The 72,089-nt window shown below is 38.7% G+C and overlaps 1 protein-coding gene across 3 annotated transcripts; it reads right to left on the bottom strand.

The window, feature by feature from the left end:
• Positions 1 to 26,542: 26,542 nt before the first annotated feature.
• rasal2 (RAS protein activator like 2) lies at positions 26,543 to 71,744 on the bottom strand. 3 transcript variants are annotated; one of them, XM_072688254.1, is made up of 18 exons: positions 70,940 to 71,744; positions 62,993 to 63,120; positions 61,272 to 61,398; positions 51,662 to 51,768; positions 47,627 to 47,739; positions 44,743 to 44,896; positions 43,480 to 43,578; positions 42,781 to 43,335; positions 41,511 to 41,655; positions 40,894 to 41,038; positions 40,526 to 40,762; positions 39,916 to 40,117; positions 38,760 to 38,959; positions 34,935 to 35,874; positions 32,458 to 32,592; positions 32,151 to 32,353; positions 31,822 to 31,909; positions 26,543 to 27,679 (listed from the first exon to the last, which is right to left on the bottom strand). In XM_072688254.1, exons 1-18 carry the CDS (start codon positions 71,472 to 71,474, stop codon positions 27,512 to 27,514), a joined length of 4,281 nt encoding a protein of 1,426 aa, XP_072544355.1. In that variant the 5' UTR covers positions 71,475 to 71,744; the 3' UTR covers positions 26,543 to 27,511. The 3 variants fall into 3 exon arrangements, with proteins under 3 accessions (XP_072544355.1, XP_072544356.1, XP_072544357.1); XM_072688255.1 differs by having other exon boundaries at positions 32,458 to 32,589; XM_072688256.1 differs by having other exon boundaries at positions 38,760 to 38,938.
• Positions 71,745 to 72,089: the final 345 nt, after the last annotated feature.

Here is a 72,089-nt window from a genome sequence, read left to right as displayed (position 1 = left end):
CTATCTAAAAATATCTCCCACTGTACGAAACAACTTTTCTGATGTTAAGATGTCAAGGTTTGTTTAAAAGAAGGTACCTGTAGAAATATGCCATTTTATTGATAACAACAATCCCTGCTTAATAGTGTAATTAATATAGGAATGAATGTGCTTTTGATTGTGGCACTGTGAAAAAGCGATTTGGTGCATCTGTTAGAAACGTATACAGAACTGTTTTACTGCTCAGTGCAGTACTGTTATCTGAAAAAATATCTCCCACTTTACGAAACTACTTTTCTGCTGTTTCAAACGTGTTTAAAACAAGGTACCTGTAGTAAAAACATAACTAGTTTTAGTTAATAGTGTAGTTACAATAAGATATGCTTTGTATTTGCTTCTTTCACTCTGAGAATGCGATTTAGCGCACAGTAAAGTGCTAGAAACGTTCACAGAACTGTTTTACTGCAGAATGCTGTAATTGTTAGTTTACATTTATCCCACATTATAAGACCATTTTCCTACCGTTTCAAACGTTTTTTAAAGAAGGGACACGAAGTAATGTGATATTTTATTGAAAACATAACTAGTTTTAGTTAGTTGTGTAGTTTAAGTAAGATATGCTTTGTATTTGCTTCTTTCACTCTGAGAATGCGATTTAGCGCCCAGTAAAGTGCTAGAAACGTTCACAGAACTGTTTTACTGCAATGTGCTGTACTTGTTAGTTTAATATTTCTCTCACATTATAAAACCATTTTCCTACTGTTTCCAACGTTTTGTAATAAAGGGACACGAAATAATGTGATATTTTATGTAAAACATAACTAGTTTTAGTTAATAGTGTAGTTAAAATAAGATATGCTTTGTATTTGCTTCTTTCACTGAGACAATGCGATTTGGCGTTCAGTAAAGTGCTAGAGATGTTCACAGAACTGTTTTACTGCAGAGTGCTGTACTTGTTAGGTTAACATTTCTCTCACATTATAAAACCATTTTGCTACTGTTTCCAACGTGTTTTGAAGAAGGGACACGAAGTAATGAGATATTTTATTGAAAATATAACTAGTTTTAGTTAATAGTGTAGTTAAAATAAGATATGCTTTGTTTTTGCTTCTTTCACTCTGAGAATGCGATTTAGCGCCCAGTAAAGTGCTAGAAACGTTCACAGAACTGTTTTACTGCAGAGTGCTGTACTTGTTAGGTTAACATTTCTCCCACATTATAAAACCATTTTTCTCCTGTTTCTAAAGTGTTTTAAAGAAGGGACACGAAATAATGTGATATTTTGTTGAAAACATAACTAGTTCTAGTTAGTAGTGTAGTTAAAATAAGATATGCTTTGTATTTGCTTCTTTCACTGTGAGAATGCGATTTAGCGGCCAGTAAAGTGCTAGAAACGTTCACAGAACTGTTTTACTGCAGAGTGCTGTACTTATTAGGATAACATTTCTCCCACATTATAAGACCATTTTCCTACTGTTTAAAAGGGATTTTAAAGAAGGAACACGAAGTAATGTGATATTTTATTGAAAACATAACTAGTTCTGGTTAGTAGTGTAGCTTAAATAAGATATGCTTTGTATTTGCTTCTTTCACTGAGACAATGCGATTTGGCGTTCAGTAAAGTGCTAGAGATGTTCACAGAACTGTTTTACTGCAGAGTGCTGTACTTGTTAGGTTAACATTTCTCTCACATTATAAAACCATTTTGCTACTGTTTCCAACGTGTTTTAAAGAAGGGACACGAAGTAATGTGATATTTTATTGAAAATATAACTAGTTTTAGTTAATAGTGTAGTTAAAATAAGATATGCTTTGTTTTTGCTTCTTTCACTCTGAGAATGCGATTTAGCGCCCAGTAAAGTGCTAGAAACGTTCACAGAACTGTTTTACTGCAGAGTGCTGTACTTGTTAGTTTAACATTTCTCCCACATTATAAAACCATTTTTCTCCTGTTTCTAAAGTGTTTTAAAGAAGGGACACGAAATAATGTGATATTTTGTTGAAAACATAACTAGTTCTAGTTAGTAGTGTAGTTAAAATAAGATATGCTTTGTATTTGCTTATTTCACTGTGAGAATGCGATTTGGTGTTCAGTAGAGTGCTAGAAACGTTCACACAACTGTTGTACTGCAGAGTGCTGTACTGTTAGTTTAACATTTCTCCCACTTTATGAAACCATTTTTCTGCTGTTTCTAACGTGTTTTAAAGAAGGGACATGCAGTAATGTGATATTTTATTGAAAACATAACTAGGACTGGTTAATAGTGTAGTTAAAATAAAATATCCTTTGTATTTCCTTATTTCACTGTGAAAATGCGATTTGGCGGTCAATAGAGTCCTAGAAACGTTCACAGAACTGTTGTACTGCTAGTTTAACATTTCTCCCACATTATAAAACCATTTTCCTACCTTTTCCAACGTGTTTTAAAGAAGGGACACGAAGTAATGTGATGTTTTATTGAAAACATGATTAGTTTAGTTAATAGTGTAGTTAAAATAAGATATCCTTTGTATTTGCTTCTTTCACTGTGAGAATGCGATTTAGCACCCAGTAAAGTGCTAAGAACGTTCACAAAACTGTTTTACTGCAGACTGCTGTACTGTTAGTTTAACATTTCTCCCACTTCATGAAACCACTTTGCTGCTGTTTCCAACGTGTTTTAAAGAAGGGACATGCAGTAATGTGATATTTTGTTGAAAACATAACTAGTTTTAGTTAGTAGTGTAGTTTAAATAAGATATGCTTTGTATTTGCTTATTTAAGACATATGGAAAATCACAGGAAGTTCACAGTCACAGGAAGCTTAAACTAACCTGAAGACAAAATTTAATTCAGTATTGTCATTCATATCTCCATGACTAGGGTTCCAGGACTCAAGATACAAAACTCTAGAATTATGTATGTTTTGGTCACTTGGTTATTAGACCTCTCATAGGCATTTCCAATTCTATCCCAAGATCTAAACTGTAAAGCATCCTACAAACCTAAGCTTTACTACAAATGTTAAGATGATACACATTTTACCCCCAGCTTTAACCTTTAAATCAATACTAACCCTAAACCTAGCTCCAAAGATTAAGGCTTTCTCAAACCCTATCCTTAGATCTAACCCTTGAATCTAAATTATATTTAAACCTTGCTTCAAGCTTAACTTTATCTAAACACTTGGGCTCCAAAGCCCATTTTTTTGAGCTCTCACAACCATAACCCCATTTTGTAACCCAAAGCTTCTTCCAATCCTATCCCTAGATGTAAATGCATCCATAAACTTAACTTTAGCCTTTTTTTTCTAATTCTAACCCTAGTTTAAACCAATAGACCTTTACCAACCTTAAATCTAGCTAAGGCTTTCCAACCCCAAACTTAAAATCATACTTAAACCTTACTCCACTCCCTAAAACCCTCCCAACTCCAAAACTCACTCTAAATCCTATGGCTCTCCCAATCTTATCTTTAGCTTACTAATTAAGCCTAACCTAGGCATTCCTAATGTTACCAGTGCCTAGAAGAACTGAAATCACTGGACTAGAATGGCTGGGTGGGGCAGTGGCTAGTTTTTTCTGCCCAATGCAATAGCAGAGCAGTGTAAGTCTGTATCTGAGATTACTGTCGCCCTAAGATTAGTGAATACAGAACAGCTTCAGGCTGAGGACTGTGTAAGGCAGAAATCCTAGGGAATGGGGCAATGAAGTTCTTTGGATTTTAAACGGAAGCCAATAAAATCTCAAGTTTTATATGGCAGAGAAAAGGCGTGAAGGAGACAGAGGCAGAGTAGAGGAAGATGAGCAGAAGAGAAGCAGACTAGGACAGATACACGGATAACAGGGCTGTGATTATGATCTTTTGGTGTAGCAAGGATTAAGAAGAAGAACAAAAAAGGCACTGGTCTGAGGTCTAACCCTCAGAAATAGAGAAACCCCCCTAAAAATGAAAACCCTATGAAAACCCCAAACCCTGGTTCAATATATCCCTAACCTTTTACAAACCCTATCCTAGCCCACACTGACCACATTTTCAGATCTCACAAAAATAACACTATCATGAAACCCTAAGGCTGTCACAATTATGACCCTACCTCCAACTTAAAGCTTGAACTAACCCTACCTCCAGCTTAAACTAACCCTCACCCTAATGTTTTAACCAAAGACTTTCACAACCCTAATCCTAGATCCAAACCTTTAAATCATAAGCCTCTCCCAACCCTAAACCTTGTTTGAAACTCTAAGGCTCTCACAATACCTACCATAATTTGCAACTCTTTAGCCCAAAATAACCCTAATCTTGGATTTCGTAATATTTATTTGAAGATAAACTGAAAACCTTGGCCTAGAATGTCTTTGATGGACAGGGGCTAGTTTTTCTGCCCACAACAATAAAAAGTCAGCCTGATACTGTTGCTGATACTGATGCAGGATTTAAAAATGGTGAAGACACTGTTACATATCCTTAAAACTGCATCAGTATCAGCAATAAAGGCCATGTCGAAAATTGCTGGGTGTGGCAGGGATACGTGCATATAAAGCTGTGAAGATATGTCTTGGTATGAGATCATTTCTTAATTTTTTTTTTTTTTGCAATTTCCAAGACTCCAAACCATCTAAACCCTAAACCTCACTCCAAACCATTTGAAAAAAATGCTTTAAAAAAAAATTTCAAAAAGCTTTCCATTTCTTAATTTTAGCTGAACACCCTAAAGAACTCCAAAACCTGCATCTCCCACCCCTGTGCTTATAAAAGCCCTAATCCTAGTTCCAACTAATACTATTTTTTATTAAACATATACTAGCCTACAACTAAGCCTAACCCTAAATCCATCTCCAAGGCTCTCAAACAATTACCCTAAGACTTTCACAATCCTTGCCCTAGCTAGCTCCATCACTTAAGCCTAAACAGACCCTTATCCTATCTGTTAAATCAAGGCATTCACCACCTTAACCCTAGACCCACACTTTAAAACTTTCCCAGTCCTATCAATACCTTAAGCCTCTATTGTGTTTATAAATCAAACACTAGCTCAAACCTTTAAGGCTCTCCCATCTTTAGCCACATACCAAACTCCTAAGCCCAAACTAACCCTAACCCTAGTGTCCTAAATGTTTAATTCTAAAAAAAATTCTGAATCTGAATCTGAAAATCTTAATTCTGAAAACAAATCCCTGGGCTGAGATGTCTGGGTAGGCAGGGGCTATTTTTTCTTATCAGTACAATACACAGCAATGTATGCTTCTTTCTGAGATAAGCCCTGACAATGCAAAATGCCAAACAGCTTTAGGTTAAAGACTAAAGTGTAAGTTTTCAGTTTAGGACTGAAGGCATAGGCAATGGACATTTGGAAGTTAAACACTGTGAATCAATAGTTACAGTGGGGAGAACAAGTATTTGATACACTGCTGATTTTTCAGGTTTTCCCACTTGCAAAGCATGTAGAAGACTGTAATTTTTATCATAGGTACTCTTCAACTGTGAGTGATGGAATCTAAAACAAAAATCCAGAAAAATACATTGTATGATTTTTAAATAATTAATTTCCATTTTATTGTGGGAAATAAGTATTTGATACACCAGAAAAAGAAACTTAATATTTGGTACAGAAACCTTTGTTTGCAATTACAGAGATGAGACGTTTCCTGTAGTTCTTGACAAGGTTTGCACACACTGCAGCAGGGATTTTGGCCCACTCCTCCATACAGATCTCCTCCAGAGCCTTCAGGTTTCATGGCTGTCGCTGGGCCACACGGACTTTAAGCTCCCTCCAAAGATTTTCTATTGGATTCAGGTCTGGAGACTGGCTAGGCCACTCCAGGACCTTAAGATGTTTCCTACGGAGTCACTCTTTAGTTGCCCTGGCTGTGTGTTTTGGGACGTTATCATGCTGGAAGACCCAGCCACGACCCATCTTCAGTGCTCTTACTGAGGGAAGGAGGTTGTTGGCCAAAATCTCACGATACATGGCCCCATCCATCCTTCCCACAATACGGTGCAGTCGTCCTGTCCCCTTTGCAGAAAAGCATCCCCAAAGAATGATGTTTCCACCGCCATGCTTCACGGTTGGGATGGTGTTCTTGGGGTTGTACTCATCATTCTTCTTCCTCCAAACATGACAAGTGGAGTTTAAACCAAAAAGTTCTATTTTTGTCTCATCAGACCACATGACCTTCTCCCATTCCTCCTCTGGATCATTCAGATGGTCATTTGCAAACTTCAGACGGGCTTTGACATGCGTTGGCTTGAGGAAGGGCACCTTGCGTGCACTGCAGGATTTTAATCCTTGACGGCGTAGAGTGTTACTGATTGTTTTCTTTGAGACTGTGGTCCCAGCTCTATTCAGGTCATTGACCAGGTCCTGCCGTGTAATTCTGGGCTCATTCCTCACCTTCCTCAAGATCATTGATGCTCCACGAGGTGAGATCTTGCATGGCGCCCCAGACCGAGGGAGATTATCCGTTATTTTGCATTTCTTCCATTTTCTAATAATTGCACCAACAGTTGTTGCCTTCTCACCAAGCTGCTTGCCTATTGTCCTGTAGCCCATCCCAGCCTTGTGCAGGTCTACAATTTTATCCCTGATGTCCTTACAAAGCTCTCTGGTCTTGGGCATTGTGGAGATGCTGGAGTCTGACTGATTGAGTGTGTGGACAGGTGTCTTTTATACAGGTAACGAGTTCAAACAGGTGCAGTTAATACAGGTAATGAGTGGAGAACAGGAGGGCTTCTTAAAGAAGAAGTAACATGTCTGTGAGAGCCAAAATTCTTACTGGTTGATAGATGATCAAATACTTATTTCCCACAATAAAATGGAAATTAATTATTTAAAAATCATACAATGTATTTTTCTGGATTTTTGTTTTAGATTCCATCACTCACAGTTGAAGAGTACCTATGATAAAAATTACAGTCTTCTGCATGCTTTGCAAGTGGGAAAACCTGAAAAAGCAGTGTATCAAATACTTGTTCTCCCCACTGTAAATAGTGCGGATAATATAAGAAGTGCTTTGTCTCACTGTGAAAAAGCGACTAGGCGGAAGGTGCAGTGTTAGAAACGTACACAGAACCGTTTTACAAATCAGTGCTATCTAAAAATATCTCCCACTGTACGAAACAACTTTTCTGATGTTAAGATGTCAAGGTTTGTTTAAAAGAAGGTACCTGTAGAAATATGCCATTTTATTGATAACAACAATCCCTGCTTAATAGTGTAATTAATATAGGAATGAATGTGCTTTTGATTGTGGCACTGTGAAAAAGCGATTTGGTGCATCTGTTAGAAACGTATACAGAACTGTTTTACTGCTCAGTGCAGTACTGTTATCTGAAAAAATATCTCCCACTTTACGAAACTACTTTTCTGCTGTTTCAAACGTGTTTAAAACAAGGTACCTGTAGTAAAAAGACATTTTATTGATAAAATTTAGTGTTTGTATTTAGTGTCTTTCCTATTGACAGAATGAAAAAGCGCTTTTGCGCAAGGTAAAGTCTTAGAAACATTCACCGAACTGTTTTAATGTTTTAGTGTAGTAATCTTTTTTTTAAATTTCACTCACTCACTCACGAATTTTCTGCTGTTTTAAAGAAGGGACATGAAGTAATGTGATATTTTATTGAAAGCAAAACTACTTTTGTAGTTAATAGTGTAGTTTTAAAAAGAACAGCTTTCTATTTGTTTCTGTCACTTTGAGAAAGCAATTTGGCGCTCAGTCAAGTGCTAGAAACGTTCACAGACCTATTTTACTGCACAATGCAGTACTGCTATTTTAAAATATCTTCTACTTCATCAAAACCACTTTTCTGCTGTTTCCAACGTGTTTTAAAGAAGGCACATGCAGCAATATGATATTGTAATGACAGCATAACTAGTTTGCCTTAATAGGGTAGTTAAAATAAAATATTGTTTATACTTGCTTTTTCACTGTGAGAATGCGATTTGGCGCTCAGGAAAGTGCTAGAAACGTTCACAGAAGTGTTTTACAGCACTGTGATGTTATATAAGTTTAACATTTCTCCCACATTATAAAACCACGTTTCTGCTGTTTCCAACATGTTTTAAAGAAGGGACACGAATTAATGTGATATTTTATTGAAAACATAACTAGTTTTGGTTAATACTGTAGTTTTAAAAAGAACAGCTATATATTGTTTCTGTCACTTTTAAAAAGCAATTTGGAACTCAGTAGAGTGCTAGAGACTGATGGATTATTTTCGTGTAAGAATACATTATGTACTGATAAACATGTTTATATGTGTATTCTGCTATAATGACTATGCCTGGGACAGTCAGCATTTCTGTACTCAAGATTAGTGTAATACCCTTGGGGGGCTAGGCAGAGCCTACTTGGGGTGAATCAGAGGCGAACTGATTGGAAAAAACCCAAAATTCTGCAGTAGTGTGATCGTCAGCACAAATGGCCTTACAGGTGTTAGCACTCTTTTAAAAAATAAAGTCGTGAGAACGAGGGACATAAGCGAATACAAAAGTGACAGGGTTAAGGGGTAAGGGGCTTCCCATAGTAATATAAGCGGACCCAATCGTGAGATATTATGATAAAAAAATATGCGTGGGGGTAGCCACAGCTAGACAAGGACAGTATATAAGGCCCAAGAGGAGCCACACTTTTTTAGACTGCTTTGGGAGAGTGCTGGCTGTCTCAGGCTAACGCATTACATGTAGTGCCTTAGTCTTCACCTTATTTTGTATACTTTATACAGAAATAAAGGTTGCACTCTGCCTTTCTATTGACTACGGAGCTGGATTCTTTTATGCACCATTTCTAAATGCTTATTAGCTGATTGGGGGAATTTATAGAGAAAAAGAGCCGACAAGACGTTCAGAGAACTGTTGTACTGCAGACTGCTGTACTGTTAGTTTAACATTGAAAAACATTTTTCTGCTGTTTCTAACGTGTTTTAAAGAAGGGACACGACGTAATGTGATATTTTATTGAAAACATAACTTCTTTTGGTTAATAGTGTAGTTAATATAAGATATCCATTGTATTTGCTTTTTTCACTGTGAGAATGCGATTTGGCGCCCAGTAAAGTGCTAGAAACATTCACAGAACTGTTGTACTGCTAGTTTAACATTTCTCCCACGTTATAAAACCATTTTCCTGATGTTTCCAATGTGTTTTAAAGAAGGGACATGCAGTAATGTGATATTTTATTGAAAACATAACTAGTTTTGGTTAATAGTGTAGTTAAAATAAGATATCCTTTGTATTTGCTTTTTTCACTGTGAGAATGCGATTTGGCTTTCAGTAGAGTGCTAGAAACGTTCATAGAACTGTTTTACTGCAGAGTGCTGTACTGTTAGTTTAACATTTCTCCCACTTTATGAAACCACTTTTCTGCTGTTTCTAACATGTTTTAAAGAAGGGACATGCAGTAATGTGATATTTTATTGAAAACATAACTAGTTTTGGTTAATAGTGTAGTTAAAATAAGATATGCTTTGCATTTGCTTCTTTTACTGTGAGAATGCGATTTGGCGTTCAGGAAAGTGCTAGAAACGTTCACAGAACTGTTTTTCTGCAGAATGCTGTACTGTTAGTTTAACATTTCTCCCACTTTATGAAACCATTTTTCTGCTGTTTCTAACGTGTTTTAAAAGAAGGGACATGCAGTAATGTGATATTTTATTGAAAACATAACTAGTTTTGGTTAATAGTGTAGTTAAAATAAGATATGCTTTGCATTTGCTTCTTTCACTGTGAGAATACGATTTGGCGTTCAGGAAAGTGCTAGAAACGTTCACAGAACTGTTTTTCTGCACAGTGCAGTACTGTTAGTTTAACATTTCTCCCACATTATAAAACCATTTTTCTGCTGTTTCCAACGTGTTGTAAAGAAGGGACATGCAGTAATATGATATTTTCTTTGGAAGCATAACTACTTTTGGTTAATAGTGTAGTTGCAAAAAGAAGTGATTTATATATATGTTGCTGTCACTGTGAGAATGCGACTTGGCGCTCAGGAAAGTGCTAGAAACATTCACAGAACTGTTTTACTGCACAGTACTCTACTGCAACATTGAGTTCCAGTTTTGAATTGAGAAAAGGTTCAGGATGTCATTCAACATTAGATAAACATTTCAGTTTAAGCCTTCAAAGCAAGGGCATTAGAGCAATGGGATGTACAATTTTAAGGACTAGGAGCTGCGTTTCATGAACCTAAGCGAGAGATGGTATGAAGACATTTCATCCCTTAAAGTTGACCTAGGTGTTAGAACTCAGGTCTTGGCCCATCAAAAGTCTTAAAGCTCTATTACTAAGACCCCAGGCCTCGGTCGGTCACAGCTTTTCTTAAAACACGAACATGTGCTTACTGAGCTTTTCATTGTTCTGCAAAGTTGGATGGTGCAAGTTTCAGTTTCAGGCCTCTCTACAGAATGTGACATTAAGATCTATTCACTCTGAAATCATAATCACAGCCCTGATGTCATTGTCTCTGCCCCCTTCTACTTCTCTTCTTGTAATCTTAGGAAACCCATTTTAAAAAAGGGACACTAAGTAGAAAATACTTCAGAAACAGAATTACAGAATACAGAATACACAAGAGATTCAACCTTTTCTGATGTTTTAAAAAAGGTACCTATAGTAATATGACATTTTATTGAAAACATAACAAAGCTGGCTCAATAGTATTATTAATATAAGAAGTGTTGTGTCTTTGAATGACTTTAAAATGACTTTTATTCTGTTTCAAATGTGTTTTAAACAAGAGACATGTAATGTAAGTAATATGAAATTTTATTGAAAGCATAACTGATTTGTATTAATGGTGTAGGTAAAATAAGAAGTGCTTTGTATTTGCTTCTGTCAATGTGACCAAGCAATTTGCTGCACAGGAACATGAAATAATGTGATATTTTATTGAAAGCACAACTGCTTTCTCTTCATAGTGTAGGTACAATAAGAAATGCTTTGTGTTTGTTTCTGTCAATGTGACAAAGCAATTTGGTGCATGGCAAAGTGTAAGAAATCTTCTGAAACCGTTTTTAAAGTACAATGCAGTATTGTTGATTGAAAATCTCACCCTCGTTATGAAACAACTTTTCTACTGTTTCAAACGTGGTTTAAAGAGGGGGCATAAAGTAATATGATATAACCAGGCCCATTGTGTAGGTAATATGAGATGTGTTGTGGGTTCACTTGTGATACTGTGAAAAAGCGATTTGGCGCAAGGTAAAGTGCTAGAAACATTAAAAGAACTTAAAAATGGGACCTGTAGTAATATAATATTCTATTGAAAGCATAAAAACTGGGTTCAATAGTGTAGTTAATATAAGAAGTGCTTTGTCTTTGCTTCTATCACTGTAAAAAAAAACATTTGTCACAGACAAAGGCAAAGAGTCAAAAACGAAATGACATTTCTTCCGTTTCAAACAAGTTTTAAAGAAGGGACATTAATTAATATGATATTTTATTGAAAACATAACCCACCCGGCTCCATAGTGTTATTAATATGAGAAGCATTTTGTCTTTGCTTGTAGAACTGTGATGAAGCAATTTGATGCACTGCAAAGAATAAGAAACCTTCTCATAAAGTTTTTACTAAACAGTGCAGTTCTACTATTTAAAAATCTCCCCCACTTTATGAAATGCCTTTTTTTGCTGTTTGGAGTGTGTTTTGAAGAAGTGACATGCAGCAATATGATATTTCATTGAAAGTTAAATATGAGAAGTGTTGTGTCCATTGTGGCACAGTGAAAAAGTGATCTGGTGCACGGCGAAGAGTAAAATCGTCCACATAATATTTTGCACTGTGCAGTACTGTTATTTTAAAAAATCTCACCCAGTTTACGAAGCGACTTTTCTGCTGTTTCAAGCATGTTTTAAAGAAGAGGCCTGTAGTAATATGATAATTTATTGAATACATAACCAACCCCGCTCAATATTGCAGTTAAAATAAGAAGTGCTTTGTATTTGGTTCTGTCACTGTGAAAAAAGATTCAGCACATGGTAAAGAGTTAGTAACGTCCACATAACTGTCTTATTACACAGTGCAGTATTGTTGATTAAACATCTCACCCACTTTTAGAAATGATTTTTCTGCTGTTTCAAGCATGTTTAAAGAAGATAAGATAAGATAAGATAAGATAGTCCTTTATTAGTCCCGCAGTGGGGAAATTCTCAGAAAAGAAGGGACTAATAGTAATATGATGTTTCTTGAAAGCGTAAATAACCCGAATCAATTTTGTAGTCAATATGAGAAGTGTTATGTCGTCGCTTGTGGCACTGTGAAAAAGCGATTTGGCACACAGCAAAGAGTTACAAACGTTCTCATAACTGTTTTACTAGACAGTGCAGTACTGTTATTCAAAAGTCTCTCCGACTTTATCAAAGGACTGTTCTGCTGTTTCAAACATGTTTTAAGGGAGGTATCTATGGTAATATATTTTATTGAAAACATAATAAACCCGGCTCAATAGTGTAGTTAATATAAGAAGTTCTTTGTCTGCGCTTGTGGCACTGTGAAAAAGAGGTTTGGCGCACAGCAGAGTTAGAAACACATAACTATTTTATTGCACAGTGCAGTATTGTTATTTAAAAATCTCACCCACTTAATGAAATTACTTTTCTGCTGATTCAAACATATTTTAAAAAAGGGACATAAAGTAGCATGAGTACTTTGGCTCAATAGTGTAGATAATATAAAACATGCTTTGTATTTGCTTCTGTGACTGTAAAAAAAGGGGACATAAATAAAATTAAATTGTATTCAAAGCATAACTGCTTTGGCTCAATAGTGTAGTTAATATAAGAAGTGCTAGGTTTTTGCTTCTGTCCCTGTGAGAAAATTATTCAGGCTCACAGTAAAGAGTTACAAACGTCCACATAACTGTTTTATTGTTGTTTTATAATATTTTATTTAAAGCATCATCAGGTCAGTTCTATTTAAAAGTAATTTCTGGGCACGACAAAATAGGTCCGATGCTCACATTAGGTTTAGGCTGTCTAGAATAGTGCTGCACCTAAAAACCTCACCAATTCTCATATCAATCAATTCATGGTGTTTTTAAGAAGGAATCTGCAATCATGTGAAATTGTATAAAAAGCTTGACCTGGTTGTTTCATTCAATTATTTAATAGAGGATATTTTGTTTTAGCATTTCTAACACTGAAAAAGCGATTCCCCAAACGGTATGGAGGACCAAACACTTTAGAGTAGTGAAACACTATATTAAACAATAATCTGACCAGAAAACCTCTTATGCGCACTGTCTTCTTGCTTACTTCTTGAAAGGAGACTCGTGACCACTGTCTTTCAGTTGTAATGATGAAACATTTTATTCCAATCAAAAGTACAGTGTGGAGAGAGCCTGCCAATTCTCTGTGCCCCTCTGCTCTCTCCCTAGACAGAGGAACACCTCACATTTTATACTCTTCTACAGGTCATGTGTTGTTGCACTATTTTCATCTATAGGGTGTGACTGTCTAACTCCACGATGGGTGTAAATCAACTGTCACATACTATATTTGTTCAGTTCATGTATGGCTTTACAAAGTTAGGCCTGGGCATGGATCACGTTCTCTTTTCTCAAGTCTGACCCATGGGTCTCACCATATTATCTCTCAACTCCATACCATTCCTTCAGATCTATAAACACCCACAGAGCCAGTATATATATATACTACATATGTTTTATAAAAGCTGGAAAAAGTGTAATTATTTGTTATTTAAAAGAAGGAATCTGCAAATCTGAAAGCTTGAACAGGTCGGTTTGTTTGAGTATTCAATTGGAGATGTGTTGTTTTCGTGCTTCTGACCCTGTGAAAATGCATTTCCCCAAACGGTAGTGGAGTAGTGAGAGAAAACATTACTTTCAGGTGGTTTCAACTTGTTATCAAATGGTTATCTTAATCCTTTGTCTCACCTTTTGTTACCCTTCGTCTGCCGGCCTAAAGTGGTCACTCTCTCTCTTTGTATACCATCAACCCCCCTCAACTTCACCCACCTCCTACCCCTCTTTAAAGTGATAACTTTCACCCCCTATTGTTGACACTCCAAGTGCCCTCAACTTCACCCACCTCCTACCCCTCTTTAAACCGATAACTATCACCCCCTACTGTTGATACTCCAAGTGACCTATCCTTCATCCCCCTCCTACCCCTCCTTAAACTCCTCTTCATCAACCTTTCTCCTCCCACAATTTCCAATGTATATAAGGCCCTCTCAAAATACCCCAGACTAATCAGACTGGGTTGACCGTGACCGATCGAGTTGTACATCTCTGTGTGTATCAATAAACTCATCAACACTGAAGATCCAGTCTCCTGACTCCTGAATCTGTCTCCTGGACGCCAGATTTCTAACAATTAGTGAAACATACTCCAAAATGTAACTTATTATATTTACATTGAATTAAAGAACTGCACTAATTCTGTGTTAATATGGTGTACCAAGTGTTTTCATTTGTATAGGTAATCATTTGTGTATGTAATCAAGTGTTGTTTTGGTACTTCTGTGACTGTAAATAGGCGTTTCTGCACAATCCAAAGTAGATCAGATTCACATTAGTGTTAAACTGCTTAGTGCAGTGTGCTATAATGAAAAAACTCACCAGCTCTTAGAAAGAAGAAAAACTTCTATATTTAAAACATGTTTTGAAAATTGAATCTTCATTAAAATGACATGTTGTTGAAAGCTGATGCAATTTCTTTAAAACTACTAAAAGAAGTACTCCCAGAGTACACCCACATTCTAATTAATAATGCTTTTCTGAAAGGTGAAGGAACCTTTTTTACTATTGTGAGTGGAAATTCAGTGGGGTCACAGATTCTGATTCTGATGAGTTGGTGACCTGTATGCAGTCATAATCTTTTGCAGGACACTAATTTACTGTCTTGCAGCAGTAATCAAGTTTCTTGCCGCATTACTCTTCGGCTGTGTGACACTCAAATCCCTCGCGGTGCACCTACACTCACCAACAGTCAAAGATATCTTACTTTTGTGCAGTGCGATTTTGTTCTAGTTGGAACTTAACACTAAAAGCATGCTCCAGTCTGACCTACTTACAGTGGGGAAAAAAAGTATTTAATCAGTCACCAATTGTGCAAGTTCTCCCACTTAAAAAGATGAGAGAGGCCTGTTATTGACATCATAGGTAGACCTCAACTATGAGAGACAAAATGAGAAAAAAATTCAGAAAATCACATTGTCTGATTTTTAAAGAATTTATTTGCAAATAATGGTGGGAAATAAGTATTTGGTTAATAACAAAAGTTCATCTCAATACTTTGTTATATATCCTTTGTTGGCAATGACAGAGGTCAAACGTTTTCTGTAAGTCTTCACAAGGTTGGCACACACCATTGCTGGTATGTTGGCCCATTCCTCCATGCAGATCCTCTAGAGCAGTGATGTTTTGGGGCTGTCGGCGGGCAACACAGACTTTCCCAAGACTATTTTAATAAAAAAATAGAAAATATTAGACAACAAATCCAACCCTGCTTATTAAATCAAATATGGCCATCTGCTTTAGAACATAACTTAGTTGTAGGCTGGAAGCCTTCTACCTCCTTCCACAGCCAGAACTAGAAAAAAAAAAAAAATTGTACTTACAATACATGGCCCCATTCATTCTTTCATGTACACAGACCAGTCGTCCTTTGCAGAGAAACAGCCCCAAAGCATGATGTTGACACCCCCATGCTTCACAGTTGGTATGGTGTTCTTTGGATGCAACTCAGCATTCACTCTCCTCCAAACACAACGAGTGTTTGTGTTTGTACCAAACAGTTCTACTTTGGTTTCATCTGACCATAAGACATTCTCCCAATACTCTTCCGGAACATCCAAATGCTCTCGAGCAAACTTCAGACGTGCCCGCATATGTACTGGTTTAAGCAGGGGAACACGTCTGGCACTGCAAGATCTGAGTCCCTGGCGGCGTAGTGTGTTACTGACGGTAGCCTTTGTAACGTTGGTCCCAGCTTTCTGCAGGTCATTCACTACATCCTGGTTCTGGGATTTTTGCTCACCGTTCTTGTGATCATTTTGACCCCACAGGCTGAGATCTTGCGTGGAGCCCTTGATCGAGGGAGATTAGCAGTGGTCTTGTAGGTCTTCCATTTTTTTGATTATTGCTCCCACAGTAGATTTCATCACACCAAGCTGCTTGCCTATTGCAGATTTAGTCTTCCCAGCCTGGTGCAGGTCTACAATTTTGTTTCTTGTGTCCTTCGATAGCTCTTTGGTCTTCACCATAGTGGAGTTTGGAGTGTGACTGTTTGAGGTTGTGGGCAGGTGTCTTTTATACTGTTAGCGAGTTCAAACAGGTGCCATTAATACAGGTAATGAGTGGAGGACAGAGAAGCCTCTTAAAGAAGAAGTTACAGGTCTGTGACAGCCAGAAATCTTGCTTGTTTGTAGGTGACCAAATACTTATTTTCCACCATTATTTGCAAATAAATTCTTTAAAAATCAGACAATGTGATTTTCAGAATTTTTTTCTCATAGTTAAGGTCTACCTATGATGTCAATTACAGGCCTCTCTCATTTCTTTAAGTGGGAGAACTTGCACAATTGGTGACTGACTAAATACTTTTTCCCCCACTGTATATTAAGTGACTGAACCCCAGTCATCTGAAAGCTGTGACACTGCAGATATCAGCAACTAAATTGATTTTTTACATATGACACATGACAAGTATATCGGTAGATGAATATATGTCTAGTAGTGTTCACACAGTGTTAAAAGTTCTTATGGGGTATTTAACACACCTGTAATTATGAATACACACACATAGTAAAGCACATGCACATAAAAATCTGATATGGTCATCATTCTCACTTGATTCTATTCTAGGATATTAGATGTCCTCTATAAATTTAAAGCAGGGGAACAGAGAGGGACCTTGCTCAAGGGCCCAACAAGGGTATGGACAATTTGAGGTTTAGGAAAGGAACCACCAAAATGTTTACTATAATTAACAATGCATGTATATATCTGGGCCTGAATTTTATTACAAGTTGATTATATAATGCAATGTCGAACAAATGTTGATTTCTCAGTGTTAAGGAGATGTATCGTGAAAGCACTTTGGAAAAACCATCATGATGCATGCTGTTGTACTAAATTTATCATGTTTATCTATATGGTTGATATATATAATGACTCTGAATAAGATATGTTTATATTGATTTCCATTGAAAGTTCAATAAAACATATAAGCTTAGGTCTACATGCATGCATTGGTAATTACATAATGCATTAAGTTTACCTTTCAACAACAATAATAACAGACAACAGCTCAACATCTAAGAATGTTTATTTTCTGGCTTTATTAATAGAAGATTGCAGAGGTGATTTGTTAATAGAAGGAGATGGGGAGTTCTGTTACTGTGCTCCACCTACCAAATGAAGAGATGGCCAACAAATGGAAAGCATAGACAATATTAAGTTTACTGTATTTGCGGTTTACTGTGTGCTGCTTAACCAAGCAAACATGAGTTGCCTATCTGACATTTACCACCTTCTTGGGACTGCCAATTCTCTTGTGCATTTCAACAATTTGTGTCTGGAGGTGCAGCTGAGCACTGCCAGCAATTTATCTTTGGAGAGCACCTATAACAATGACAAAAAAAAATGGAAATAAATTATTTGGTTCTGGAATATCTTTTTTAAAGGAGAAAGACAATACTGGATATAAGCTACAATACTGGAATGGTTCTTGGCCTGTTTAAATGTCTATGATAAACACTTCAACATTTTTACTTATATTGACTCACTAAACAATAACCCGTCAGAACTACTGATATGATTCTTTTGAAATCCTAAAGAAAAGTATGGCAACATACTGTCAGTAACGTATTTTTTATGTCTTCGGCTTGTTCACACAGATGAGAACACAGTACAAAACTCAATAGCTAAACATTGGCTGTACTTAACCACATATTCATACTGTAAATAGGCATCTCACCAGTTCACCATATAAAAATGTTTCTAATATGTCCATAACAACAACAACTACAAATGGTCCAAGGAATGAAAACAAAAACAGATTTGACATATATTTTTCACAGATCAATATTGAGCCACATCATTCGGTCCACCTTAAATGGCACACTCTGACACCTGCACATCAGTTAAGGCTGAACAGAACATGAGGAATAAAAACTTTAGCCATATAAAATGAGGAACAAGGTAACATGCAAATTGTCCAGAAAAATTCAATTTACTCAGGTGGCAGGAGACAAGTGTCGAGGTGACTCCAGAAAACCAAGATGCATCACTACAAGTAGTAGTTGAGCAGTGCTAAAAGAAGAGTCTTAAGGAACATACGCAAAAACATACAGTTGAAAGCAGAAGTTTACATACACTATTTAAAAAGACACATATGCATTTTTTCTCACTGTCTGACATGAATTTAGAATACAATTTTCCCGTTTTAGGTCTGTTAGAATTACCAAAATTATTTCTATTTGCTAAATGCCAGAATAACGAAAGGGAATTTTTTATAGACTATTTTTATTACTTTCTTCAAAGTCAAAAGTTAAAATACACTAAGATTACTATGCCTTTAAACAATTTGGAACAACACATATGATGTCATGTCTTTGGAAACGTCTGATAGGTTTATTGGCAACATCTGAGTTAATTAGAGACACACCTGTGGATGTATTTTAAAGCACACCTGAAACACACTGCTTCTTTGTGTAACATCATGGGAAAGTCGAAAGAAATCAGGCAAGATATCAGGAAGAGAATTGTGTACTTGCACAAGTCTGGCTTACCCTTGGGTGCAATTTTTTTCAGATGCCTGAAAGTGCCTTGTTCATCTGTACAAATAATTATATGAAAGTACAAACAAGATGGGAATGTCCAGCCATCATACAGTTCAGGAACGAGAAAGGTTCTGTGTCCCAGAGATGAACGTGCTTTGGTCCAAAATGTACGTATCAACCTAAGAACAAAGGCAAAAGACCTTGTGAAGATGCTGGCTGAAGCTTATAAGTGTGTGTCATTACCCACAGTGAAACATCTGACAAAACGTCTGACAAAACCAAAATGTAACTGTTTGCCCATAATGACCATCGTTACGTTTGGAGGAAAAAGGGGGAAGTTTGCAAGCCTGAAAACACCATCCCAATGATGAAACATGGGGGTGGCAGCATCATGTTGTGGTGTTGTTTTGCTGCAGGAGGGACTGGTGCACTTTCACAAAATAGATGGCATCATGAGGAGAGAACATTATGTGGAAATATTGAAGCAACACCCCTCAAGGCATCAGCCAGGAAGTTAAAGCTTGGGTGCAAATGGGTCTTCCAGAGGGACAATGATCTGAAGCATACTGCCAAACTGGTTACAAAGTCCCCATGACGAAGAAGTCCACGGTGTCCTGCCTCAATTACTACCGTCCCGTAGCCCTCACGCCCATCATCATGAAGTGCTTCAAGAGGCTAGTCATGAGGAACATCAAGAACCAACTGCCCTCTTCATTGGACCCCCTGCAATTTGCATATCGTCCCAACCGCTCCACGGACGATGCCATCACCACCACCCTTTTTACAAACTGGACTGGTCAGTCAACACTGCTGCACTCTACAAGAAAGGCCAGAGCAGACTCTACCTGCTGAGGAGATTGAGGTCCTTTGGAGTGCAGGGAGCGCTCCTGAGGACGTTCTTCGACACAGTGGTGGCATCTGCCATCTTCTATGGAGTGGTCTGCTGGGGCAGTAGCATCTCGACGGCAGATAAGAAGAGACTGGACAAACTCATAAAGAGGGCCGGCTCTGTCCTGGGGTGCTTCCTAGACCCAGTGCAGGTGGTGGGTGACAGGAGGATGACAACCAAGCTGGCATCCATGCTGGAGAACAGCTCCCACCCCATGCATGAGACTCTGGCAGCACTGGGCAGCTCCTTTAGCGACAGGCTGCTTCACCCCAAGTGTATGAAGGAGCGGTATCGCAGGTCCTTCCTTCCTGCTGCTGTCAGACTGCACAACCAGCACTGCTCCCAGCGGACCACATACGCACACACTTAACTACACACACATGTTCATGTTCAGGGAATACTATGTGCAATATCCCCCCCCCCATGTGCAATTAAGAGTCTTTTGCTGTAAATAATATTGTTTATTGCTTTTTTAATTCTTATTTATATTGTGTATATAGTGTAAATTATTTATCTAAATTTTTGTAACTGAGTGTCTTGCTATCCCTTTCTGCTGTCACACTGTGAATTTCCCCACTGCGGGACTAATAAAGGACTATCTTATCTTATCTTATCTTCATCTCTCCCTTACCCACCTGGAGAAGAAGGACACCTACGTCAGAATGCTGTTCATAGACTTCAGTTCTGCATTCAACACCATCATCCCACAGAATTTCACCAGGAAGTTAAGCCTGCTTGGCCTCAACACCCCCCTCTGCAACTGGATCCTGGACTTCCTGACAGGGAGGCCCCAGTTAGTCCGGTTTGGGGACAGCAGCTCCAACACCATCACAATGAACACTGGGGCACCCCAGGGCAGTGTACTGAGTCCTCTGCTGTTCACCCTGCTGACTCATTACTGTGTTGCGAAACACAGCTCTAACAGCATGATAAAGTTCGCCGATGATACAACTGTGCTGGGTCTCATCAGCAAAGGCAATGAGTCAGCATACAGAGAGGAGGTGCAGCAGCTGACAGACTGGTGTACAGTCAACAACCTTCACTGGAATGTAGAGAAGACCAAGGAAATGGTTGTTGACTTCAGGAAAACAAGACAAGACCACTCTCCGCTCAACATCAACGGCTCCTCTGTGGAGATCGTTAAGAGCACCAAGTTCCTTGGTGTCCAATTAGAGGAGAACCTCACCTGGTCCCTGAACACCAGCTCTACAGCCATGAAAGCCCAGCAGCGTCTCTACTTCCTCCGGAATCTGAGAAAGGCCCGTCTCCCTCCACCCATTCTCACCCTCTTCTATAGAGGGACCATAGAGAGCATACTAAGCAGCTGCATCACTGCCTGGTTTGGGACCTGCACAGCCTCTGACCGCAAGACCCTCCAAAGCATTGTGAGGACAGCTGAGAGGATCATCGGAGTCTTTCTCCCCTCTGTCATGGACATTTACACTGCCCGCTGCATCCGCAAAGCAACCAGCATTGTGGATGACTCCACCCACCCTTCACACAGACTGTTCTCCCTCCTGCCATCAGGAAGAAGGTACTGCAGCATCCGGTCCAACACGACCAGACTCTGCAATAGCTTCTTCCCCCAAGCCATCAGACTTCTCAACTCAACTCAACTTCTGAACTGATGTATTTTCTGTTACATGCACTCTCTCTCTCTCTCTCTCTCTCTCTCTCTCTCTCTCTCTCTCTCTCTCCAACCATTTACCCCAGATAAAATGGGAAGCATTTTTTGCACAAGCATTTGCACTAATAACTTTACTACCTCACTGGACTCAATATTTATTACACACTGCATAATTTGCACACTACAGGCAATTATTTATTATTCTCTGTCTGTACTGTGTTGTGTTGTCTGTCTGCACTTGTTTGTGTTGCACTTTGTTTTGTATGCACTGTCTATGTTGCACCATGGTCCTGGAGGAACGTTGTTTAGTTTCACTGTGTACTCTGTATGTAGTTGAAATGACAATAAAACCCACTTGACTTGACTTGACTTGACTTGAAGTGGCTTAAGGATAACAAAGTCAATGTTTTGGAGTGGCCATCTCAATTCTGATCTCCCCTGATCCCCTGATTCCCTGATCTCAATTCTATTGAAAATTTAAGGGCAAAGCTGAAAAGGCATGTGTGAGCAAGGTAGCCTACAAACATGTTACATCAGTTCTGTCAGGAGGAATGGGCCCAAATTCCTGCCAATTAAGGAGCTTGCGGAAAGAATATCCAAAATGTTTGACCCAAGTCACACAGTTTAGGGCAATGGTACCAAATACTAATGAAATTAACTTTTGACTTTGAAGAAAGTAATAAAAATGGCTTAAAAATCCCTTACTATTCTGGAATTTAGCAAATAGAAATAATTTTGGTAAGCCTAATTGACCTAAAACTGTAAAAGTTTATTCTGATTTCTGTCAGCCCCTCAGTATCACGCCCTCCCCCGGGGCGATTCCGAGCCGCCGCCCACAGGCCCAAATAAGGACTTCCGCCTCGTTTACGTTCATGTGTTTGGTTCAGTGAGAGTTAATTCATGTTCATTTGTGTTCACGTGTTCGGTTCACATTCTTTTGCGTTGATTCAAGGTTTATGAGTTACACCTGGGACTGGAATCCTCCAGTTTAAGGAGTCTCGACACCGCCATTCGGTGCCAAGAATTGTACGTACTAGAGCCTCCAGGACTACCTGAAGTTCCACGTTGGTTCAGGTGTGCTTAGGACGGCTCAGGATTCACCCACGTTCAGGAGTCGGTCTCCCGGCTACTTACATATCAAGCGAGGCTTGCTCGCTTCCTGTTTGGATACTCAAGGTACCAACACTCCAGCAGGTGACCCACACTGGTTCCCCAGCCCCCCTAGTTTTGTTATTGAGCACAGCTTAGCTTCTGTTTATCACTGTTAGTTACTGTTTGCTGCATTTTGCCACACCTGCCACTTCTTGTTATCTGTTCTTGTTAATAAATCTGCTTGCTTTGAATCCATCCCTGTGAGTGTTCGTCTTATCTTGGTCAGGCCTAGCACGCCATGATGCCAAAGCTTTGCGAGGGGTTCTTGTTTCAGTGCGTGGTTTATCTAAGTAGCCAAGCAGCTGGTCAAGATCGCCTTTCAAGTCTCCCATCTCGCGGGCGAAGCTTTGGATTGGGCCACTGCCACCTGGGAGGAGCTTAGCGTAAAGCCCTTCTCTGAGTACCTGAAGCACTTCAAGGTGGTGTTTCAGCATCCCCGAGAGGGGCTTACGAAGGGGCTCCAGCCGCAGCAGCAGGTCGGCAGCTCACTATGCGCTGGAGTTCCGCTCCTTAGCTGCGCGTAGTGGGTGGAGTCACACCACACTGGTCGCCCTGTTTGGCAACGGGTTGAGCCCCCGTTTGCAGCAAGAGTTGGCGTGCCGAGGCGAGTCACTTGGGCTGGGTGAGCTCATGGCACTTGCAAGAAATGTGACCACATCAGTCCAGTTCTATCAGCACTTAATTGGCTCCCTGTTAAATTCTGTATTGACTACAAAATTCTTCTATTAACATACAAAGCCCTACATGGCCTCACTCCTGAGTACCTGCGAGATCTTATTACATATTATGAACCATAAAGAACACTAAGATCTCAGGGTGTTGGCTTCTTAGTAGTTCCCAAAATTCAGAAAACCTCAGCAGGGAGAAGAGCCTTTTCTAATAAAGCCCACCAACTCTGGAATAACCTTACAGATAATGTTTGAGACTCAATCTTTAAATCTAGGCTGAAAACTCATCTGTTTAGTTTAGCTTTTGAAAATGAATGTTTCCCCTTAGATAAAGGTTGTAGGTCCATGGGTTCGCGGACACAGGGAATTGTAGTAGACTGAGATGCTGGAGCTGTCGTCTCGCTGCTAGCACGCGACCACTCAAGGTTTGTAGATGGTGGAGCAGATGGACGCTAGCGTTTCAGGGTGCTCCCGGGTCAGTGTTACCTTCTGGCTCTCTCCTTTTAATGAGGCTGTTATAGTCCGACCTGACACAGTCTGGTACTGCTCAACATTCTCTGCTCTCTATAAATCCATTCAGAACTAACTCTGTCTTTTTACCTTCTCCGAGTAAATGGCCACCCAGCCTGACCTGCTGGGAGATTGCCTGCTGAGGTCCCCTCCACCTGCATCAGACCAGCTGCCACTTACCAGTATAACCAGTCCCGCCCCCACCACCACCTATGCCAGACCAGCGGCATGGTCATTAGGCAGGTAGCAGTGGTAACTGCTACCTGCCTAATGACCATGCTAAAACCTAAATGGACTCTTAACTACCTGCCACTATTAATATTACCACTCTTAGGCATCATTACTCTTATTACTCTGACCATCACTGCCATGACTATATTAAGTTATACTACACCATGATTATTAAATTATGATTATGATCAGAACAGTTCAACAGTATAGATGGTTTGGTAACTTTTATCAATAATTTATAAATAATTCTGACCAGAGGAGGATGGGTCCCCCTTGTGAGTCTTGGTTCCTCCCAAGGTTTCTTCCTCCAGCTCTGAGGCATTTTTTCCTTGCCACTGTCGTCGTTGGCTTGCTCACTGGGGGTCTTAATTCTTTCATGTCTTTTATGTTATTTCTTTTTTTTCTGTCTTTTACTAATTACTAATTATGTAAAGCTGCTTTGTGACAACAACAGTTGTAAAAAGCGCTATACAAAAAAAAAATGACTTGACTTTTCCTTGTTCCCTACACACAAACCATTATGGGGAACAGATTAAACTACATATGCATTTTCTGAAAGAAATACCAGTGCTTGCAAAGCAAAAAATAAGATAATAAAAATAAAATAAAAATAAAAAGACTAAAAAGTTGAAGTAGAGTCACACAGCCTCTACGTCTAGTTGCTAAGATGCTGGAAAGTTGGATAGAGCAGCATCCAGAAACGTTTGGCTAAAATGTATGGTGCCAAAAAACTTAAAGTGCCAAAGCTATGATATGATATGATATCAGGTTAATAGAGCTGTGTTTACAAACAGATGTACACAGGTGTAAAAGAAGACCTGGAAAGCTTAACACACCTGAAAGTCTAAACACAAGTCAGTCAGCCTTAGAGCAAGCTTGGATCCATACTTTCTCATAGCCATGCAGCTTTAGGTAAAAGAGCCTTTAAAATAAGAGCACCTGGAAGTGAAAATTACAGTTTTCTGGTTTCTTTCCAACTACTGCCCTGGGCCAAGCATGCTTAGCTTCAGACAAAGCCTGCACCATACTTCCTAATTGCTGTGCAACATTGGCAAAGATGTTAACCATACAACATTAAATTAAATGTCATTCTTTGTTTCATTTTTTAAATATTTCTGCTTCTGCTCCACAATGGCATCTACTGTTGACTGTGGTTCTACACAGCACTTAAAACTTAAAAATGAGCCTGAAAAAATTCCTGACTCAGACCAGATTTCTTTTTTGGTCTACAATGCCTGAAAAGGTTCTCCTGGAAGTCAAAACACAGTCAGTTTTCTGGACTCCTCACATCTAGTGGCCAAGGCCAAGTGTCCTTATGTGTAGAGCAAATCTAGACCATACTCACTCATTGCCATACAGCCTTGAGTAAATATACACAAAGGCACTGGGAGCACTGCACATTCAATTCCACATGAAAACATAAACAAAATATTATATATTATATTTATTTTAAACTGAAAATAAAGAAAAAAGAATAATAGGTTGTTCAAAGAAATAGTGTCTGCATTTTCATTTACAAACTCAAATATGTACAGTATAAACTGACATTTGTTTACAGCTGACTAATATACAATAATAACTAATATTTAGTTGTATAACCTTTATTTCTGATAACTGCTTTACATTTTGTGTGGCATGGAGTCAAGTAACATCTGACACCTGCAAATAGATACAGGACTGCATTCCACAGTTCTTCTAGATTTTGCATCAGAAACAGCATGATGTCACTCCACTTCTCATGCTTCAAGGTCATACTAAGCAATTCAGTGCTTACGGGTCATCTCAGTGTCTCAAGTGTCTGTGGCCTCAATCTCGCCCTCATCTGTGCATAGAATGTTGTGCCACTTCTCTTTATGCCAGTCAATGTGTTCATGTGCAAACTGTAACATATTCAACACATCTTTTTTCAGCAATGGTATGACAGTCAACAGTTCTTTGTCTAAAGATAATTATTCGCTGGAACATGGTCACTGGAATGCCCTAACGTAAATGCATATGTTTTATATCCCCCCCCCATCTTAAACATTTTTCATAAGCTTATGAATTATTACAAGTAAATTAAAGTGGGATAATTAGGAACATAAGCAATTAGGAACATAAGCATAAGCAGTGTCCCATGGTACACAGGAACCAATTTGTGCTCATTGCAGATTTAGAATGCTATGATGATTTAATCATCTTTTTAAATAAACAACACATCTCACTCAGTTATGGTTTGATATAAGTTACATCATCAAAAATTGAATAAAGAAATCATTAAAAAAAAGGTTATGGGCTTTTCCTCCAATATATGTTAACATCTGCATGTTCATTTTAAGCTGTCTATAGATCATTTTAAAATCCTTTTCAGTATTGATGAGATGTTCAGCTGTCATTTTTCCGAAAAGAAAAAAATAACATAACATGTTCTTTTCTGAGACAAATTAGTTTAGTAAGACAATTTACTGTCATGTTTGCAGTTTCATCCAAAAGGGAAAAACACCAAACAAGAACAGCAGCTAATAACAGCCTAGATTTTAGCTTAGTATATTCAGTGACATTGCAGTATAGCATTGTTCTGCACCTGTTTCAGCTTAAGAAGCACTTGCACATTGGTTAATGACATATACCCACAGAACATTGTAAAGTACAGGTGGGGAACACTGAGCTGAAAACATAACCAATTAATACAACTTCTCTCATTTGCACCAATGTCCCTTTTTTATTAATACTTTAATATTTAATTCAAACTGAATTTAAAAACATTCCGGAGAACCACAGAGAACCACAAAACACCTTTATTCTTTCTTCAAACTCCAAACAGGTTACATAACCGTAAAAAGCTGCAAAATGCTTTCAAGGTCTTTGTGCTACAAAAATATAGTTAGACTAAGAGTGCAAATTGAATTCAAATCAGTGCAGTTTAGCCTTGGTCAGACATGAATATTTATCTGGATAAGAGGGCAGTAATCTTACAGTCAGTTTGTCACACAGGTTGAATAAAGGCTTCATGTGTATAAAACATTTCAGAATTGAGTGCTGGTGATTAGTTAGCTCTGACTGTGTTAACATTAATTTTTATGCCAGTGTAGAAAGGAACATCATTCTTAGTTTGAGAAACTTCATTCGTCTGATCCTGGGTGAAGGCAGTTCATATGGTGGAAATGATCTGCCTAATTAATTAATACACCAAATGGAAAATGTTCATGAAAGAAGTCAGTTCACTGGCAGCCTACTGAATTTGACTGGCTGCCTGTTAAATTTAGGTTATCTAAAAGCAAAATAACCCTTTGTGAGAATAAGAAAAACAAAATAAAAGAGTTAGAAAACTGAGTGCATAAAACTGCCTTCTATTTTTCGACTTTCAATTTCACTTATCCGTCCATTCACAAAGGCATGACCCTTTTAATCTTTACTCTATGATATATATACATCTCAATATATCATATCTTAAAACAAGTCTTACAGATAAACAATACTTAAAAAAACTTCAACACTGGAATTATCATCTTCATTTATGGGTGTATCAGTATTTAATAATCATAAGTCATATACAGTTAAACCTCCTATGCAATTTACTTTATCTCCAGTAGCATCTCTGTACAAGAGCAATACAGTGTACATGTACATACATCTATGTACATTTACATCCAAACATTCTAGGCAGACATGTTATATAGTAGTCAGAAATATGGCGGCATGTCTTTGTCCAAAGCTCTGGGATTGCTAGCACGCCTGTGTCTGAGCAGCAGTCAGCAGCTACTGTTTTTGAACTCGCCATTTTCTGTGATGGAGAGCTTGGTAGGGCTGGTGGACGAAAGGCCATTGCGGATATTGTGCATGCTGTAGCGTTCTTTGACCTGAGTGAGGGCGCTCATGAGCCGTGCGTTAGCTGTATCCAAGGAGCTGATCCGCTTCTCCTGAAACACACATGCACACACACACACACACACACACACACACACACACACACACACACACACACACACACACACACACACACACACACATATCAGTCTATGTAGACACAACAGTAAATATGCATTGCCTGGGAAAACATTTTAATCAACAAATTTTCAATTCCCCACCCTGGTTGTGAAGTACCTCTGCCCTGCATATTTCACCTGTTCTAATGCACCTGACTGAACTAACCCACTAATTGATCAATTTGTGCCCCACTTTGCTCTGTTGGACCAGCTTTACAGAACGCCACCAATATTCCTATTGAACCTAATGGGAAATGGGAAAAGGCAAAACTTTAATATATATTTATGTATCTATCTATCCATAAGAAAATTTAAAAAGCAGTTTGTATAGAGTCCTTAACAATGTTGGGTTTCAGGTTTGAAATTGTACCATACTGGACACCTATCCTAAAATCTATTCTAAAACTATGACTTTTATACACATTCAAAGCTTTGCAGAATACAGCAATAATTCTATTAAGTAATGAAAAAACTCTAATGCAGAATATGTTTTCCATGTGTATAAATATAAATTATATTTATACACATAGAAAACAATATTATTCGGCACTAGAGGTTTTCATTACTCAAGAGAATTATTGATTTATTCTGTAAAGCTTTTCCAACTCAGCAACAGTAATTTAAATAATACTATATTTGAAGGAGGAGAACCTGAATTAACATGAACACAAATAAAAACAATATGCCAAATAATGGCTGTTTAGAATGGTGATGATTTGTGATAAACAGAATCTCTTGTGTTCAGAAATGGAGACTGAATTAATCATAAATCAGATGCTACACAAAATTGTATACACAATCATATGTCATGCCAAGTGCCCGAATATAGGATGCTACCCAGTCTAATGTGGATCAGAAAAACACACTCTTAAGTACACATTTTAACCCTTAGGCTGGGCCAGGTGTACATCTGGTTATACACCTGCTGAGTTGGTAACAAGCATCACCAAAATAAATCACCTACTAAGAGAGATTTCTATGAGCCAGCCAGGTAAATGGCTACCTTATAAATGAACATAACTCCACTCCCAGTAATAATAAAATGCGGATTAAGACTTGTTAGTCCCCGGCAGAAATACATCAGAGATTAGTCAAAAATCTTTTTTACCTCTTTATTACCTCTACTTACTACATTTCAAAAGAAAAATCTGGCAGGTTTGTTGTAGTGACATATTCTTTCCATTTTGTAAAGATGGATTTAATGGTGCTCCGTCAAATGTTCACGGCATGGGATATTTTTCTATAACCCAACATTGATCTGTACTTCTCCAAAAGGGTGTCCCTGACCTGTTTGGAGTGCTCCTTGATCTTAATGGAGCTACTTGCTTGGTTGTGGCCCTTGCTTAGTTTTGTTGCAAACTCTAGGGCCTTTCAGAATAGATACAGTGAGTCCAAGAAGTATTTGATCCCTTGCTGATTTTCTTTGTTTGCCCACTAATAAAGACACTATCCTTCTGCACTTTTAATGGTAGATATATTCTAACATGGAGAGACAGAATATCAAGACAAAAATCCAGAATATAATTTTAAAGAATATATTTTAATTAATTTGTATTTCAATGAGGAAAATAAGTATTTGATCCCTCTTGCCAAACACACTCAATACTTAGTGGCAAAGCCTTTGTTTGCAAGCACAGCGGTGAGACGTTTGTTGTAGTTAACCACAAGTTTAGCACACACACCAGGGGGAATTTTGGCCCACTCTTCTTTGCAGATCCTCTCTAAATCATGAAGGTTGGTGGGCTGTCGCTTGGCAACTCTGACCTTCAGCTCCCTCCATAGATTTTCGATCGGATTGAGGTCTGGCGACTGGCTGGGCCACTCCATGACCTTAATGTGATTTTTCTTGAGCCAATCCTTTGTTGCCTTTGCTGTATGTTTAGGGTCGTTATCATGTTGGAAGACCCAACCACGGCCCATTTTCAGATCCCTGGCAGAGGGGAGGAGGTTGTCCCTCAGGATTGTGCGGTACATGGCTCCATCCATCTTCCCAGTGATGCGGTGAAGTAGCCCTGTACCCTTGGCAGAGAAACACCCCCAAAACATTATGCTTCCACCTCCATGCTTGACGGTGGGCACAGTGTTCTTGGGGTCATAGGCAGCATTTTTCTTCCTCCACACATGGCGGGTGGAGTTGAGGCCAAAAAGTTCAATTTTGGTCTCGTCTGACCACAAAACCTTCTCCCAATAACTTGGTTCATCTTTCAAATGATCATTGGCATACTTGAGGCGCGCCTCCACATGTGCTCTCTTCAGCAGGGGTACCTTTCGGGCACTGCAGGATGTGAATCCATTGTTGCGCAAAGTGTTGCCAATTGTTTCCTTGCAAACTGTGGTCCCAGCTGCCTTCAGGTCATTTGCTAACTCCTGCCGAGTGGTTGCAGGACGATTTCTGACTGTTCTCAGCATCATTGCCACCCCACGAGGCGAAATCTTCTTTGGAGCACCGGGCCGAGGTCTGTTGATTGTCATGTTATACTCTTTAAACTTTCTGATAATTGCACCAATAGTTGTTACTTTCACATCCAACACCTTACTAATCTTTTTGTAGCCCATTCCAGCTTTGTGAAGGTCAACAATTCTGACTCTGAGGTCCTGTGACAGCTCTTTGGTTTTACCCATGTTGGAGACTTGAAATCTGTGTGATCTGTCTGATTCTGTGGACAGGTGTTTTTCACACAAGTGATTAGTGAGAACAGGTGGCTTCAGGTCAGGTAACAAGTTGATTGGGAGTGTCTAACTGGTCTGTAAAAGCCAGAACTGCTAATGAATACTAAGGGATCAAATACTTATTTCACTCCATGAAATACAAATCAATTAATATATATTCCTTAGATTTATTTTCTGGATTTTCTTTTTAATATTCTGTCTCTCCATGTAAGAATACATCTACCATTAAAAGTATAGAATGATCATGTCTTTATTAGTGGGCCAACGAAGAAAATCAGCAAGGGATCAAATACTTCTTGGACTCACTGTATATATACACACACTTTAAACTGAGATCACGTGACACTTTTTGCAAACAGGTGGACTAATAATGTGACTTCTAAAAGGTAATTGTTAGAGGCTTCATAGAAAAGGGGGCGAATACATATGCACATTTTTTTTTTTTTTTTTAAACAATCTTCCAGGTTGTAATGCAACAAAATAGAAAAAAAACACTTGCAAGGCACATGAGCCCCCTCCATGTTTCACAGTAGGTCCAACGTTCTTTTCCTTTTTTCTGTATGCTTTATTTGTGCGTCTATGAACATGGAGTTGATGCGACCAGCTCCAGTTTTGTCTCATCTGTCCAAAGGACATTCTCCCAGAATCTTTGTGGCTAGTCAATATACATTTTAAAAAAAATCCTTTTTCATCAGTTCCTAGTCATAGTCTTCCATTAGATCCACTTTGGCTAAGACAGTGACAGATTGTGTGATCTAACAATTATTTACCTTGACCTTGTAGTTCACCTCTAATCTCTTTGGTTACCATTAGTATTTTTTGCCTCTTCAATTCCTCATCAATTTTCCTCTTGCGGCCGCATCCAGGGAGGCTACAGTCCCAAAGATCCTAAACGTCTGATTAACATGTAGTGGAGTCAGAGGTGTTCATGATTACTGAGGTATGTTTCGAAAGCTTCATTTGTGCAGGCATAAGATACCTAGGCTTGCTTCTAAGATTTCAAACACCTTTGAAGTCAGTAGCTGCCATTATTAATTTTAGAAATGTGGATAAATATATTTTTTCTTTTAGTTGACTTCTGGAAAATGACACCAATTGATTGATAGTACTGGGAAACTGCAATAAATTCTTCAATAAATCATCTTATGCTACATTCACACAGCAGGTAAAAGCGGCCCAAATCTTGAGCACATTCTCTATAATAAGCCTATCTTGTTAGTAAATGGAACTCCTTGATAGCGCCTGTGATGCTGACCAAGACAAAACATTATATGCCAAGTTTATGTGAAGCATTGTTCTTTTGGGCATTTGCATCATTTTGGAGGATGAACTGTATGAACTGTTATAAGAAAGACAGATGCAGTGCACATTAAAAATATAATTTAATAAGAAAAGCTTTGTCGTACCTGTGCATCAATGATCTTCTGCTTGGCATCAATGACTGACTGCATCTCTGCATGATCTCTTTTCAGCTCCTCTTCCACTGCCATTAATCTGAATATGAAAAAAGATTATTACTGACAATTATTGTTATTGTTATATTGAAATTATTGGCAATACATTGAGCCATATAAGCAGTACATTTGTAGAGAGCTGAATTTAAAACCAACATGGTACGTGAAAAAAAAAAGAGAAGAAATTGATCCAAACCATGACTGTATAAAAAAAAAAAAAAAAAAAAAAATATATATATATGTGTTTTGAAAATATTTGCAATCAGAACACATATACGCACCTGCAGATAATGCTTTTCATCTGGTTGTCCTTTTCCTCCTGCTGTCTGCGCAGGCGCTCCTCACTCTCCTCCAGGCGAGCCTTGTACTCCATCAGGAGTTTTTGCATCTGCTGCTCTTGTGCCAGAAGCCGCCGTTCATACTCTTCCAGTCGGCGGCCGGACACAAGCAGACGCTCCTTTAGTTTAAAGATCTCCTGCTCATACTGCAGAGGAAAAGAGAACACGGTCAGGAAGACAATTTAGACATGCAAACATGCTTGTCACAGTAGTTTTGGGTTACACCAAACCTGTCACTACAGCTGCTCACCTTCTCCACATGCTTGCTCTCCTCTCTGCTCTGGACGTCCTCCTCATCTTCCTCATACTGCCCGTTATTCAGCACCCATGCGGCCGTCCTCTCTACTGGAGACATGGTCACTGACTCAACAGGAGACTGCTCCTGCTTTAGGTGTACACAAACAAGGAAAGATTCCCAAAGAACTGAATTTTCTGGAAAAACATAAACTGGGCTTTTAGCTAATTAAATACATTTTTGGCCATGTTAAACATTCTCAGTTGGCAGTTCTCCGAGGTAGCAAATTAATATTAGTCCACCTTCCTGCATTATTTCTACTACTACTAGCAATAACAAAAAAAGAATGCTTAACTAATATTTGAAATAAACATGATTCAAGAAAATCAAGTTAATTTACATTTTAACATGAATATAGATACATTTGAAATATATAAATCTTTTTGAAATTACAGGGAGGGAAAACAAGATGATAGGACTGTATCGGACCGTGTATTCTTACTGAACCATCACGGTAGAGGGATTATGATTTGGTGCACACAGTTGCATGGAAAATATATGGTAAGGGCTATTAAAGTAAATACGGTAATTTCACAAGCGCAAGTGCCAAGTGACTTAAACTGGCTGGGGGATTTGCATGATAGTGAAAAAATTGTGTTTTTTAAGTATTGCTAAAACATAACTTTTTTGTTTTTCTCCCCATTGTACCATATTCATACAGCCGTGTGAGCAGAACGATGACTTCTGTGTACCGTTACATTTATACTAAATAAACAATTATACTAAATTTTCCCCCTCCCAAAAAAGTAGTGAAAAGTGAATTTCCATTACTAACCTGACACATTCTGTGTACTCATAAATAACACTTAATTTAATAATTTAAGCAGAATTTTTTACTTTTGTTTTGAACTTGATCACATTTACTGCTGAAAAATTTAAAAATGACAAATTTTCAGATCTCTCTACTATCTCAAAAAAAACATTTAGGCCAGAGGTAAAATTTCCTGGATTCCCAGGATAAGTAAACTTAGCATTTAACCAATCACAGCACCATGATGTCTACATGGATTTCGTATACAACTTGCGCGTTGCAATTCCCTGACCACTAAATCTGAATATTGCCTCCATATTGTGTCTCTAAGGCGCATATAAGACTTTATACTAGAAAGAAATCTTAAGAGAAATCTTGCACAACAGTGACTTGCAAAACTGAGCATTTGCCCGGCAATGCACCTCATTATGAATTTGCTAATATGATGTTTCATCCATTAAAATGTGCAAATGCTGCTACTAAGTGTATATAACAAAAATATTTCATAGTTGTATACATAAAAAAAGGAGATTTTAAGAGAGCCACAGGGTGGGGGTGCTGTGGAAGCTCACAAATTGGAGATGCCACACTCTGAAAACAGGTGGGTCAAAAAAAACAAAAAACAAAAAAACCCAACAACAACAACAAAAAAACACAGTACTGATGAGTGTATTCAAATGAAGGGGAAACCTGCACAAAACTACTAAATGTGGATAGGTAGCCAAGCTAGCTGAGAAAAGACTTGTTTAGTGAGTGGGTTACAGATCTAAAACCACTGAAATAAATGTTTTTTAAAATTTCAAATTTTAAAAATGTTTTTGGTAACAGACATTTAGGTTAAATATAAAATACCTGCATAGGTATCATGATTAAAACATTAATATAAAATATAAATTAGTATAAAACGTAGTTGAAAGAGGATACATTTTGCATGTTTTTTTGGACGATATTAGTAAAGTAAAAAGCAAATGACCTCCCTTTCGAGCAAAAGATGCTGTGCGTGCATTTCTAAAGGGGGTGCTTCTCCTGGCGGGGGGTGCTGAATCACCACAACGTGGGTAACAAGGCCAATTTCAGATTACCATGGTCTCACGTTAACCGCTTCCCGGCTTGCACTGTAGGTGAAGTTTATAGGGTCAAAGTGGCCACACCAATACATCTTCCTTTTCGTATCTGCACTGAGCTCTTTGGACCATCCCATTGTACTGTGTGTTGATCAAACCAATTAATAGTGCATATCTCAACCCTCCTGTTGTATGCTCATTCTGCCATCTGTTTTCTTGTCCATGGTCGGTTTATGTCATTTGTCATGAAAGGCTTACATGGGATGTTGTGAGTCTAACCATGTTTTTATATGCCACTGTAGGTTAAAGTCAATAAGCATCTTATTTACTGTTTGGCATCTGATTCAGCTCTAGACAAGTGTGAACGTTAATATTTAATTCTGCACCCTAGAAAGCAAGGACTTGCATCCATTTTACTGGTTTAGCTTTACTGGTTCAGCCATTTTACTGGTTAAGAATGTATGTCTAGGTCTGCATATTGTTACTAACAACTTACTACTACTCTTACAGTATACTACCTTTGTTACTGTTCTCGTAGTCCTTTAAGTGGAGAAAACCTTTTACAATGAATTAACCAACGAAAAGTAAGAGAAGCAAACTACTGAGAGAGCATGTACCTGTCTGTTTGAGCGCCCGCATGGGCCTGGGCTGTCCCGGGAGCATGTTGACTGTTGTCTGGAGTATGCACCGCTCTGCTGCTGGGACCCCATATTGACACTGCTGCTACTGTGCAGTGAAGTGCTGTGGGGAAGTGACTTAGGCATCCGCAAACTTCCATTTCCTGCTGTTGCCTGGCCTCGGCACTGCTGCTCCACTTTGATGATGTGTGCTGTGCCAGCACTGCGCTGCCTAGCCTCGGCCATGGCCTGGACCTCTGGGGACCAAAGGTTGGGTTCGCTAAGGACCAGTGGTGCCTCTTCATCACCCTGCAGGCTTCTGTGACCTGCACCTCCCTCATCCACACTACTGGCAGCAGATGGCATGTGGTTCCTGGGTGTGGCACCAGGGCTGGCACTGCGTGAGCTGCCTGTGGTGCTGAGGTTTTCAGAGCTGGAGTTGGGCTGCAGGTGTCCAATCAGGCGTGCTTGTGCTCCATGCAAATTGCTAAGGTGGTAGACGGGGTTCTGGAAGCACAGTGGCTGCAGGCTGTGCTGCTGGCTTACAGATGAGTGTAGTGGCCTTCGCACTTGTGGCGCACTCTGAGGCAAGTTGACCCCTGGTGCAGCCGATGCTTTGGGCTGAAGCTGTTGCTGCTTGGGACGGTGAAAGTGAGGAGGTGGGGGTGGTAGCTGATCAATGGATGTTTGGGAGTCCAACATGCTTAACCTTGGTGGTGTTTCGTGAAGAGGAAGTGATCTCACAGGGCCCTGGAGAAGATGAGAGTCCTTGAGGTCCATGAGGGAAATGCTGCGGCCATTGGGGAGGGGGCTCTCTTGGTCCTCCTTATCTGAAAAGCTCATGCTGTGCAGGGAGGGCTGCTGACCCAGTAAAAGTGGCTTCACTGGCACCAAAGCCTCAATGTGCTCTTGGACTGGAGATTTGACATTCAGGATTTCACTAAACAAACAAAACATCGTAAATGTTTGTCAAATGTAAAGTGTCAAATATTCACTAATGCATTTACAAAGTCTAATATTGTGAAAAAATTAGTAAAATAGTAAAAAAGGTAATCTATATGTCCAATACATGTAAAGTGACATATTTCAGGGCTGTTCAGTTTTACTTGAAAATCAGAAATCCAGTCTCTCAATTCTTTTAGAATATTTCATTTTGAGTAAAATACTATTTAAAACAGTATAACTACCATTTAAATTTAATCTCTCAATCTAGTTCAACACATACAACCACAATCATGGGGAAGACGACGCTGACATAATGAGAAAAACTCAACCCAGCACTACAGACGAGCTGAAGGCCACTATTAAAGGAACCTGGGCTTTAATAACATCTCTTCATAACAAGCTGATTGCCACAATGCCATGCTGCTTTGATACAGTAATTTGTAGTAAAGAGAGAACCAACCAAATAGGGTATAGATAGGGTATAAATGAATATACTTGTCAGAAGTTGAACATTTCAATAATGTACATCCTTTTTCATTTGATCTTCAGAAATATTCTAACAATTTGAAATACTGGATCATTTAACATGTTTAATAATATTTTTCCCAAACCGGTGATACAAGTGCTGCATTTTTTTTTTCAATAAATTGAGTGATTTTCATGTTTTATCTTGTTCTCTTTATCTTAAATGACATTTTGTTGACAAGATGTGAATCAATGTTTTTAAAGTGTAAACTAATGAAAAGAGCAACTGACAGGAGAAGACAAACACAACTGCTTGACTACAAAGGTAAAATCTATCCTATGGCAATATTTTAATTACTCTTAAGCACTGAAATAGGACTTTTTAAACTATTTAAATATGAGTGATGTCATGTTAAAAGTAAAGTGAGTCCCCAGAGCTGAGGATGTTGCTTGTTTGGTGCTTTCCCATTGAGCAGTGCACTATGGCTTGGTGTGACTTATAATCTGAATCCATACTCGGGTTGAGTGCCCGTTTCAATTTCCCATTGCAAAATAAATAAAAGTAGGAGAGGCACTCTCCCTGCCATTTTGGTCTCATTACATGGAACTAATTTACAAATGTATGTAATCTTAATTGTAATCTTGTGTCATTTAGCACACTTGAGTGAGTACACACATATATTTATTAACAAGTTGAAGTTGTCTAAGGTTATCTGCTTTTTACTAATACTAGCTACTTGGCTAACTGCTGTTAGAGTCTGAATTAAATAATAAAAAAATAAATGACCAGGGTAGTGAGAAATGCTAAAAGAGAACAAAAGTTTATAACTACCCCCAATTAAAAAAAAATTATATTTCCTTCTGTAGAACCCAGAACTACTTGTGTGATGTACAGAAGCAAACCTACTTTTAGTTTCATTATCTTTAGTATCACACATACAGTGGGGGAAAAAAAGTATTTAGTCAGTCACCAATTGTGCAAGTTCTCCCACTTAAAAAAAAATGAGAGAGGCCTGTACTTGACATTATAGGTAGACCTCAACTATGAGAGACAAAATGAGAAAAAACAATTCTGAAAATCACATTGTCTGATTTTTAAAGAATTTATTTGCAAATAATGGTGGAAAATAAGTATTTGGTCACCTACAAACAAGCAAGATTTCTGGCTGTCACAGACCTGTAACAACTTCTTTAAGAGGTTTCTCTGTCCTCCACTCATTACCTGTATTAATGGCACCTGTTTGAACTCGTTAACAGTATAAAAGACACCTGCCCACAACCTCAAACAGTCACACTCCAAACTCCACTATGGTGAAGAGCTGTCGAAGGACACCAGAAACAAAATTGTAGACCTGCACCAGGCTGGGAAGACTGAATCTGCAATAGGCAAGCATCTTGGTGTGAAGAAATCTACTGTGGGAGCAATAATCAGAAAATGGAAGACCTACAAGACCACTGCTAATCTCCATTGATCAGGGGCTCCACGCAAGATCTCAGCCCGTGGGGTCAAAATGATCACAAGAACGGTGAGCAAAAATCCCAGAACCAAAGTAAAACTGTTTGGTAGAACTGTTTGGTACAACTGGTAGAACTGTTTGGAGGAGAGTGAATGCTGAGTTGCATCCAAAGAACACCATACCAACTGTGAAGCATGGGGGTGACAACATCATGCTTTGGGGCCCTCTGCAAAGGGACAAGGACGACTGGTCCGTGTACATGAAAGAATGAATGGGGCCATGTATTGTGAGATTTTGAGTGCAAACCTCCTTCCATCAGCAATAGCATTGAAGATGAAACGTGGCTGGGTCTTTCAGCATGACAATGATCCCAAGCACACTGGCAGGGCAACAAAGGAGTGGCTTCGTAAAAAGCATTTCAAGGTTCTGGAGTGGCCTAGCCAGTCTCCAGATCTCAACCCCATAGAAAACCTTTGGAGGGAGTTGAAAGTCCGTGTTGCCCGCTGACAGCCCTAAAACATCACTGCTCTAGAGAAGATCTGCATGGAGGAATGGGCCAACATACCAGCAATGGTGTGTGCCAACCTTGTGAAGACTTACAGAAAACGTTTGACCTCTGTAATTGCCAACAAAGGATATATAACAAAGTATTGAGATGAACTTTTGTTATTGACCAAATACTTATTTCCCACCATTATTTGCAAATAAATTCTTTAAAAATCAGACAATGTGATTTTCTGATTTTTTTTTCTCATTTTGTCTCTCATAGTTGAGGTCTACCTATGATGTCAGTTACAGGCCTCTCTCATCTTTTTAAGTGGGAGAACTTTTGGAGTCACAATTGGTGACTGACTAAATACTTTCCCCACTATATAAGTACAATACAGGTTCAAGGATTCACAGCCATAATAGGTCATGCTATGGAACACAGCAATTCAGTGGATAGTGGCATATTTACCTGTCTGTTGGGTCCTCAAATATTCTTTGAAGTCCCGAGGAGATGCTGCCGCTGATGTCGTGGGTGGAGCTGTAGTCCTGGAAGTGTCTCAGCTGCTGCTGGATGGGCGTAGGGCTGGACAGCGAGTGTGTGATATCTCCAAGTATACGTGGCAGGGGCCCCAGTTTGGCCACCGTTGCCTGCAGGAAGGAATTGTCACCCTGGAGTTGCCGTGTTTGTTTGGGCCACGGTGGGCACAGCAACCAAAATGATTTTGAGGGGGCAGATGGTGGAGAAGAATTTTGATGGGTGGCATATAAGGTCACCATAATGCATTGGTGGCAGAACATAAAAAAGATGAAGAAAACAAAAAACAACAACAAAAAGGAGAGAGAACAATGGGGACAGAGAGGAAAACAAAAAAAGAAAACAAATTAGCAATAAATGGAAAAATAAACACATGCTTAGAAAAATGACCAGCCATTCCAAACAAATTTTAAAAAATGAATTTAAGCAGTCACATTCTAGTGCATGCAAAACATTAACCAAAAGTTATCACAAGACACAAGAAAGTGCTAAACTAATGACAAACATTTTACCAAAAGAAGTAATTAGTGCTTTTAAAATAACCAAGCGGTGAGGCTGAGTGCAAAGTCTGGCAGGAAGTAGAGTGGGGTTAGAGAAAGCCAAACCATGAAGGGGAGTGCATGTTTACATCAGCATTTTAACCAAACAACAGTTGTATGCCAGTGTGGGAATCTTTGGTTTTAGTTATATAGCCTGAACTGAAATGGCATAAATAATATACTATATACACAAGCTTACATACAAATACCAAACAATAGAGAAAGAATGGAAACAAATTACAAGATTAATTTAAACAACAAAAAACACACAGGCATAAGCCAATCAGTGGGGAGAAAATACATTTTGCACAAACTTAACCAGACACAACATGCTGGCAACACATTGGTGCACTCTTTCTTTTCATTCACATTTCGCTTGGGCCTTAGTAACACACATTGTTGTTACTTTTCACAGATCTGGGAAAATAATCATGTAACATAGCACCAGTTTTGTCAGACAGCAAATACTCATGCAAATACTCTGCCCCAACTCAGAGCTTCAGGGTGTTTTACCTTGTCTAGCCCCAACTCAGAGCTTCAGGGTGTTTTACCTTGTCTAGCTGTGACACCACCTCCCACAGTAAGGCGTGCAGCAGAGACAGCTCTCTGCCTAGGTCAATGTAGCCCTCGAAGCCTGGGGTGTTGGCGATAGTCTCAAGGTTAGAGATTTCCAGCAGGAAGCGGGTCATTCCTGCCCACTCATGCTCTAAGAAGTCATTCATAAAAGCCATGTATTCCTCTTTGTTGCCAAATCTGAGAACAAATTCCAAGCAAAGCAAGACATCAGTATTCCAACAGAATTTTTGGGGGGAAGTTTTTAAGAGTTTACATCAAGTAGACTGAAAATAACACTACATGCCAAAAGTAACTAACTTAAAAGTAAAAATAAACAGCAGATGAAGTAAAATATCACACTAGCATAGAATCATTTATTGGAGCTAATTATAGCCACCTGATCACACAAAAATGTTACTTTAAAATAAATCAAATGAAACAGGACAATGTAAAGGATCAACAAAACATTGTATGCATTTCTGCAAGTCAGTTTAAACTTAAGGTAGATAATAGTCAACTAACATGTTGGTTGTTTCCAAACATATTTGCAAAACTGTTGACTTAAGAGAAAGAATGACAAGCTGCATATGAGGTATATTTGCATACTTGGTGAAGTTGGCGAGGTTCTGGATAACTTTAGCAATTAGCGTGAGTGTGCGAGACGTGCGGTCATCAGGATATTCCTGCATGAGGCTAAAGAGGGAGGGCGACATAATTGCTGGACACAGGAAGCGCAGAAAGAGAGAGGCACTAATCAGCCGCTGGCTGATGTCCTGCTTCCCCCGAGACTGGCACTGCTGTTTCCATGTGGCAAACACTTCTTTCAACTCACGTGGGAACACGCTGTGCAAGACAGAATGAATTATTAGGAAAGACATACTTCCACACATTAAACAATCTCAATGTGGAAAGATGAAGACTGTGAATAAGTGTTCATGCATGTGAAAGTGTAGTTATTACAGAGTTGGCTGTACCAGTAGGAGTTGATTATCTTGCAGAATGCCAGCTCACAACACATTTTCAGGTTGCTCTGTTGTTCAGGCAGATCACTGCTGGAGCACTTTGATGGATCCACCTCACAGTTTTCATCTGACTCATACAGTGCCTTGATAAACTCCCCTTAAAAACAAATTGAAACAGATACCAATAAAGAAATAATAGAACAGTCACTTTTATTATCAATATAGCCTAGAATGGACACCTGATTGCTTTTTGAACTCTCCCTCTGACAGTGCTGATGAGGCCTGGTTCACATAGCAATGCGCTTCCCGATATCTAGCATGTTTCCGATATCTAGATATCCATCTAGAATAGATATCTAGAATCTGAAGCATTACCCCACTATATTACCCAAAGTGGCAGTAGCATTTTACGGCTTTGGCAGCTTTGACTAGTGCTATCAGGGCTATTACTAGTGGGCTGGGAGTGTGTACATTTTGTGGTGGTACATCTAGGGGTTGCTAGATTTCCTTTTCAATGAAGAGACAACACTATTTGAAGTTCATGGTATGTCACTCACATGCATCACACTCTCATTATGCAAAGGTACAGCTCTCCAATTTAGGGCATCTTTAGGTATCACCTTTCTTACCTAGTGCATCATGCAGGTACTTCTGGCCCACCAGTTTGAGGTATTCCTCTATGGCTTTAGTAGCCAGTGTGTTTTCCCTGAAGATCAGCACATCATGATCTGCACAGCGATCCAGCTCAGACATCACCAGGTCGGTCAGAAAGTCCTAAGGCAACAGAGACACTGTGTTTGAAATTCACTAGTTTACACAGGTCTTACTAGGTTTTATTGTGGGAAATGGTCACTGAAATATTACAAACTATTTTAATTACTGACAAATATTGTTGGGCTGCCATAGGCATTTGTGGAATATTGAGACAGACAGCATGCATATGCATTTATGTTTAAAATAAATGCTTATAACCTAGTTTATTTTTATTTCAGGATAAGCCTCTTCTTTATCTCTTTTTAAATATATAAAAAACTCAAAACTAAAGTAACAAAATAAATGGGTCAAAACTTTATTTTATTTATTATAAAATGGTAGGTCTTTTAAATTTCTCGCCTTCAACAAGCTTATTAGGCAACTGCATTTAAACTAACAAGTTGTCAAACTAAACACTGATTTAAATTATTAAATATTTCAGATGAAAAAGCAAATGTTTCAGCTTGTTTTAACAGTGAACCAATGTGGTCACATAGATTTTTTTTTTAGAAAGCGTGTCAGATAGCGCTGATAGAATCTAAAAATATATATTTATGATTTGCATTATTTAAATGCCCTTGTGCATTTTTGTAAGCTTCTGTCAGATTTACAAAATAAACCGTTCTCGACTGCTGGATTCTCAGTTGACTAACGTGTCTCTTTCAGGGGACAGTCCTATGAATAATTTTTACTGCCCACACAAATACCAGGTGCCTACATTATTTTTTTCTTGTTGATGTTTTCTCTGCGATGTAGCAGCTTGCCAGTGGGGGTTTAAGGTTCAGAGCCGTCGGCTGAGACTCTTGCTTACATGCATGATCTGAAAGGTGTTTATTACATTTACATTTATTGTGTTTAATTAGTGCAAGCTTTTTTATCTACATATTATTACTTGCACACTTTTTTCTATAATAAATATAAATGCTGTACACTTATTCTACTCCATAAGAAAGATGTTACTACAAATCAGGGCCAATATTGCCATATATGTCCATGATTAGTGTATGTAAACGTCTGACCACAACTGTAAGAATGTACAGAAAAGGCACATCCCTAGTTATGTTACTCATAATCAGTGAACAACTGCAGTACTAATTGTATTGTTCATCAACCAAGTTTGGGTCAGGGAGTGTGATGTGTATGTACCTTGGCCCTGCCTGTGCTCTGCAGAATGTGTATTAGTGCGCTTGCCATCTCCTCCTTATTCTTCACACTAATGACCGGCTCCAGGACTGAACACAGCATGGTGTAGTTGTTGGTCACAAACTCTGCGAACTCCTTATACTGCTCCATTGGCAAGATGGACACTGTTTGGAAGCGAGACTTTAAGCGGATAGAAGGGCCGCCACCCTTGGCCTTGCTGATGGTGGGTGTGCTGACTGGGTACCACTTTTCCACAAACTGTCGACCACTCACACTCTGCATGGGGATGTTAACTAGACCCACATAGTTGTTTTTGTCCTTCTTCTTTTTCTTGTCAGCATCACGATAGATGTGAATGGTGATGCTCTTAACAGTGGGGAGGCCCCCAAACTCAAACTGCTCACCCCAAAACAGGCAGTCAGAGCGCTGCTTGCTGGTGGTGCGGGCGTATAAGACATCGTCCAGGCACAGCTCACAGAAATACTTCTTCTTGGGTGGTAGGTCTTTGGCCTCGATGATCCACAGGCGAAGGATGTTCTCTGCCCGCCGGCAGTTGTCCTGAAGATGAGAGAATGTGACTGATTAAATAAAATTCATAAAATTATCATATAAAATTCTTATGGGCACTTAATCAATACTAGGAGAACAACGCATAAGTGGTTGCTCAGGGCTATGTGGACACAGGACATGTGCGACATGCACCTTATTTGGCTGCACAGTTCTCCTGAGGTTCTCTATCCATTTGTCTCTCTCAGAGGCTGAGGTGCAGCTGAAACACTTACTCCCACCAGAGTATGTTACCTGAAGACAGAAAAACAAGAAAAGTGGATGCAACTTTGAAAAGTAATCTATAGTGTCTAAATCAAAATAAATCAACATTAAGAGGGCAATATTTATCTGCATCATATATTTATCGCCAACAATTCTTTTGAATCACAAAAATGCCACAAAATATAAAAAATGCCTTTAAATCAATTTTCCATTGCTATGGAGATTATGCACAATTATGTATATATAGACTAAAGCAGTTGATACACTTCATCTTAATTAAACTTACAATTGTGTAATAAATATAAATGTCCGTATGTTAAATAATGTCCTCCTGCTCTAACAAAACAGAGTCTGTTTGTCCAAAAGTCGCTAGAAACCGACCTGATTTCATGCTTATTCCTGATGCATAGGTACAAATGTGAAAACCACTGGCATTAAGATACATTCTGATTTGTACTTTCATGCACATATTACACAATGTCAAATGACATTTTTATTTAAATAGCATCACACCCTTTTCTCATCCATGTCTTTGTGATCTACTTACAGCCTAAACCATATCCAGTTACTCCAGAAAGCAGAGTCCTTACAAGAACTACAAAATTATAAAAAAGTCTGGTTTTATAATCCCTAAACAGGCTGCCAGTCACAAAGCCTCATTTGTACCCAGAATTATTAAAGCTAATATAATGAAATTAAATGATTAATTACTTTTTTGTACAACCACCCCATTCTAGCCTTCTAGTCATTGTTATGGAAGTCTAAGCATACTTGTCATGCTTGTCAAGCTTGGTAATTAGTTTCATTCTATAAAAGGTGTAGATCTGGTTGACAGACATACAGAGTTTTTAGTTAAATGAGATCTTGGTGCTGTTGTTTCACCACACTCACACATTCACTCACATAGAGGGGAACTGAACAATTCCTTTTTTTTTTCCCATTACTGTGTTTCCATAGTCTTGAATTTGAATGTCTGTCCCCTTGTCACTTTTAACATATAACAGTACATCATTTAGTGTTGCTACCCCACATGTCTATTTAGGATTATCAATAATATCATAACTCCATTATTTGAAGTAAGGAGAAGGATTGTGTAAACCTGATTTTTGTCCAAATCTTTGCTCAAAATTACTCATCATGGCTATATACATGGAAGAAGAGAGTAGCCTGGACAAGAACACATTAACGCTCTACCTCAAAGCAGAACTCCTGGCCTAGCACACTGCTGTGTAGAGGTTTGATGTAGACATCTTCCTCGATGCTGAGGTCTAGAGTCTCCACAGCACTGCCTATACTCAGCAAGGATTCATGGGAAGAGGACTCTTTCAATTTGGGCAGGCCTCGTGACCTACAACAAACAAACATATGTACAAATAACCATTACAAACCCTTTTAACTGAATCTAAATAGCAGAGTACACTGTATTATGCATTGATAATGGTTTCCCTCCCAAAATATAGGATGTTAGGTTGTTACATAAAAAGCAGAATGTAAACTATGTTTATTTAAATTGCTGTCTAGGTATTTATCAACCTAAAGGAGTGCAGCAGTTGAATGGGGGGTCATAAATGCAGGGAGGCAACCAAGGGAGACATTATGACAGACAGTATGACAAAGAGAGCGCTTTGACATGTGTATATAAACGACGTACCACTACAGCAATAATTTCCAGATATCTGCATGTGTCTGCCAAAGATATTACTGCCGGTCCACAGATGGAAAGTCATTAAACAGTCTGTGTCTACCCTGTCTGCTTCATTTGTAAAGACCCTTTGTAGTCTTCAGGACTACTTGGAGTGAGCCCCCAGTATAGATCGAAGTTTAGCTTATCCAGGATTTTTGACTGATTCTGTTTTTTGTTTTGTTTTTTGCAAGATTTTATAGAAATAGCACTTTACACAGCATTAAATTGTTACATCACATTAACAAAGGTGAGTAAAAAACATAGTCTTTGGTGGGTGCAATGACTGAGAACAGTTCCAGTAAGTAAGTGCAAGATGCAGTGTGTTTTTGTATAGGGTGGAGGTGTAATGAAACATCTTGTCTGATAAGACCAGTGAGACAGCTTTGTCACGGACTGGACTCATACATTGTAGTACTGGCTGTTTAGCCTCCTAATCGCTTGGGGGAGAAGCTGTCTCAGAACCAGCTGGTTCTGGTCTTCATGATTCTGTACCTTCTGCCACTGAGGAGCTGTGAAAACAGGCAGTGGGTTGGGTGAGTGGAGTGCTTAATAAAGTCTGGGTCTGATGACTCGTGTGTTAAACTATTCTGTTCTGAAGAAGGTGCTTCAGCCTTTTTTGGTGCTACAGGCTCACATCCATCATTTCCCCCTGTTTGACCATAGCCTTTGCCTCTGCCACTTTCTTCACTCCCTTCTTCTTCTATGTCTAGTAGCTCTTGCACAAGCAGATGATTGACATCATCCAAAGCCTCTGCATCCCCCATGCTACTGCGATAACTTGGATCAAAGATGGTGGCTCTTCTCAGGAGGTCTTGGGTTTTAGGTGGGCTGTATGTCTTACTCTGTACTGTGCATGTGTTCCTTTTTGATGTCAGGGTCACTGGGAAGTTTACCTTTAGGAAGTTCCAATAAAGGCTTTACTGACGACACAGTGACATATCTTGCCCAGAGAGAACATCCATAAAAGAAGTAATTTGCTTCATTGCTGCATTAATAGATTCACACAGACACATCCTGCCAGGCTGGATTAAACGTTTTTACGTTCATCCAATGCCAAGGCTGCTACAGCAGACTGAAGGGCTTCTTCTGCAAATAGTATGGTATACTAAGAGTATACATTTGGTCTCTTAACACTTTGATTGCAGAGTCCAGCCAGCAGTTATGTAATGTATGGTCAAGCTCATGTATGGGGTCACATCTGGTCTTGACCACATATCTGAAGTGGGTAAAAGTAAGTAAAATGAGATATCTTTTCTTCTTCAGAATGTCATTCACTTTGTGGTATATGAGATTTGTAAATGTGGACTGCAAGTTTAAAACCAAGTCTATCTGGACTTACTTTTCTACACTTTCCCACACCTGAGATTTGTAAATGTGGAATGCACGTTTAAAACCAAGTCTATCTGGACTTACTTTTCTACACTTTCTGCAGAAAAGCTGTGTGAAGCCTTGAGTAACAAGGCTTCACCTGTCACAATCCACTCTCTGTGTGTATAGGTGTTGATGCAATGGTCATTGCGTGCACTGCACTCTTTCCCTAAACAATATGTCGCTGTCTGCTCGCAGACTCTGCCTTGCTTCCAACAGAGAGCAGATGAGAAAACAGAACAACTTGACTGGCTGAAATACTGGCAACGTTAATGCTAACGTTAACTTGCTGTGAACAGGCATGATAATGTAATTACATCATGACAAGCCTAGTAGACACTTTTAGACTTTTGATGTGTAATTTTGTAAACAGAAATTAAAAGAAACCTCTAAAAACTAAACAAAAATTACATCAAGTAAGGTAATATTCTATTTCATCTTTAGCTCAAATATGATAGTATTTGAGTAAAGTATGCTTAATGGATACATGAGCCTATTAGACACATTTACCCTACTCTGTATTCCAAAACATTAAAAAATTAAGGAATTGTTAACTTAATTGAAAGAAATACCAATAATGTAGTTAAATGCAATAATTTATTAATACATCTGAATGTATAACAAATGAATCGAGTGCTCACAAGGGACAGCAAATACTTAAATTTAAAAGAAATAAAAATTGTGTGATGCTATGAAATATACCATATACTGTTAATATTCTATGAACTCTGCAGAATCTTTCTATACTGTCAGAGAGTTCATGGATTATGAAAGTTACTTTTCATACCAACAAATCTTCCTTGATGAAATTCCACATGAACTCACCACTGAATATAATACATAAAGTAAATAAGATAAACACACCACTAATGTCATCATAAGATGAAGCCTTTTCCAGTCTAGAGATGGAACCAGGAGTACCATTTTAAATATACTTTCAGCTAGGCTTAAAGGAAGCAGTTATTGATAGAAAAGGATAGATACAGTCATGTGAACTAATCACTTCACTTAGAAAAGAAGTCATACCTGTCGTTTTCAGTGGGCCGCAGTGAGGTAAGCCTGAAGCTTGAGTTTCTGTCCAGTTTGGTCTGGCTCTTTGTTCTTTTGATGGAACCTTTAAGTCGCTTGCTGAAAAAACCCTAAAAGTGGAGAAACAGACACAAATACCAGACGTGACCCTATCAGAACAGTCTACTGCAGTAAAACAATGACAGAAACAGTGTTTGTGAGCAATAGCCTTACAAATAGTCTTAAATTATTCAAACCCTACTGCAAAATTGTTTATTAACAAAATGACAAACATAAGTGCTTTCAATAAACTTTCAATTACCACTGCAGTTTCAGAATTATTCATGACAAGAGTCTTTAGTACTTAGTAAAGCACCTCTTTCGCGAGCACTTGTTAAGATCCCCTGCAAAGGTGATGCATACCCATACACCTGTTGGTGCTCCTCAGGAATAAGATAATTTCTCATGTGCAGTGGCCTCAAATTCACTAATATCCTTGGGTTTGCATGTTGCAAATGCCTTCTTAAAATTGCACTCTAGATTTTATATATTGTGACCGCCACTCCAGAATTCCAGGACGACTTCTAAAACCAAAGCTGTTGGTCACTGTACAATATAAAAATGTAAATCTCATCAGCGCTGTTCTTTAGTTTCACCTCAATACTTTTTCCTCAAGAACAAGGTGATGAACATAATGGCATAAAATAAAGAATATTTGGGCATGCTTCCTGCTTACCAATGCAAATGTCTCAATCAAGAATTAGAATGTCATTTTTCTAGAACATGTTGTACATGAACGAAACAAAAAAAGGCAAACAGACAACCTCCCCATTGCCCAAAGAAAACAGCATGCTTAAAACATTTTGACCTTGGACAAAGCACGTTAATGGACACTTTTTCATGTCATGCAAAATATCCTTCCCACAGGAAAAGTTTGGTTTTAAGAATAAGTGCTTTTTAAATTTATATTACTGTGCCTTTTTACTGCCAGGTAATTATAATTCAGGCAATGTGAAGTTGAGAATGGCATTAATAGAATATACACAGAAAACAAGCATGAACATGTAAAGCTCAAAGTTATCTGTTTATGAAAGGGGTCAACAAAGAGAGTTCAAAATCAAAGTCAGTCAGCTTTGTCAAAACTGTTATACAGTGGGGGAAAAAAGTATTTAGTCAGTCACCAATTGTGCAAGTTCTCCCACTTAAAAAAGAGAAAGGCCTGTAATTGACATCATAGGTAGACCTCAACTATGAGAGACAAAATAAGAAAAAAATTCTGAAAATCACATTGTCTGATTTTTAAAGAATTTACTTGTAAATAATGGTGGAAAATAAGTATTTGGTCACCTACAAACAAGCAAGATTTCTGGCTGTCACAGACCTGTAACAACTTCTTTAAGAGGCTTCTCTGTCCTCCACTCATTACCTGTATTAATGGCACCTGTTTGAACTCGTTAACAGTATAAAAGACACCTGCCCACAACCTCAAACAGTCACACTCAAAACTCCACTATGGTATCTGCAATAGGCAAGCAGCTTGGTGTGAAGAAATCTACTGTGGGAGCAATAATCAGAAAATGGGAGACCTACAAGACCACTGCTAATCTCGCTCGATCAGGGGCTCCACGCAAGATCTCAGTCCGTGGGGTCAAAATGATCACAAGAACGGTGAGCAAAAATCCCAGAACCACACGGGGGGACCTAGTGACGTAACACACTACGCCGCCAGGGACTCAGATCTTGCAGTGCCAGACGTGTTCCCCTGCTTAAGCCAGTACATATCCGGGCGCGTCTGAAGTTTGCTAGAGAGAATTTGGATGTTCCAGAAGAGTATTGGGAGAATGTCTTATGGTCAGATGAAACCAAAGTAGAACTGTTTGGTACAAACACAACTCGTTGTGTTCGGAGGAGAGTGAATGCTGAGTTGCATCCAAAGAACACCATACCAACTGTGAAGCATGGGGGTGGCAACATCATGATTTGGGGCTTTTTCTCTGCAAAGGGAAAAGGACGACTGGTCCATGTACATGAAAGCATGAATGGGGCCATGTATTGTGAGATTTTGAGTGCAAACCTCCTTCCATCAGCAAGGACATTGAAGATGAAACGTGGCTGGGTCTTTCAGCATGACAATGATCCCAAGCACACTGCCAGGGCAACAAAGGAGTGGCTTTGTAAGAGAAGTTTCAAGGTCCTGGAGTGGCCTAGCCAGTCTCCAGATCTCAACCCCATAAAAAACCTTTGGAGGGAGTTGAAAGTCCGTGTTGCCCGCCGACAGCCCCAAAACATCACTGCTCTAGAGGAGATCTGCATGGAGGAATGGGGCAACATACCAGCAACGGTGTGTGCCAACCTTGTGAAGACTTATAGAAAACGTTTGACCTCTGTCATTGCCAACAAAGGATATATAACAAAGTATTGAGATGAACTTTTGTTATTGACCAAACACTTATTTTCCTCCGTTATTTGCAAATAAATTCTTAAATATTTTCTGATTTTTTTTCTCATTTTGTCTCTCACAGTTGAGGTCTACCTATGATGTCAATTACAGGCCTCTCTCATCTTTGTGGGAGAACCTTTGGTGACTGACTAAATACTTTTTTCCCCACTGTATGTACAGTTGGAGAGTATCTTTTTATGGCAGTGGTGGCTCAACGGTTAAAGAAAAAGGTTATTGAGTTTAATACCCAGGCTCTGCAAGCTGCCACTTTAGGTCCCTTGAGCAAGTATGTGATCAGGATGTTAAAAAGGATGTAGAATTTAATGAAGCCGTTTTTTAATAGTTTTTTTTTTTTACTTAAATCTGGTAGCTACAACATGAAAAAAATATTTTTTAAGAAAAGTAATCAAACAGGTCTTATATTTAAAAATCTGATCACAAGTAATAATTGAACACATTTCAATCACTAGTTTTGTTTGAATTAATCACTTCTGTGCACACTGATGGGGCTACTCTTTGGTTACAGAAGTTTGTAATGGCCCTCCAGCAGGCCAATAAATAAAACAGGTCACCTGTAATATAATATGTATAATATGATAATATGTAATATTGGATGCATTTTATTAGAATATTTGTTTCATTTGTTTAATTTGGTTTTCCAAATCTACATTTAGACTACATTAGAGATGAAGTTTTTGTTCAAGTTTATGCAGAAATAACTTTCAAGCAACATGATGTGAGGACTGTTGTGCACATCAAATCCCAGGAGATCAGCAGACCAGCTCTGGCACCAACAGCCATGTAATAATGTGCTTGTGAGTGTAATGTAGGATTACTCTCGCAGTGCTTCATTGTACTGCACCCACACTAAATATTTAACTGGGGCAAGCTAAAAAGAAGTAAAAATAAACTAGAATCAACTGCACTCTGTTTGGTTTGGAACATTCAGCAAGAGAAAAACTTTCATTACACAGCAATGACAAAACACCATGATGTATCACTTACTAAGCTACCTTCACAAAGCCTGCAATAAAACTTTGTGTGATGCCCTTCTTGTCTGGCCAAAAATATCAAACTCATTCTAACATCACTCTCTCTTGTGCCCTGCTCCAAAGCCCTCTGCAGTCCCAGTGTTTTTGAAAAGCTTTTTTCATGATTAAAGAATTTGCACCAGCTAAATGCACCATTTCCTATGAGGGGTTTTATTTTAGTGGCAGTAGTGTTTCCTATCTTATACTCTAAAGTATGACCTCTAAATGTCTAGAAAAGCGGCAACGCTTCAAGGCAAAATCAGAACTGGCTGATACGGTAAAGACTGTAATGATTGGGGTTCAGTGGGTTAACTGAAGTGGGGTGTTTAAAATCAAGACTGTTTTATTTCAACATTAAAACATACAATATAGCTTCAATTATTTGTTTATGCTATGAAAAAAGTATTGTGTAGCATATTGTGTTGACAGAACTGTAAGGGAAGCAAAGAGAAAACAAGAGATAATGACTTAATTACATAGGTCAAACGATAATTTGAGTGTAGAAATAATCAATTAGTTCAGCTCCAGGCTCAGAGTGTCTGTGTGTAGTGCTGATAAGAGTGAGCTTAGCTGTTAACTCACTGGCACTTTGAAAGGTGAGGAGTTGTGTCCATCAATGGAGACATTCTTCTCCGTGCCGCCCAGGCCGGAGACGCTCCTTCGTCGAGGTGAGTGTTCAGCAGACACATCTGAGGAAAGTGAGAAAGATTAGACTATTAGATAGAGACTGAGACAGACAGACAGAGACAGATTTTTCATAACCTTTCAAAGCTTTATAACCATTTGTGTGTAGTTGCAGAGACAGCATATATTCTGTGTGTGTTTGATTAATTAAGGCATTACTAATTTTGGTCAAAATACACTGAACTCTTCAGGGTGGTAGATCTCCAGGACTAAGATTAAGCAGCCCTGGTGTAAACCATTTAAATGTGGCCTGCAGGATTTTCCCGGTAAAAAGACAAACAGAAACTTATAATGATAGCATTTTGTCAGACACTTCCCCTTAGGGTAAACAAGGCATGTATCCAAGGGAAATAAAGTCAGAGTTCCACTGCTCCAACGCCCACACCTGGGATAAGTCATGGGTTCGTGTTTATCTGCTCAGGAGAGTCCAATTTTATTGGCAGTATTTTCCCATAGGGACTAGACAAGCTGTGTGTGCGTGCATTTGCACATCTTAAAAGGTAAAGGTGCATGTATTTGTCACTGAACTATATACAACAAAACTTGTTGCACGCGCGCACGTGCGCACACACGCAGCAGTGGGTCCAGCCCAGGGGCAAAGAGGGTGAAGGGCCAGCTTGCCGAGCCTGGGTATCAAGCCACCACTGCCCCTGTAAATTGCACAAGGCGACAAGGGTGGAATCTTAAAATGGGATCTTGCTCATCAGGATGCAACTTAAAGTAGCTGAATGTATTCATTGGAAGGGGTGTCCACAAACATTGTGACAAGTCTTTAAATAAATTGTCTAAAACTATTGTTCTGAACCACTTGAATTGGCAGCATGCTATGTCTAGCCATCTGTTGTTTTTACGTTTGAAGAGCATGTTTTTGTGCTGGTACCTTGGCTAGTTTAGTCTTTTCAAAGCCAAACCACATCCACACAATAAAGATAATCACTTCTAGTAATTAAAAATAAATACATTGCGAGGATGATTCTCTGTATATTGCAGATTGTTTCAGTAGTTTAAGCTTCTGGTCATGTGTTTTAGACAGCTACGATAGAATTCTCAATGCTCTATCCAACCATATAAGCCAGTGAATGCGTGGTTGAGCATTTATTTACATTGTATTGTATGTATTGTATTTTACAACATTGACCTCTAAACTATATTTTAACGCTGCACCAGAAAATCTAAATGTGAAACTGGCCAAAAGAGGAAGCCAGATATAACTGGAAGACTGGTAAATAAGTGCTTATGGTTTGTGTCTCCAGGTCTGAAACCGTGAACAACAGAGCAAGTCTGCATGACAGTTGGGGCAAGAGAGGAGCCCAGTAGCACCAGAAGCACCAGATTGCCATTTGGCTTCATTTAATTAAAATGTTATTGTTTTATCTAGAAGTTAGGTTGGCGAACCATATGCTAACTCAGTCAACTGATTGCAAGACAAGCAATTACCTTTTCTGACAAGACCTCTACAACTCTACACTACATTTACAACCTTATAACACATTAAACAAGACAAAAACTTAACTAACAAATAACTAACACATGAAGTAGTTCCATATACATAATATATTTAAAGACAGAAAAAAGAGCAAAATACAAATACATTCTGTTACCAAAACATTAGTCTTAAGGGGCAAAAAGGAAGTGCTGTTAGCACCATTTAGGAGCTGCTTTGCAAAAAAGATGTCCAAGTAAACACACTCCTCGGCTTCAGAGACATTTGGTGCATCATTAATCCTCTCCATAATCGTCTGCAAAGAGAGACCTCCAATGTTACACAAACTTTATGTGCACGCTGCCATTAATAATCTGAAATGCAGTACGTTTCTAATTCATGCAGTTTTTCTAAATTATGAAGGAATGTTACTGGAGTGCATCTTGAATTAATGGCACTATTCTTGAGGCAATGCAATTGATGCAGACAAGAGGCCATCCAGAATAAGAATGTAGTAGAACACAACAGAAGTCTAATTAGATCAGAGACAGAATCAGAGTGAGTAGGTGAGCAAGCAAGAGAATGAGAGCGAGAAAGAAAAATACCTTTATCACAGCTGTTGCCCATCACCTGTTCAAAAACTCCACCAGGCCAACATTAAACTGGGCAGAGAGTGACCACTGCCCTTGTCCAATCAGCTCCAACAGTTTTTTTCTGTGTCCATTAAATTATTTTAGTGGAGATCCCACAAGGCTCTTACACAGCAGCGTCTTCACACAGCTTCTGCATTCAGTCCTGCTCCAATCCACCTGCTCTCTCACTCATTCATCTCTCATCAGTTGTAGTACCTTAAAGACAGTTATGCTCTCTCTTGCAGAGATTGTCCTCTCTGTGTCCCTCGCTCTGGCTGCAATCCTAGCTCCTACTTCATCAGCCTCTCTCTCTCTATCTCTTTTTTTTTTGGCCCACTTGGCGGAAGAGATTTTACCGCATTTATTCAATCAATTATGTAACCTTAGTCCCCTGTTCCTCTCAGCAGTATCACCAGCATTTCCTTTCCCGTCTCCCCTCAACCACTATACCCAACTCGCTCTCCCAATCTTTTTCTTGATGAGTCAGGCTCTCACTGCTGCAGCAACACACATACACATAGTCATACGTCAAATTACACTAAAAATAAATATACAAGGGTTTTTGTGAACAGTGAAGTTTGGCAGCAGAAGTTATGGTTAGGAAAAATGTTAATAAAATGTTATGATCACATCAGTTTACCAAGATTTTGGTCCACTGGTTTTTAATTTGCGGAAACAATAATGGAACTGGATTTGTAGATAGATGTAAAAAAAAACAAACAAACAAAAACAAACAAATAAAACAAAACAAAAAAAAACCCTCCTAAATCAGTTTTTATCTGTTCTTCAGGACAGCGTGACAAAACTTTTACTGAACTGAGCAGTACCCTAAAAAGTGGAGAGATTTATGTGATAGATGGACTTCAATGACATGAATTAAACAAAATGAGGCAAAAATAAATAAATAAATAAAATTATTTAAGTTTCAACCCTATAGCGGACAACACAACAAATATTACTAAAAGATAGTAAAAGGTGTTCCTATTGCATATAAGGGTTGAATGGATCACATCTAAACGTAGAACAAATAAGAGTCGTTATTCTATTGCTCAAGATAGAGAGAGAGAGAAGGGAGAGATTGATCAGCTATAATTAGGGGTGTAACTGTATGTGTATTCGATTGTCATGGTATGAGGGCAACGGTTCAGTGCATGCAGTGCCACTTAAAAGAAATAAATAAATAAATAAAATAAAATAAAATAACTATACACACAGTGTAGAGAAATGTGTAAGGGTTAATGAATGTAGGGCAGAACCAAAGTGCAAGTTAAGGGCTGATTGTATCACATCAGCTGTTAGCAACATGCCATGCTAGGGTTAGCCAAAGCTATAATTCTGTTTTTCTCTTAATAACAAAGAGTTCTATTTGTGGGTGAAATGTCCCTGATATAAATTGCAGTGATATTAATGCAAAGTACATCTGTATGTCAACACAATTTTACACTGTACTGCAAACTCAGCAAAGAGACAGTGAAAATGGCAATTCTCCACTGATTCCCTGCAAATCACATTTGAAAGTGCAAGTTAACATCTGGGATGTTACAGGAACCATTTGGGACACCACAGCAACCACGTAGCAACCACCTGGAACACTAGCAACTCCATGAACTACACCAAGAACTGTTGTAGTAGAAATGCAATTTTTGTTTTACTTGACGTTTTTACTGAGCTTGGTGAAACACTGAAAGTGCTTTAATATTATTACTGTTGTATTATTATCATTATTTTAAAAAAAATTTATCTCTACTTTGAAATCTTTGTTTTACCAGTCCTAATTTGTTGTTAAGTGTTATATTTGTTTTTTTTTTTATTTTTTATAAACCCTCCCTGAGGCTCGCGGCTATACTGTAAATGAGTGCCCTGTCCCTTTATTTAACCTAAGCATAAATAATGAATAATAATCTGTTTGGTAATACGAATAATATTTATAATTATGCATCTTTTTTATACCTATAGCAGAAGCAGATGGTCTCTGCCTTTTGGGTGTTGAAATGAAGGAAAAACTTGTCTCATGAAACACTTTGTAAATAATAAGTCGGGTAAGCACAAGTTAACGTAGTACTTTGGTTACGAAAGGTTTTTGGTTACGAAAGGCACTCGTTTATTAACTAACTAGCTAACATAGTTAATGACGTACGAAGCTTTTGGGAAACTTAGCTAACTCTGGTTAGTTTCGGTAAAACGACCTAATAAAACCCAAAAACCGCTAAATCGGAAATAGCAAGCACCGAGGCTGTTTGTCACTCACATACTTACCCATGAACTGCATATTAGTCCTGAAACTCCAACCGGCATTTACATGTCCCTGACCAAACGACATCAAAAGTCAAAAACACCCGTCTTTTCTGTCCCAGCTCGACGCGCAGGAATGTAGAAAAGCCTGTGTGCTCAAAAGCTAGTCAAACCCACTCGGCTTCACTTTTGTATGAGACCATTGTAAAAGCACAATAGAAGAGTTATACGGGCGCGAAACGCCAGGTCGACGCATGGCACCACGGTTAGTTGAAACTGTTGAAACGACCTAACAAGAAACTCGATGTTTGGGCTGCTGATTAAATACATACATGGATATTAACGCCTCGTTTTATATTACGACATATACCATATACAGCCAGGACATTAGGACCACCTGTCTAATATCGAGTAGGTCCCCCTTGTGCCGACACCACGGATCTTACCATTCGAGGCATGGACTCCGCAAGAACTCGAATCCTGCAATTTGACCACTGCATACCAGAAAAAAACAAGACATGTCTGCCGTTTTGGAGATGCTCTGACTCAGTCCTCCAGCCATCACAATTTGTCCACTGTGAAAGCGGCTCAGATCTTTATGCTTGCTCATTTTCCTTGCTTCCCTAAATCTTAACTTAGCAGCCGCTTGGTTTGTAAACTATATTAAACATTTACAACTTTTTTTATAGTTGTAAATGTAAATTTGAAAATGTAAAACTGCAGCTGCTCTTTACATGGAAAAAAAGAGAAAAGATTATTCATCTTTCATGTGAGCACTTGCTAAAAACAGCATTCAGTAAATAATAACTCATGTTTCTCAAATATGATCTCTGCCAAAGTAAATCAATAAAGACACACATGCACAGAATAAGTAAAATAATATGCAAGTCTCGTACACTAGACATACTGGTGGAAAGGTGGCTAATTATATAAAGGTTTTCTTTAATTAGTCTATCTTATGTGTTCATCTTTTGATGTCATCAAAGTTACATTTTAGAGGTACTGTTACAATAAACAGTAGGGATATCCCCATCCTAACCAATGGATTGGATTGAAATTAAGGTAGATCTGACCATTTATTAATGGATCAGGTATCATCTTATTTAATCCCGATCTAGTTCCAAGCCTTAGATTTGTTTTAGCAGTGCGCCTTCTGGCATCCTCTATGCACCCTTAACAGACAATTCTTAGCAGTATCGACAGTCTGCAGTGTCAAACTATTAAAGACTGCCATTTTACAGAGAAACATGAAAACTTAGTGCTATAAAGTCAAAGCAGAAGAACTACAGATATTACCCTGTGTCATCAGTTCATAGCATTTTACAGGCAGCATTGTGCCATGTTCCTGTTCCCTCTACCAATTGTTAGGGAGAAAAAAAAAACATTGGCAAAATGCAGTGGAGCAAACATTGGTGTTACTAAGCAGGAAAGATTTCTTTCTCTACTCCACCTGCACGGTGGAGTTTTTCTTGCCGTTGTACACAGCAGACTCACAAACGATCACATCTTTGATGTCATCGAAGTGACATCACTGCTCTAGAGGAGATCTGCATGGAGGAATGGGCCAAAATACCAGCTACAGTGTGTGCAAACCCGGTGAAGACTAACAGGAAACGTTTGATCTTTGTTATTGCCAACAAAGGTTATGTTACAAAGTATTGAGTTGAAATTTTGTTATTGACCAAATACTTATTTTCCACCATAATTTACAAATAAATTCTTTAAAAATCCTACAATGTGATTTCCTGGATTTTTTTATTCTGGATTATTTTTTATTTTGTTGCTAAGTGGTTGCTTTAATATCCCAAGAGGTATCCCAAACGGTGTTGATATCTTGGAAACTAAAAAATTGCTACAAACTGGATCAGTAATTACCTCTCTGATACACAACAATGTGTAGCCCTGGAACAAAGTAAATAAAAAATCTTAAATTACTAAAATGTGTCCCTCAAGGATAAATTCTTGGGCCAATTATATTGAATATCTTCAATAATGATGTAGTCACCTCCCTTGGAAACAATGCTGACAACACAATTCAGTACTGCACAGCTGAACACATTGGTACCATACTGAAAAAATATGGCCCTTGAAATGCCTAACAATCTGCCTGTTACGATCATAAACTAGCTTTAAATGTTAAGGAAAGTAAAATTATGCTGTTTTCTACATGTAACATTGTAACTTTTAAAATCACAACCCTAAAGAGATCTGATGTGGAAAGAGCTAGTAATCATAAGTACCATGACATCTGGTTAGACAACAAATAAACTTTTAGGCACAATATTAACAAGCTTGCAGGCAAAAATTACTTGGCTTTCTATTTTATATACCGTGTATTCTATGTGCGACTGCATGCATTGAACCAGAGAACACCCTACCAAGCTCTTGGACTACTGTTTGCAGGCTTTCTTGTATGTTAGCTTCAGACGATGGCCATGCAGGCAGAGTTGTGTGTGGAGTATGGTCTGAGCACTGACAGACTGACCTCCCACTTCTTCAACCTCTGCAGCAATGCTGGCAGCACATAGAAGTCTCATTTTCAAAGTCAACTTCTGGATAAGATGCTGAACACATGGAAAACCGCAGTATGAAGAGAATTGTACCTGAAGCAGCCCTGCTTCCTATTCATACCTGGAACCTTGCAACTCTAACAAATCAAATGTCACCAGGGATGGACAATGACACAATAGTGCACAATTTGGACATGTCCTAGCCCAATGACTGTTTCATCCATTTATCTCTAAAAAGTGTTGAAGCACTTTCTCTATTAAACCATGAGCTCAAAACTACACTGATATAAGAAAATAAAACATTCCTCTAGCCAGTTTAATAGGCACAATATTTATCCTGCACAAAAAAGTTAAATGTTATGTGCTAGCTAGCATTTTAACTTGTAATTAATCACAGCATATTGTTGTGATTAACGAGATTGAACGAACGAGAGCGAACTTTTTAATTGATTGACAAATATATATAACAAACACCTCTACTAAAATATTGCTCAGTTACTGACTACAAATAAGATGAATGCCTAAAAACGTTATTGATTTCTAGATGAAAAAAATCATCCCTGGCAACATGTTTTATGTCAAATGATAATGACATTCAATTAGGGCTTTCCAAGATGGCATTGGAGAGTGAGGCTGCATAAGAACTCTCCCAGTCAGGAGTATAACCCCACTAGCACATCAAGGGCACGTCACATGGCGAAAGAGGGAGATTATTACGAAGACAAGCGAATCAACTTTAATCAAGACAATGCATCAGATTCTGAGGAAAAGGTGAGAATATGGAGAGGTACGGACATTCCAAACGGCGTACCCAGGAAACTAAAGATTTTTGGGGAAGGAGATACTCAGATGAATGAGAGTGCAGCAGACTCGCAATGGATATGAGGAAAAGAGGATTTGAAACGGAGGTGACGTTGCATGTGAAGCCTAACGAGACTGACTGAAACGCTGAGAAGTATAGTAACAAAGTAGAAGTACTTCACTACTGTACTTAAGTACTAAAATGCTGAATCTGTACTTTGCTGGTGTATAATGTTTTCTCCTACTTCCACTTTTACTTCATTACATATGTTGGATGAGTTTAATACTTTTACTTCGTTATATTTTTTATGTGCTGCATTGTTACAATTGTAAAAATGGTACAAATTATTTCAATACCACATTACCACGTTATTAAGCCTTTCTTTTGGGCAACAGGGACTTTCAACTCCCTCCACAAATGTTCTATGGGGTTGAGGTGGCTGGGCCACTCCAGGACCTTGAAATGCTTTTTACAGAGCCACTCCTTCTTTGCCTGAGCGGTGTGTTTGGGATCACTGCCATGCTGGAAGACCCAGCCACATTCCATCTTCAATGCTCTTACTGATGGAAGGAGGTTTTGGCTTAAAATCTCACGGTACATGGTCCCTTCCCTTAACACGGATCAGTCGTCCTGTCCCCTTTGCAGAAAAACAGCCCCAAAGCATGATGTTTCCACCCCCATGCTTCACAGTAGGTATGGTGTTCTGGAATGCAACTCAGTTTTTACCAAAAGGTTCTATTTTGGTTTCATCTGACCACATGATATTCTCCCAATCCTCTTCTGGGTCATCCATATGCTTTCTGGCAAACTTCGGACGGGCCTGGCCATGTACTGTCTTAAGCAGGGGGACACGCCTGGCACTGCAGGATTAGTCCCTCTCGGCGTAGTGTTACACTGATGGTAGCCTTTACTTTGGTCCCAGCTCTTTGCAGGTCATTCATCAGGTCCCTCCGTGTAGTTCTGGGATTTTTGTTCACTGTTCTCATGATTGTTTTGACCCCACGAGATGAGATCTTGCATGGGGCCCCAAATTGAGGGAGAACTTGCACAATCAGTGGCTGACTAAATACTTGTTGCCCCACTGTACATGTACTTTGTCTTGTACATTCCTGTCCTTGTATTACAGTCAAAGGAATTGTGACAGTCCTTAAGTCAAAGCATTTAAAATAATGCTTAGACTGTGATATTTAAACTTTTGACTGCCTTCTGTAATAACTACATAACAATACTTGTATTTTTACTTAAGTACTTACTAGTAGTAAATTTTAGAATAAACTACTTGCAAAAAATGTTGAATATTTTAGTACCTAATATGGTGCTTAAAAGAACACTTCTACTTCTACTCAAGTCCGGGATCCTAGTACTTTATACAAGTCTGCTGTAACGTCACAACTGGAAAAATGCAGGTGGCTACCGACGATCCTGCCAGGAGCAGATCAACAAGTGTCTCCAGGGTCAAATGGACCACCAGACACCTAAGCGGTAGAAAGCGGAAGCCCGAGTAAAAAGGCTAATTTGTCCAACCGTGTCTAATATTGAGGTTTCTAAACATGAGAGATGGAGAAAATGTGCTCAGATGGAGAAAAATGTGCTCAGATGGAGAAAAATGTGCTCAGATGGAGAAAAATGTGCTCAGATGGCTGCTTAGAATCCACAGTAGAGCAGCCTGAAAGGGTAATGGAGAATAAAACCAATAACTCTGCCGAAACAGCCAAACACATTTGATGACTCCACTCAGTTCACAGAACAGTGTTTAGTACTGGAACTGGATCTGAAACAGTAGGCCAAAGGAGATCATTGCAATATACAACGTTTAAAACCATAGATACATAAATGTTATCTGTTCCCATACCAGTGACATTGTCAAACCCTGTTTGCTTATAACTTCATGCAGATAAATTTATCTTACCCAAAACGGAGGCTCCCTCTGCTGGATACTCAGAGAACTGTCCATCAGAAGGGACACTGACTGTTCTCCTCAGACTGCGGCTCTTGGAGCACACAGCTGTGGAGCTCTCGTGGACTTCCGTCGGCATCTGACAAAAGGTCAAGTAGAGGAGATCAATTCTGTCAGTTACTATGGCAACATTTCAGTCCAAGCCACAACTAGAAACGTGCAACTGAAGGAAATGCGGTATGGTTGCGTAGGTCAAATGGTTCCAATAAACTGCTGGGATGTTGCTAGCTTCTGTAGTGGTCTCTCGGGTGTTGCTGGCTGATTGAAGTTAAGGTGGAACTACAACACCTATGCAGTGTCAGTGTAAACTCAGGACTACCTTAAAGTTCCACTTTACACTTCAAGTGCAATTCCACTCTAAAAGCAGTTCTATCTATAAAAAAAACAAAAAAACAAAAATGCTGTGTGTGCAATCAAACATAACTTTTAACAGTTAGTGTGTTTATTGTGTGCGGTGTAGGGTGTGGTGTGTATGTACTTTATTTAGCTTAAATTCTGTGCCTCCTTAATTTTAATGCTATATTAATTGAAGTTCCAACTTACATTTAGAGCAGACGCTCTTATCCAGAATGACTTACAAAAGTGCTTTACTCAAGAACTACTTAAACTCAGTGCTCACATAAATGTAGTTCCAGCTTAATTTCAGTCTCAGTACTACCCTAAAATTCAGTGCTACTTAAGAGCAATTCTGCTTTAATAGTAGTTACACAATAAAAAAATAACTCTGTTCATTTATCAAAGACTTTCTTTGGAGTTCAAGATGGGCGACTGTGACATTCACTTCAGAACCTTCCTATATTTCTTCTAAAACCAAGCCTTGGTAGACCTGGTTTTTAAATAATTTGCAATGAGGGAAATTTTCGATTGCAACTTTTCACTTTCCCAAATTACCTGATAAGAAATGCAGCTCAAGGTATGCATCTCAAAAATGTAGTGCTACAATTAACATGCCAGTGTTAGGAACTGTCACAATTAATGCTAACAAATAAAAATGCATCCACAAAAATATCACTTTGTCACTGTCAGGACAAACAAACAAACAAAACACTAAGCCTATTTTTTCAAAAAGAATTTTTAAACTTCATGTACCTTTGACATAAAAAAAGCTATGATTGATGATTTGTTCCAACAATAACAAGGTTGTAGTGATGTCACTGCTGCTAATAAGAAAAGAATTATATTACATTTATATTAGTATCATTCTAGTATTAGTTACTAGTGGCACATGTAAATAATCACAGAATATTGTTGTGATTATAACAATTACCCTTTTTTTTTTTAAAGGATGGACAGCATTAATATACATAAACACACAGCCCAAAATATTGCTCAGTTATTGACTGCAAAAGAGATGAATGCCTAAAAACATTCTTGATTTCTAGATGAAAGAAAGCTGACCTGGCAACATGTTTTATGCAAGTCAAATTATCATGTGGCATCTACAATGATACTCATAACAAATCTGGGCCAGGGAAGATGTGGTAAAATCAAGGATAAAAAGGATAATAAAAGCATTATATTACTCTTTATATTGTTTTTAGTGATTTTGGCACACTATCACTTCATTTGGAAATAAATTGAGAACGTATGTATGTATGCATACTTATAGGAGAAGAAACGAGGAACAAAAATAGAACAGTGAGCAAAAAAGAAAACAAAAAAAAAACTCTGACCTCTTCCTCTTTGTTAAGCAGGATAAGTTGTCTGTCGGTTAGGATGCAATACTTCCTCTCCCAGACGCTGGGCTTGGAGAAAGGTGACAGGCCGCATGAGAAGCGGTGACTTGGTGGACCTTTCACATCTGCACACAAGAGACATAATAAATGCCTGCGAAACACTGCACAGAATCTGGATGGGTAGACTACCAGCTTGCTGAATCACTTTGCAGAGATATTACAGGGGTATTTTAGTAAGAGAAGTTCTTTAACATGAAGATTTACACCTCTTTATCAGACTCCGAGCCCCTCTCTCACATGCATATTGTGTAACAGAAAAAGACTAGTGTACCAAACACAAATACCAAGACACTTTGCACACTTTTCACTTTGCTTTCTTTCAGCAACCATCACAACTATTAGATATGTAGAATATATAATATTTTATATTTATTCTCTAATGACACTTTATTAAATTATACACCCAGGGCACCTGAAGTCCACCTTCACCCTGGGTTGTCAGTTCCACTATTCCCAAAGCTGTGATAAATCTTATCAATCTGATTTCAGTGGTTTCAGCAGTACAACCTGGCCCTAATACAAAGAAACACTGATTGAGCAGACAGTAGAGAAAATTGTGTAAGAAATGTAAATCCAGTAGAACCATTTAAGTAAAGAGTCCATTCTAATGACTAATTCAATTTGCTCGGGTGACAAAATTCAATCTCAAAGGCTTTGTTTTAATCTCATATACACTCCTAAAAACATGACTAACAAATTACCAAAAGGAGCTTCATCAGTCAGGAATAGCTTGATATAAGTGCAATAAAGGAACAGGAGCAGATCTTAGAGTCCCAAGTCAGGGATCAAAGTTAAAGTTACATGTGTCAGATGCCTGAAGTCACAGAGGAGTTCATGTAACATCAGAGCCACATCAATCTTTCAAGAGCAGCTCAACTATAATCATGGTGAGCAACAGTCAAAACAAGTGCCAAGTCCCACTCAGGAGAGTGGAACTACCATATATAGCCATATAGAGTTTTGTACCACTGTTCCTTCAGGTCAGACAGATTCCCATCTCAATGTAAGACTAAAGCATACTGGAGAAACTAAACATGTCCTTTGAATGAAAAACAAAAAGAATGTAAACAAGAAAGAAAGAGAAAAGAGAAGAAGAGATGAGAGAGAGAGAGGTGGAAGTGAGCCCAGGAACGTGAGCCACTGGTTGTGTGCATGTGTGAGAGATGCCAGCTCATGCAGAGGAAGGCCCTGTGCCAGAGCAGCATATGGATTTTATATGCTTTTTAGAGACATGTGAAACGATTACAGAAGCAACTCTTTTATATGGTGCCAAAACTCTCTCCTGGAATGATGTCCTGACACATTTAGTAATACAAACAAGACCACAAGGTAGAAAAATACCACTCAAATAATACAATACAATGACTTCTAAAGCTTCCTTTGAGTCCTAACAAAGCCAGGCTCTGTAACGGACACCACATAATTGGGTTTTGTCCATGGCAAATGAGATGACGTTACACAGATTCTAACTGACTGGAGAATATTAATTTTGGAATGCTTTTTTAATTAATTCATTTGACACAGTTTCTAATTTATGTTTCTAACATGGTTTTATAATCAGTATAAGGATTATAAGCAACATTTCTGTCACATTTGGCGGATTGTAAAAACAGAATTACTGCCAGGCACCTTTATGTAGATGTTCACAAATTATATATATATATATATATATATATATATATATATATATATATATATATATATAAAAAAAAACACACACACACACAACACACATTCACACACACATTCACACACACATGTGTCCTCTCTGGAATGGGGAGAGGCTCTGCCACCTGTTGTCTAGGATGGGGTTTCAAAAGGTGGTATGCTTCGCATGTTATTCACTTCCAAAACATCAAGAGCTTTCACAACCCCAGTCACATACGCTGCTCAGCAACCAAGCTTTTCCCAAGCCAAAAGAGCGAATCCAAAAGTATTCGCTCACCCATCCAAATAATTGAATTCAGGTGTTCCAATCAATTCCATGGCCACAGGTGTGGACCAAGCACCTAGGACTGCTTCTACAAACATATGTGAAAGAATGGGTCTCAGGAGCTCATGTGTGGTACAGTGATAGGATGTCCAGTTGTGAAATTTCCTTGCTACTAAATATTCCAGTCAACTGTCAGTGGTTTTATAACAAAGCGGAAGTGATTGGGAACGACAGCAACTCATGAATTGGAAGGCCACGTAAAATGACAGCAGAGAGCATAGAGAGCTTCATGGAATGGGTTTCCATGGCCGAGAAGCAACATCCAAGCCTTACATATATCTTCAAACGGAATGGAAAGCGTCGGATGCAGTTATGTAAAACCCGCTGGCACTGGACACGTGTTCTCTGGAGTGACAAATCACGCTTCTCCATCTGGCAACCTGATGTACGAGTGTAGGTTTGCCGGTTGCCCGAGATGGCCCCTTCCTGTTCCAACATGACTGCGCACCGCTGCACAAAGCAAGGACCATAAAGACATGGATGAGCGAGTTGGGTGTAGAAGAACTTGACTGGCCTCAGAGTCCTGACCTCAACCAGACAGAACACCTTTGGGATAAATCAGAGCGGAGACTGAGAGCTAGGCCTTCTCGTCCAACATTAGTGTCTAACCTTGCAAATGCGCTTCTGGATGAATGGTCAAAAATTATCAAAAACAAACACACTCCTAAACCTTATGGAAAGCCTTCCGAGAAGATTTAAAGTCGTTATACCTGCAATGGGTTAACAACCTGAACAGTCTCAAGACTGCTTATGAAGGATGCTAGTTCTTCCCTTATCTAAAGACTACAATTTACAAAACATTAAGCTTCATTTAAACAAATTCTTTGTGATGTGGATTTCATATGTTGAGATTTCCTTTGAGATTCCGGTCCATGTTGACAAAATTGCGACACACAATTTCTTCATATCTTTCATACAAATCTCCAGTTCTCCCAAAACCTAAAGGTTCATCAATTAGGTTATGTCTATAGAATAATGCTGTTGGTGGCAAAATCTAACCCTACCATGTGTGTAACTCAGCAGAAATCTTAAGGCTGGCAAATTCATTGTTGACCCTTCATTAATTACTTCACTGATTAAGGGTCATCAGTGAATTTGCCAGCCTGATGATTTCTGCTGCATGCCACTCACTGGACTTGTTCCTTTGTAGCACCAGTAAACTCGTAAGAGATTTGTTTATTTACTGAACTGCCTGCATTAGCTCATTAGATAATTATGTGAATGTGTAGGTGAACATGTGCTTCAGTTAATATATATACAGTATACTGGGGTGCAACAGTTCATAAGTTATACGATTCGGCTGGTGCTCAGGTTCTAGGTCACAGATTAATTTAGGTCATGGTTCAGCACTGCATCAGCATTCGACCACTTTAAAAAGGTGGCATATGTATTTAAAACAATTACTATGATTCTCTGGTGTCTTCATAGAAGGTATGAGACCTTGAAAAAAAAATACCCAAGTGTGGTTTTACAAAGTAGTTTACAACCCAGAAACATTTTCTTTTAAGGTGGGCTCATGAAAAATTTGATGAGGTCAGCTTAGACTGGCAGGTTCACAGCGAGGCACCTCAATTGCTCACACAGAAGCCACATAGATCAGATTGCATCACATAGCTTTGTCTTAGCACTGCAACTGCAAGAACATGGTCATTTTTTGTAATTCGATTATTAATGTTATTGTATTAGGAGATTATGGAAGTCATTAATACCAATATGATTAAGCATTATTTCAGACAGTGCTTCTATCCCATCAGTGTGATATGTAGTTACCTAGCTGAAGTCAAGTATGGCCTCATTTGGTATACTGCTATATTCCCTAATCAGGTCTCAGGTACAGCCTGTATTCAACTCACAACTTGCACAACAAGCTTGAAGATCTAAATGCGATTAGTAGTATTATTTGACTGGCCACATCAACCCTGTTGGAGCGCATTTTACATAGCTGGTTACATAGTTCACAAGACATGAAACGCAATTTCACCAGAAAATGGTTACCTTCTGTTCAATTAATTTAATTTGTTTTTTTACAAGTGTTCTACGCTGCTGTATGTGCAATACAAAACGTGGGGTATTTTAAAAAATACATTATATATATATTTTTTGATGATGTTAATTTAAAGTGTTCTTTTTAGGCTGTGCTGCTATTTTAAATTTTGTTGAATTTACTATATTTTGTATTTAAGATGGTATTTAAAGTCTTTATAGCGCTGCTTTTTTAAGGACGCATTGTGTGCAATTTTGTTAAATTTACTACACTCAGTGTTTTGTATTTAAAGTGTTTTGCTATTTTAATGGCAATTGTTCATATTTTTTTCCATTTGTTATAGCTTCTCCCTAATCGATTATAATTTAACAATTCTTTTGAAGCTTTTAAAGGTTTTCCGTTTACAGAATGCGTTTTGCATTTTTTTTATATAGTTAAATAATAAAAGTTACTGTTCTTTGTTTCTATTTTGCTTTTTTTCTTGTTTAAATGCGGTCACTACCTTCTATTCCCTGCAGTGTATTTTATTTTTTGTACTTTAATCCATTTTTTAAATCTTTTTAATGGGTTTGTAAAAAAACAAAACAAAATCGAAGCTTTGAATACTTGCTACCAGTCAGTGCTGAATATCAGGTGCTCAAAAACGGTATTCGGGCCAGCACTAGTGACTACAGATAGGGGGCTTGCACGTCTTCTATCCTTTAAAAACAAACTGGGCTACTTGAACTGAACTCCAATCTGGAGCTCAACCTACACATAAGAAGGGACGTGACTACAGAAAGCCAAAACTGGGAAAGCAGGTAGATCTGTTTTTGTCACAAACTACACTTAAACCTTAAACTTTATTACAAACAACTCAAAATGAGTCTTCTTTATCCAGAACCAAAGGAAACTCAGCAGTGAGTGATGTCCAAGGCTTTCAGGTTTCAGTCAGTCATTGACAGCAAAAGATGAAAAATAAAGTATGAAAAATACCCTTAACATTAGTTTGTCGAAACTGATTCTGGGAAAATGAAAGAACTACATACAAAACGACTGGGAAACAATATTTTGTAATAAAACACCATGAATTAAAGTTGAAGATCTACATTTTGATGCTCTGACCCAGCGGTCTGGCCATAAGTACTTGGCCCTTGACAAATTTGCTCAGGTCTTCACATCTTTAAACGTTTCCTGCTTTCAACTTGTGAACTATGAGAGCCAACTGTTTGGTTACAATCTAAAATATATGCCAGACCTTGCAATGTATATAAAATTCAGTTATATTTTATATCTGAATATATATTACCTACATTTGCAGACTATGAATAGCATAAAGTCACCCAATACCAATGTTAAGACTAATAGAGAGCCTGCCAAGACATGAAAGCTGTGATTGGCAGTCAAGATTGTTTCAAATAAATAAATACTCCAAGAAATTATAATGCACTCAGTGTATACAAGATTAGAGTAAATAAGTAATAAACTAAATTGGGTGGACATAATCTGCTTCTGTTGATATGTCATAGAAAAGGAAAACAGTGGGAATTAACCTTTTGTCTCAAACTAGTAGCATGATGGGTTTCATTTAATTTGCCTTACGTCACATTGCATGTCCGGCAATGTGAATACTTACGCACACATTGCGATGTGGATGATGAAATGTTATATACTAGTACAACAAGTAAAGCCAAGCCAAAAGGCTTTTATGAGGATTCCATCTGAGTACAAGTACACAGTGGAGCAAAATTACATTCCAATGTGCAATATAGAATTCAGTATGGATACATAAAGTGCAAACAAATGTGCAAACATGGAATCTGAACAATACAATACAATTAATACAGGACAGTGCAACCCAAACAGCACTCAGCACTGAATGTGTGTGGTGGGGATAAGGTGCAGAGAGTGTAACGTGTTGTGACATAGGTATATGCAGGCAGCTTATAACATTTGTGAATAAGGCAGAAGAGCAAGAAGGTACATGGTGGGAGCATTAATAGAGTAGTCCTTGTGTGTTGAGAAGTCTGATGGCCGTATCCAAGGAGCTGTACTTTAAAGTCAGCAGAGTAAACAGCAGTGGACTGAGCCCACAGCCCTGGGGATACACAGATTCTGCATAATCCAGGTTGATGGAGTCACCTAAAGTTGCTGTTTCCCTGAACATGTCTCAGTAAGTGCTTAACAGTCCTAAAGTGCTCCTGGGTGCCAGGTTTTCCCTTGCTGCAGGTCCAATTTGGCATGTCTAATGGGTGGTCTGTATGCTGGACTGTTGCTAGTGGTCTTGCACAGTATACTGATACTGAAAAGTATCTTGATACTTCGTCATTATTAACAACAATAATTTATTTAGTTCCGGTACTAAATGAATGAGTGCGTTTTAAAATAAGAGCAGTATTTTAAGCGAGTGCCACAGTGCACACACAGCACTCCAGCCCTTGCCTCCTCTCTCTGCAGTGCAGGCATAGAGTTAGAAGAAAACGCGTAGCATGGCTGCTAATACCAGTGATTCATTTTATTATTATACGAGAATTATTTTGCATACACATCTGACGTCAAAACCGGTCTGCAAACAATGCTTTAAACCAGTACAGACCAAAGGAGCAAAAACCTCCTTTACTTAGCAAAGCATCTTTCAGACATGCAGAGTTGCTTAAAGAATTCAAAGAATGTCAGGTGAGTGAATATGATATAGCTAATAATTACATCAAGCTCAAGTCAGAGGAGTAGGGAGTAGGAGTAAGGAGTCTTTTTGTTTAAGTCATGAGGCAGTTTAGGTCAGTGATAACTAAGTTAACAGGCTTTATCTTTTTGATAACTACCAATGTGGTGAACTGATAACATTATGTTTGCCGTAACTTCTATGCTGATAAATATTACACTTTTGAATAAAAAAAAAACTTTAAGTTCTATTATTCCATTACTTTTCTGGATATTTCACAACACTTCTGGGTAGAGTTGTGAGGTATTACGATAATAAAGTATACTGCTCATTCAACTATGCATATGCATATAAGAGGGCCACAGGGTAGGGGTGCTGTGAGAGCGCTGTGAGAGCTCACTGATTGGTGAGCACACTAAAATCGGTGGGGGACTAAACAGGCCTGTGGTAGTTGTGTTTAACCAACAATTTGAGTAATTTTGCATTAAAAAGGAAGAGCAAGAAAACCTGAATAAACCTGTATGCAGGCTGTGGCTGAAAACAGTCGGTCAGCAAGAATGGAATGGAATGGGAATTAACGTCAGGTTTCTAAAAATCATCTGAACATATGCTGTACATGTGATTGAGGAATGTACAGTGCATGCAGGGGATGTGGTCTCAACTTTTAGCCAAGATCATGCTTCAGTATATTTTTTCACAACAATATGCAAGTTTCTCAGACTTATTCAGTGCATCAAAATCGGTTTAAAAGGAATTTATGTCCTGTCCTGATACATAAATAAGGCAATATAATTGGTGAAACACCAGAAAGCTTGTTTCAGCAAGATAGTCATATTATAACCAAAGACTTCTGTATGATCATGACAGTCCATTTTGGCAAAAAAAGAAAAAAGGCAAGATAGATAATAAAAACCTGTGTATTAGAAAGCCCATGTTATTTGTTTGATGTTACTTACATTAATGTTTGTCACTTTCGTTAAGTTCTCCATGTAATTTCTTAAGGCTGCACTATATATTCAGCATCACCATCACAATATTTGCATGTGTAATAGTTACATGACAAGGAAGTGCAATGTCATGCAACATCATATATTTTACTGTAATCTTGGATACACAGAGGATATTAATTATATCATTAAATGTTTGAATATTGACCTCTTGTAAAAAATTCCAATTGACCTACCATATTAACACATCCAACACAGCCTTCTAGTGCAAATACATTGCATATCTACAATCTGCTTTTAAATTCTAATGACAGCCTACCGTCTTCCCCCATCTCTGGAGTACTGGGCTCATCTCTGGCCGTCAGCATCCTGCTGATGCGCTGTGACATGGACAAGAGAATGCCAGAAAGCGGAAGGCCAGTCTGCGCCTGCTGTAGCTGTGAGGTTTCTCTGTTAACGTTGGTGCCTGGTTCAGAAGCAGAGCGCAAGTAGGGCACTCTGGTGTGTGATACACAAGGCAACTCTGGTTGAACACATTCCAGAAGAACACCAGAGCTGGTGATCCTGCTGGGACCAAGGAGGCTGTGGACATTGGAGACAAGCAGGTTAGCTGGGAGTGTGCAGCTGCTCCTGCTGGACCAGGTAAGAGGCTGGTTGAGCATGGCTTGCCTAGCTCGGACCCACTTCTGATGTGTGTCAAAGGGTGCAGCAGAAGCCGAATTGGAACGGCTTTTGAGCCAGGGTCTGCAGAGGACACGCCAGCGACGGCCACTTTCCCTGCCAGCTGGGTGGCAAGATGGGATTCTGCTTGACTCCAGCCGCTCACCCCACGTAGTGCTTCTTTGGAGACTCATAATCCACAAGGAGAGCAACGTCACAAAAACAAGATACACACAAACCCTAGCTCACAGTCACAGCAGAAAGACTATCAGCTGACAGTAACTGCTAACACGGTCTTTAGTCCAAACCAACTTGTGCCTTAGTTTCCAAAAAATAAATAAAATGACCAAACAATAAGAACAGTTGTCTCCATTCTTAGGCAAGAAGAAATCCACGGGTTGTGACTTGAGCTACCATTTCCTGCTTTCTGGGTCGCTTTTGTGCTTCCTGGGAGGAAGTAGGGTGTCTAATACGCACTTGCACATCAATGCTTCTTTACAACATCCAATCAGATAGCATAAAGCCCAGCCAGTGCACCTAGTCGAGTTTTTTTTTTAACCTGCAGAAGGTTTTAATATAAAAACATATGTGAAACGTGTTTCCTTGCACAAGTTACCAACGTACACATTTGTTGGCATCACAGAAAAATTACATTTGTTGTTACATAAGTTCTAAGTTATATAATTATAATTCTAAGTTGAAGTTAAAGCATGCATTTAAAGCAATCAGAGACTGAGTTGAGAGACTCTTACAAACCATCCATTGTTACACCATTTTATAGGGATATTCTTATGAATAAGAGTCTCAAT

Source organism: Salminus brasiliensis, chromosome 9, assembly GCF_030463535.1.
Source record: "Salminus brasiliensis chromosome 9, fSalBra1.hap2, whole genome shotgun sequence".
Lineage (NCBI taxonomy): Eukaryota > Metazoa > Chordata > Actinopteri > Characiformes > Bryconidae > Salminus > Salminus brasiliensis.
Note: the sequence above shows the minus strand (reverse complement) of the source record. Positions and strands in the feature narration are given on the sequence as shown.

Excerpts from the sequence above, each read along its gene's own strand:
- rasal2 (XM_072688254.1), bottom strand. The coding sequence starts at position 71,474 with ATGAGTCTCCAAAGAAGCACTACGTGGGGTGAGCGGCTGGAGTCAAGC. Across the intron at positions 63,121-70,939 it reads TCCAGAGATGGGGGAAGACG|ATGTGAAAGGTCCACCAAGT; the intron begins GTAGGCTGTCAT and ends TCTTGTGTGCAG. Across the intron at positions 27,680-31,821 it reads AGAAGATCATTGATGCACAG|GAGAAGCGGATCAGCTCCTT; the intron begins GTACGACAAAGC and ends TGTGTGTTTCAG.